This window comes from Spermophilus citellus, assembly GCF_964194105.1.
Source record: "Spermophilus citellus genome assembly, chromosome: X".
Taxonomy (NCBI): Eukaryota; Metazoa; Chordata; class Mammalia; order Rodentia; family Sciuridae; genus Spermophilus; species Spermophilus citellus.
In genome coordinates this window covers 95244078-95316166 of record NC_138190.1, presented here as the reverse complement: position 1 = coordinate 95316166, position 72089 = coordinate 95244078, and positions in this window count along the sequence as shown.

The window sequence follows — 72089 nt, the reverse complement described above, 5'->3', positions numbered from 1 at the left end:
TTGTTAGATAATTATGAAAGCAACATTTTTTCACACTAAGTGAAGTTAGGTGTAGAATACACATTTTGTTGTAAAATTTAAGAAACTGTATGGTGTAATTTGGGTCCTCTGGGAAGTAGGTGCTAAAATAAGATTAGATATGCAAGTGATATATTCAAAGTAATGCCCATGGAGAATAAAAAAAGGAACAGAGAGCACCTTCATACAATGATATTGATCTGACACTTGAGAAGGAACAAAGAGAAGGGAATGTATGGATTATGAAAAGACTCAAACTACAGTGCATAGTTGAAAAAAGTTTTGGTCAGGCCGTAGTATAGTGCTAAGTCCCACAAAAATGTTATATGCTTTGTTATTGACCAGGATATTCCATAAGAAGCATGGATTTAGCACAAATCAGAAATAGATCTAGAGAAGCAGTAGCTGGAGATTTCAGTTAAGTATAATTCCCAGAGCAGGAGATCTGAATGACACATTTCATGTCTACTTCAACTGACAAAAGTTTTTAAAGAATTTTAAGAATTGTCTGAATTATCTATTAAGAGGCACCAGATACAGTATCAAAAGAGAGTTATTTAAGATTTTCTTGTTTATGTTTTTTCAAACTAGATGATCATTTTAATTTTTCAATGGTTTCAAAGAGAATTTTTTAAACAATTGCAATAATATTAGTTTATTATTCTATTCAAATTCTCTCAGCCTTTTTAGTCTTCATATGTGTGCCTTTCACCAAATATGGGAAGATTCCATTCATAATATCTGCATGTGCTTTTTATGAATTACATTTTTATTTTTCCTCTCCATAAAGGAACTCCAAATATAACAATGTTAGACCCTTTGACATACCATATGCCTCTAAAGCTTTGTTCACTTTATTCAACCAGTTCTTCTCTCTATTATTCAAGTTGTGTAATTTCTATTGCTCTATCTGCAAGTTCATTCAATTCTTTATCTGCCATCACCATTCCATTACTGAGTTAATTCCATGACAGTTTTGTTGTTGTTGGGCTTTTTCAGCTCTACAATTACCATTTGTTTTTGCTTTATGTCTTCTATTTCTTTGTTGGGACTTTATATTTTTAAATTCATTTTAAAAGTATTTAAGGAGTGTTTGCATAATAACTGCTTTGAAGTGCTTGGCCAATAATTCCAAAATATGTGTCACTATAGACTTAGTGTTCATTGCTTTTGCCATGACAGTTAAGATATTCCTGGTTCTTCCACTAATTAAGTTTGCATTTTATATTACAAATTTTGATTTTAATTTTCTGGTACTTTGTATCTTATTTAATCTTAAGGAGATTATGAATGGTTTTGCTATATTTGGCAAACAACTTAGTACATTCAGGTCACAAGTTCTACCCCATTTTTTATGGATCCAATCTCAGTTAATGTTTCATGGTCTTTGCAGTGTTTTTCAAATATTCTCTGTGTGTGCTATCAAGTGGATAGCACAAGTGGATATTGTCAGACCAGGGCAATGATCTGTCTGTTCATTCAGTATCAGTAATATTTATGTGAATCAGGATCAATTACCTGCACATGAATGTTGGGGTTGAGGCTAGGAATGCATAAACATATTTATTGGGTCACTTCCCCAAGCTCATTCCTCTCCATAATGACAATAATAATACTCTCTTGTTCCCTGGGGCTGGCTCTTTCAGTCCTATAGCCAATAATTTGAAAATTTTTTATTCTGCCACGCACTTTCATGACTGTACCCATATATAGAGTTAAGCATTAAGAAGAAAGTAAAAGTAATCAATGGTGGTTCATCTGAATGTGTCTACCATTAAATTCTCTGGGAAAGAATGGTTCTTACAGAGAATTTGGATTCCTGAAGGTTTCTATCGAGTTTGAGCCACCATTACTAAGAATTTATTAAAGACTGGAGTGCAAAAAAAGTGAAAGGGTGCATATAAGGAGAGATTTTACATTATATCAGAGTGTTAGGAGCTTCTCTAATCTTCTGAAACAGAATTAGTGTTTTGTTTGAAAGCTCCCAATAGGCACCAAGGAGATCATGTTGTATTAGTGTTGAATAACAATGAAAGAAAAATGGTAAAATCACCATTACTCTGGTGCTACTTTGAAATGTAATTTTTTTCCCAATTCACTTGGTACTACTTACTTTTCAGTATCTTAAAATAGCTTTGCCATGATTTCTATCCATGTTTTGTAATAAGATAGAGATATGTGCCTCTATCTGTACCAGTTAATTTTATAAAGGTAACATTAACATTATACTAAATCCTGAAAAATAATGTACACAGAGAAACATTCAAAGGAGTATACATGTGAAAATTCATTTAAGGCCATAATGTATTTAATGTTATTCATAATAAAGAGAAATGCTAAACAAACAAATCATTGTTGAAGGAAATTAAAGACCTAAGTATATAGAAATATGTATCATATTCTTTGATTAAAGCAATAAGGGATTTTAAGGTGGTAAACTCTTCAAATACAACTACAAATTAAGAACACTTATCAAAGATACCCAGGGTTTTCCTTGAAAGTGACAAAGTGATCCTAAAATTGACATGTAAACACAAAAACCCTAGAATAACTAAAACAATCTTTGAACAGAAGAATAAATCTGGTGCACACACACACACATTTTCTAATTTCTAAACTTGCTGCAAAGACATGATTTCAGTGAAAGCAGCAGAGTAAGCGCTGACCAAATTTAAAAGTTTCATACATTTTTTTAAAGGCAAACATTGTTAGAATCCTTTTTTTCCAAACTCTATAAATTTATCAATGGCTTGTAGGATTCAAGAAAAAATTGCTTAAAACTCCATCAAGTATACTAGTATGAAAATAATGCATATAACAGGACAAAAAAGATAGAGGAATAAAGAAAAACTGAGGAAATAATAGCCCCCTAAATTCCCAAATTTGATGGGAAAATGTAAATTCACAAATTTAAGAAGGTCAATGAATTTCAAGTAAGAGGAACTTATGAAGAGACAAACTATAATCAAACTGTTGATAAACAAAGACAATCTTTAAATCATCATGAAAGAAGGTTATTAAGCCAATCCAAAAAATCAAAGGCCAAACATTCTCTCTCATGTGTATCTAACACACAATAAGTTGTGGAGGGAAGAAAAGAAGTTTGGTGAATTCAACAAAAGGCAATGAAGGGAAGAGATATGGGATAAAAATAGGAAAGACAGTAAAATGAATCAGACATAACTTTTCTGTGTTCATAAATGAATACACAAATAGTAAAATTCCACATCATGCACAGCCACAAGAATGGGATACTAATTAGAAAAAGTGATACTGCATGTATGTATAATATGTCAAAATACACTCAACTATCATTTCAATCTAAAAATATCAAATAAAAAAAAGAAGAGACACTATGTAAATGAAAACTTCAATCATACAAACATGATTTCTATTCAGAAATGGAAAACAGAAGGCAGTGAAATGACATATTAGAAATGGTGAAAGAAAAGAAAAAGAAATCCAACCACAACTTCTTTATTTGTTAAGGAATATTCTTCAAAATTAGAGGAGAATTTAAGCTAGTATCAGATAAATAAAATTTAAGAGATTGTACCATTTTAATACCTGTTTTACCTGAAATGTTAAAGGGGTTCTTCTAGTCTGAAATAAATGAAAATTAGACAATAACTTCAATCCACATAAAGAAATAAAAACCACTAGTAAACTAGCTGCAATAGGTAAATATAAGAAAGTTCTAATGACTTTGTTAGTAATTTCATTTATTTCCATCTGATTTTAAAAACAACTACACAAAACAAAAATTACTAAACCAAATAATAGAGACAACATATATAAAGGCATGATTTATGATAATATTATACAGGTCCAAGAGAAAGAGCTTTATAGGAGCAAATATTTTATAATTTCAAAATTAAATTGGTAATATTCTGTAATGGATTACTATACATTGGTATGTTAATTGAAGTCCCCAGGATAATTGGGCTATGAAAATAGGTCAAAATATATACCAAAAGAAATGATAAGAAACATAAATAGTACAAAAAGTGATAATCATTTAACACAAAACAAATTCATATTGGAGAAATTCAGAAACAAAAATGCTATGACATACAGAAAACAGCAACAGAATGATCTGAGTATATTTTATCTTACAAGCCTCTTTATTAAATATAAGTGGAATAAACTCTCCAATTAATAAACATAAATTGACAAAGTGTGCAGCATAAAAGGAAAAAAAAACCTTGACATAACTAAAGAAAAATTTATTCTAGATTAAAGATACAATTAGGCTGAACATAAAATGATGGAGAAATGTAACTCATGTGAATCATTCGCAAAGGAAAGCTACAGTGGATTTGCTAACATAAAAAAATGGAATTTAATATAGAATTTGCTAAGAAAAACAAAGACATATAATGGTAATACAAATTTTTGAAAGAAGAAACAATTATTCATGAATATGAAACTAGCCTCAAAATAGGATGAAGCAAATTCTGTCAACTGAGAGAAAAATGGTAATTAAAAATAGTGGGAAATGTCCTTATTTCAGTTTCAATAATGGCTATGGAAAGTAGACATTAAGTCAACAGCTAAAGGCATTATCAATATTATGAACCATGTAGCCTTAAGATTTTATCTGTAAAACATTACATTGAGGGGTTGGGGTTGTGGCTCAGTGGTAGAGCGCTCACTTAGCTTGCACAAGGCACTGGGTTCCATCCTCAGCACCACATAAATGTAAAATAAAGATATTGTGTCCACCTAAAACTAAAAAATAAATATTAAAAAAACATTACATTGACTAATGTATAATTTATATAGTTCTCTCAAAGCAGACAAAATATTCTCCTGGAGAAAATATATTGTAGAAAATAAGTCACTATATTTTGAAAGAACTAAAGTCATACAAAGTATGTTTTCTGACCATAAAAGTGAAAAATTATGAATCAAATACAAAAGGAAATACTGCAATTATCAAACTTGTGAAAATAAAAAGTAAAACTATTAAGTAACCAACATATTATTGAAAGAATTACAAGGAAATTTGAAAGTATGTGGAAATGAGAGATACTGTAGTATACCATTCAAAATTATATGAAAAGCAGGTAAAGAAGAACTTAAAATTATAGCTGCAAGTGTCTACCTTAAAAAGTATGTTAGTCTGCATTCCAAACTTGAAAAACTACCTGAGACAATCTTTTTATAAGAAAGAAAGGTATACTGTGGGTCAAGCTTTCAGAGGTTTCAGTCCATGAATAGTGGTAATGTCTATTGTTTTGGGGCCTATGTTAAATCAATAAAATATGGTGGGAGAAAGCATTGGAGGAAGCTACTCATCTCACAGTTTCTGGAAACCAAAGAAAAACAATGTAATGTTAAACATTCCCCATTAAAGGCATCCCCCAATGACCTAGGATCTCCTACTTGGCCTTACCTCTTAAATGTTCCACCACCTCCCAACATTGCTACCTGGTGAAGCAAGCCTTTATTAAATTTGCCTTTGAAGGACATAAAAGATCCAAATTATTGCATTCTGACTCTCGTTCCCAAATGTTAATGTCCCTCTCAAGATGTAAAACACATTTAGTCAATCTCTAAGAGCTCCCAAATCTTAACTATTCCAGCATTGCTCAAAGAACTAGGGTAGTCTTGTGACTATGGACTTTCTGGCTGAGGTCATAGTCACATTTGGGCTTACCCTTAACTTCTTTACGCATGTGTGCCATGTCCCTTGCACCTATAGCCTCCTGGATTCTCCATTATAGCTGTGGTTTTATTCTCACAGATTCATGCATCATTTTACAGGGGCTTGTAGCAGGGACATAGATACTGCCACAAACTGCCTGGTCCTCCAGGGCTTTCCTTTGAAATTTCAGGGGAAGTCTCCATGACCTCATTACTTTTGCCTTCTGAATGTCCATAAAACTAACCTTACTTTGAGGACACCAAGATCTGCTGCCAGCATGCATCATATCTGGACCTTTTGACTATGGCCATCAGTGGCCTCAGAGCACTTTCAGAAATGAACACAGGGAAGTGAATCCTGGAGAAATAATTTCTTAGGCATCCTTCTGTTAACATGGCACTCTGGGGCTCTCTTCTTAAATAAAATCTTTGAAACTATTTTATACCTTTATATCTTTGAGCCTATGATGGATGGGGTCTTGCCAATTCTTGGGATGCCCTCCAGGCATCTTCCCTGCTGTCCTATTCTACTTCCTTATAATGTTACAAAATCTCTTTAGAACAGAATTCTTGGTAGCACCATTAAACATGTCCCTTCTCAGAAAAAAACTACAAGTTTTCCAAATTTCTCTGCTCCACTCTTTGATCCTGGTTCTCATAGTAAGTTCAGCTAACAGAAGTCAATAATGCTCATGCCACTTCCTGCATATTTTACCTTCTTGAATTTTTTTCACAGATGAATTAATATACCATATTTAAATTCAACCACCCACTGATTCTCAGGGCATGCACATAATGCAAGCAAATTTTAGAGAAGCCTTTAGTCCAATTCCCAATATAGTCTTTATTTATACCTAAAACCTCTTGAACACATCCTTTACATTTGGCATTACTATTAGGATTCTGGTATTTTGAGTCCTCCCCAGACTCATTCATTAAGCTTCACTTATAGCTTTCTAGGATTTCTCTAGCCTGGTTCTCTAAGCTTTTCCAAATTCCTTCTTCAAACCAATTCCAAAAACTCTTCCACATCATCTCAGGTATGGTCACAGCAATGACTCTAATTTTTGGTACCAATTTTATGTGGTAGTCAGATTTCCATCATTTTGAAAAATACATAAGAAAGTCAACATGAAAATAGAAAAGGTTTATTTTGGCTCATGGTTTTGAAGGTTTAATTCCATGGTTGATTGGCCAACTACTTTTGGGCTTATGACAAGGCAATAAATAGTGGTAGATGGATATGTTTGATAAAGCTGCTCAATTTATGGCACCTAAAAAGCAAAGCTAGAGATAGAAGAGGACTAGAGTCCTAATACCTGCTTCCAGGGCATGCCCCAATAATCTAACTGTTGTGCAGTAGGCCCAACATCTTAAATTTTCCACCCTCCCCAAATATCATACCCAAATATCATACCCAAATATCATAGTGGGCTTGGGACCAAGTCTTTAACATATGAAACTTTGGAGGGCACTTTAACAAACCATAGCAGTAAAAAAAAATCTCAAATTGATCATCCAGCTATTTGTCTTAAGAATTAGAAGAGCAAATAATTATTAGAAGGAAATACTATAAATTACAACAAAAATTATCAAAATAAGTATATGATAAACAATAGAGAATACTAAGAATACAAAATTGGTTCTAGGATAACATCAATAAAATTGACAAACTTTGGGGGTGATGTCATGCCTCAGTGGTGGAACACTTGCTTAGCATGTGTGAGGCACAGAATTTCATTCTCAGCACTAAACAGAAAAATAAAAATGTCCATCTACAATTAAAACTATTTCAAAAATTGACAATCCTAGCTCAAATGGCAATGAAAAAATAATAGAACTATCAAATAATTAGGGTTTTTTTGCCATAACCAAAACATCTTACAAGAACAACTTAGAGGGGAAAGAAAAATTTATGTTAGTTCACAGTTTGAGGATACAGTGCATGGTAATCCGGCTCTGGGCTTGAGGTGAGGTAGAACATCATACTGGAAGGCCAGGATAGAGGAAAGCTGCTCATCTCATGGTAGCCAGGATAGAGAGAAAGAGAGATTGCTGGATAGAAGCTCCGACTTTTTCAGGGCACAATTCTAGTGACTTCCTTCCTACAACTATGTCCCCTTTCCAGTAGTCAATTCAGGATCATCATATTAATCCACTAAAGTGGTCAATGCCCTCATGATCTGATCCTTTCTCTAAAACCTCACCTCTAAACAGAAGAACATGTGGGAGATGCCAGATACAAATCATAATATACTGTCTTTAACCATCCCCCCAAAAACTTATGCCCATCTTTCAATAAAAAATATATTCAGTCAATCTCAGAGTCCTCTTGGTCAATAGTTTATGCATTGCTCAAACCCCAATTGCAAAACCTGCACAAAAACTCAAGGGAAACTCTTAGTTGTAGGCTCCTATAAAAACTAAAAGGTAAATCACACAGTTCTGATAGTTAATGGTACAGAGTAAACATCTCCATTATGAAAGGGAGAGATAGGACCATAGGAAGAAGGAATGGAGCCAAAGCAAGACCAAAATATAAATTTTGTTATTTGGGGCATAGTGTGCAAGATGTGATCACCAAAGTGTTTAAGCAGCCCAATACCTATGGGTTCTGGTTGAAGTTCACCTGGCCCCTTCCTTGTGCTGCCTGTTCTCACTACCTAAATTTTTTTCTTGGCAGACATTTCACATTCTTGGCATATCTAACTTCTTGGGGTCTCTATTGCAGCTTCATTTTCACACTTCCAGCTTCATTGCCTTCTCATAGGCTACCTGAAGAGATTTCAACTCTGACTTATATTGTGAGGCCTCTTATTCCTTCTTTGGAAATCAGAATCCATTCTGACTCCTTTGTAAAAATTTGCAAGCTAATAACCAAATTCTCATAAAAATGTGATGGATACAGAATACATAACAATTCTGAAAAAGAAGAAAAAATATGAAATACTGAACTCTTCCTGATTTCTTAACCACAATGTTATGGTAATCAAGATAGTGTGATACCAGAATAAAGGTAGACATTATCAAGAAATAGAATTGTGAGTCCAGAAATAAATCCATACATTTATGATCAATTGATGTTTGACAAGTGTTCTTGTATTATTAGATATGAGATATCCCCTAAAATGCTCTGAGTAAAGCAAGGCAAAAATGTTCAGATATGGAATGTTTAGATTATGGGAGCTATAACCCAATCAGTGGATTGATCCATTGGATTAATTGCATAGGCACTATAGCTAGGTAATATGTATCTCAAGGATTTAGAACCCTGGGGATGTGATTTGAGGGTTGATGTTTTGTACCTGGTAAGCCAGAATCTTTCTTATTCCATGTTGGCATGTCCTGAGTTGATTCTCTCTGCTGTCCCCTTCCACCATGATGTTCTATCTATGTTGAGCCCAGAGCTATGAGTTTGGCCAATTGTGGACTGAACCACTGAAAGTGTGAGCCAAATAAACCCTTCCTTCTGTAAGTTGTTCTTGCAAGGTATTTTGGGTCATAGAGATTCAAGGCTGAATACAACAAGTTCTAAAACAATTCTAGAGGTAACAAATAGCCTTTAAAATAAATTTCACTGAAACAATTGGATATCCACATGCAAAAACTTAAGGTGCATAGCAAAACAAGAAAGTAATATATTTTGAGATGAGGAAATATCTGATCTGAACAGATAGTACTTCAAAAAATATACACAAAAGACTTATTAAGTTATAACCAAATTGTGCTCAACATTTTAGACATTAGAAAAATCTAATTAAACTACAATAAGATCCCCCTTCAAAACATTTTGATATTTATAATAAAAAGACATATAATCAGTTAAATTGGATGAGAAAAAGTGATATATATACATATATACACATATTTATATACATATACACATATTGCTGTTGTAAATGTAAATAAAAAAGAATATAATTGAAAACACATGGTAAGTCTTTAAAACATTAAACATAATGTTATTATATGGCACAACAATGTTTCTAGGTATATGCTACCAAATAGAAAACATAAGATATTGCAAAATTACATAAACAAATATTCAAATTATGCTTTACTCATAATAGCAAAATAGTAAAAATAACACAAACTATGGTATATAAAAAGAATATGGTATGTTCACACAATGAGATATCATCCAATCATAAAAACAGAAGTATAGATATATGTTACAACACAAATCTTTAAAATGCTATGTTAAGAGAAATAAACTGATATAGAAGACTGAATTTTGGAAGCTTGTATTTATATGAAATGTCCAGAATATTAGTACTTGCCAGAATGATTGAGGTAGAATAAGAAATGACTACTACTGTTTTTTATTTATTTACAGGGTGATTACAAGTTGTGCATTTAGTTAAACCCAATGAATGGTACACTTTAGTATGGGGATAAAATTGATGTAGGTATTATCTAAATTTAAAAAGAAAAAAGCTCATTATTTATCTATAGCAATCAGGAAATCATGGTAGTGTTTTCTCCACACTAGTGGCCTCAGCCTCTGATAATTACCATTTTACTCTCAACTTCTGTGCAATGAAATATTTTAGAGTACAAATAAGAATGAGATGATACAATATTCATCTTTCTGTGTGCAACTTATTTCACCTACTATAATGTTCTTCATTCCCCTACATCTTGTTTCAAATGACATATTTTATTCAATTTTATGGCCAAATAGTAATTTATTTGGTATATATATCATGTATTTATCCACTTAACAGTTGATGAACATTTAGGCCATTTATATTTCTTGGCTATTGTGAATAATGCTTTAGTGAACATGGAAGTGCAGATATCTTTCACATACTGATTTAATTTTCTTTGAATAAGCACCTAGTGGTGTCATTGATAGATCATATCAAAGTTCCATTTCAAGTTATTGAATTACATTCTTACTATTTTCCATGATAGCTGTATTAATTGCTATTCCAAAGAATAGTGTGCCAGAGTTATTATTTCTCCACATCCTTGTTAGCACTTGATCTTTAGTCTTTTTGATAATAGCCATTCTTACTGGGGTGAGATGATATCTCAATTTGGTTTTGTTTTACAATTCTTTGATAAGGACTAGATAGTTTCACTTCTGAGCTAGTACAAATATATACATAAGAATTAATGTCAAATATCTTTGTATTATTCAAACAAAATAGAAGAGAAATTCTCCCAAGCACATTCTATGAGGCAATTATTACCATGATAAGAAAATAAGAGGAGGGCAAAACAACAATGAAAAAAGAAAACTATAGGCCAATATTGTCTGTGAACAAAAATGTAAAATTCCCCAAGAAAATACTATTACACACACAATGGACTGGGGTTGTGGCTCAGTGGTACAGCACTTGCTTAGCATGTCTGAGGCACTTGGATCACTCCTCAGCACCACATAAAAATAAATAAATAAAGGTATTGTGTCTATCTACAACTAAAATAAAATAAAATAAAAAGGTAGTAGCACACTGAATCCCATAGCATATTATAAATCTTTGTCAGTATGATCAAGTGGTATTCATCTTAGGGATGAACTATTGTTCAACATATGCATATCAATAATATGATAAGCACATCAACAGAATTAAAACACAAATGACTAATAGATTCAGGAACAATTGTTGTATATGGTATATAAAAAGAATATGTAAAATATATAAAAGAATTTGGTATGTTCACACAATGGGATATCATCCAACCATAAAAACAGAAGTACAGATATATGTTACAACACAAATCTTAAAAACGGATATTGTTGATAAAATTCAATATCCTATCCCAGTTGTCTGAGGAATCTCCATACTGGTCTCCATATTGCCTGCACCAATTTGCAATGTATGAGTGTGCCTTTTTCCCCACATCCTTGCCAACACTTATTCTTGCTATTTGTATCCTTAATAGCTGCCAATCTGACTGGAGTGAATAAAATCTTAGAGTAGTTTTGATTTGCATTTTTCTAATTGCTAGACATACTAAACATTTTTTCATATATTTTTTGATTGATTGTATATCATCTTCTGAGAAGTTGTCTGTTCAGAAAAATATGTAACGCTTCACAAATTTGCATGTCATCCTTGCACAGGGGCCATGTTAATCTTCTCTGTATGGTTCAAATTTTAGTATATGTGCTGCTGAAGCAAACACCAATCTCCAATCTTTATAAGGAATATGTCTTAGAGAAAAGATAATGAGGGGCTGAGGATATAGCTCAGTTGGTAGAGTGCTTGCCTCACACACACAAGGCCCTGGGTTTAATCCCCAGCACAAAAAAAAAAGAGAGAGAAAAGATAATGATTCTACAAATTTGTGGATAAATGATGTCCTGGTTAGCTGAATATCATAGTTTGAATCACAATACACACACCAGTATTTTTGATGTAAAGATACCACCTTCTAATAAGTGTAATAATTCTAAATTCATTTTTTTAAATCAAGAAAGTTATACTTTCACTTTTGGCTTTATAATTTTCTCAAGAATGTTTGACTTCATAAAAAAATTTAGAACAAGTTCAGACCGGTTTATATACTCATTTTCCCCACATAAAAACAGCTTCCCTTATTAACAAAATCCAGTATGAAAGTGGTACAATTGTTATAATTGATGAATCTCTTTAAGTAATTCTGAACCAAACACCATAATTTACATTATTTCAATCTCAGACTTGTGCATTTTGTGAGTTACGTCAAAGGTTTAGTGATTTGTCCACAACTGAGTGTTGCACAAAATAGTTACACTGGTCTAAAAACTCTCTGTGATCATTCTATTTATACTTCTCCTACACTCTTTGAAAATAATTATTTATTACTACATCAATTGTTTACCTTTTACAGTATGTCATATTCTTGGAGTCATGTTTGTTTCTTTTGCTTAATAATATGCATTTATATTTTCTCCATAACTTTTTATAAACTGGCAATTCACTCTTTTTACTGCCAAATATTATTCCATTGTCTGGATGCATCACAGTTTATTTATCCAATACTCTCTAAGACATCTTACTCAATTTGAAGTGCTGCCAATTGTGGATAAAGATGCTATAACCATCCCTGTGCAGGTTCTCATGTGGGCATAGGTTTTCAATTCATCTGTATACATTATGAATGGTGTAACTGCTGAATCATATGGTAAGTACATAAACTCTTATATTCAGAAACTATAAAACCACTGAAGAAATTCTATGTACTATTTTGCGATTTCACCAACAAATGAATAAGAGAGTTCCTGGTGATATTGGCTTGCTAATAGATGTATCTCATTGTTTTAATTTGTGATTCCTTAATGAAATATGATGATGAAGCATCAGATTTTTTTTCATATTCTTATTTTGCCTTCTGTATATTTTCCTTAAAGAAATACCTAACCAGACCCTCATTCCATTGTTGAATCAACTTGTTCCATTTATTACTGTTAAGTTTTAAGAGTTCACATTGTGTTGTAAATAACAGTACTGCATAAGATGTGCCTTTTGTAAATTTTTAAAAAGTTTTTGGCTTGCTTTTTGTTATTTTCTTTGAAGTATATTCTATAGGGTGTTGTTTAATTTTAGTGAAGTCCAGCTTACTGATCATTTCTTTCATGAATCATGCCTTTGATCCTATATCTAAAAAGTCACCAACATAAACCAAGATCATCTAGGTTGTCTTCTACGTAAATTTCTAAGAATTACATAGTTTTGTGTTTTATCTTTAGGTTTATATTTTTTGTGAATCCATTCCTGGTTTCTCTAGTTTCACTGATCTGCCTATTCTTTCACAAATTCATATTGTCATAATTACTTCAAATATAGTAAGTCTTGAGGTTAGGTACTGTAATTTCTCCAAATTTGTTCTCCTTCAATATCCAGCCCTAGGTTCAATGCTCAGAAGTGCAACGCATGTTGGCTATCGCAGGTCTTTTTTAAATATATTTGTATATACTGTGCGATTGGTTTGTCAACATCCATAAAATAATTCTCTGAGATTTTTATTGGGATTGGGTTGAACCTGTAGTCCATGCTGGTAAATCCTAACATTTTGACAAAATTGAGAGACAGTATAAAGAAAAAAAAATGATGTTTCATTTCCATTAATATGGAATATATCTCCACATAATTAGTCCTTTGATCATCCTATCAGGGTTCATAGGGTTTTTAAATATTAACATGGTTTTGCACATTTATTGTTACATTTAGATCTATGAGTTTAATTTTTGTGGGGAATAATGTAAGTGGCAATGTGTTTTGAATTTCAAATTTCACTTGTTCATTGCTGATATTTGGAAAAAACAATTTTATTCTATTAATTTTATATTCTATAATTTTTTATTGCTTATTAGTTCCATAAGGTTTATTTTATTGTCATTCTTGTTCATTATTATGCATTTTCTACATAGATGGCCATGTCATCTGTGAACAATCACAGTTATATTTCTTTTTTTCCAATCTGTACACCTTTAATTTTGTCTTCTTTTATTATTGCACAAGTTAGGAGTTCCAGAATGATTTTGAAATGGAGTTATTGATTATAGCATATAAGCAAGTTATTTTTACCATTTAGTGTGCTGTTATCTGTAAGATTTTTTTGTTTGTAAATTTTACTTATTTATTTATTTATTTTAGTCATAGTTGGACACAGTACCTTTATTTTATTTATTCATTTTTATGTGGTGCCAAGGATCAAACCCAGGGCCTTGCACGTGCCAGGCGAGTGCTTTACTGCTGAGCCACAACCGCATCCCTGTTTGTAAATTTTCTATATCAAGTTGGTGAACTTTACCTCTGTTCCTTGCTTATTGGCAGGTTTTTGTCATGAAAGGTGTTGAAGTTTGTCAAATGATTTTTCTGTACTTGTTGATATAAGCATGTGATTTTTCTCCTTTAGTATATAGATACAATGAATTCCTTTAATTTATTCCCAAATACATAACCAGGGCTGGGGTTGTGGTTCAGTGGTAGAGTGCTTGCCAAGCATGTGTGAGGCACAGGTTCAATTCTGGCACTACATAAAAAAAATAATTAACAAAATAAAGGTATTGTGTCCAACTACAACTAAAAAAAAATTGTTTAACCAGCCATGTGTATCTGGGAGAAATTCCATATGGTTGTGGTTTATACTTATTTCTGTACTTTGCTGAGTTTGATTTGCTAATGATTGTTGAGGATATTTGTACCTATGGTCATGTGAGATATTGGTCTGGAATTTTGTTTTCTAGTAATAACTTTGTTTATAAAACAGGCCCAAACTGACCATATAGAATGATTTAGGAGATATTTACTCCCTCCAATTTTATCCTTTGGATGAGATTATAGAGACCTGATATACTTTCCTTCTGAAAATTTTGGTACAATCTACCAGTGAGCTCATTTGGACTTTGTGCTCTCTATTTTGGAAAATTGATAATAATTTAATAGATATGGGCTTAGTCAAATTGTCTATTAATTCTTATAATAATTTTTTATTTTAATGATGTAGGCTGATTTTCTTTCAAAATTGGTCTATTTTTTTTATTGGTAGTTCACAACATTACAAAGCTCTTGACATATCATATTTCATACATTAGATTGAAGTGGGTTATGAACTCCCAATCAAAATTGGTCTATTTTTATGTAGGTTAAAAATTTGTGGAAATACAGTTATTCATAATATTTCCTTATAATTCCTTTAATGTCCATGGTATCTGTAGTGATGCCCTCTCCTTCATTTCTTTTATTAGTAATTTTTACTTCTTTTTTTTTTATTTAGCCAGGTTGAAGATTTGTCAATTTTATTTATATTTTTAATAAACCAGGCTTTTTCTTTGTCTCTCTCTCTCTCTCTCTCTCTCTCTCTCTCTCTCTCTATATATATATATATATATATATATATATATATATATATATATTGTTTTTCTGTTTTGAATTTATTTAATCCTGGTCTTTCTTTCTTTCTTTCTTTCTTTCTTTCTTTCTTTCTTTCTTCTTTCTTTCTTTCTATGATTACTTTGAATTACATTATTTGTGTGTGTGTGTGTGTGTGTGTGTGTGTGTGTGTAAAATAAAAGTTTGGATGGTTGAACTCTTCTTTTCTGACATATGCATTTTTTTTATAATTTCATTTCTAAGTACTTGCTACATTTGTGCATTCCACAAATTTTGAAAAATTGTATTTTCTTTTTCATTTAGTCCAAAATATTTTTAATATTTATCATAAGATTTCTCTTTTTACCCATGTGTTATTTAAAAGTAGATTGCTTAATCACCAAGTATTTCAGATTTTCAAGTATTTTTCAGTTATTAATTTCTTGATTAATTTCATTGTGTCTGAGAGAAGTATATTTTTTTAATTTGTTAAAGTACATTTTGTGGCTCAAAATTTAGTTTACCTTGATAAATGTTACACATAACCTGAGAAAAGCATATAATCTATACTCTATTGATGACCATTAGATACTGTCCACTGATAGATAGTATTGTTGAGTTGAACTGTTTACTAATTTTCTGCTAGTGGATATATTAATTTTGATAGGGAGGTTTGAGATATTCAGCTAAGAGAACTCATCTATTTTACCATACAATTCTATTAGGTATTAATGGGTATGTTTTTTTTAATATTCTTCTTATTTTTTTATTTAGTTGTCAATGGACCTTTATTTGTATGTGGAGCTGACAATTGAACCCAGTGCCTCACACATACTAGGCAAACACTCTGAGCTACAACCCCAGCCCTGCATATGTTTTTATATTCTGGTTTTTGGTGCATATACATTAAGAATTGTCATATCTTCTTATAGTGTTGATATCTTTATCATGCAGTACCCCTCTTTATCCATCTTAACTTTCCATTCTCCAAACTCTTCCTCTCTGAAATCATTACAGCCACTCACTTATTTTTTGGTTAGTGTTATCTTGTCATATGTTTCTCTATCCCCTTTTTTTAAAATCTAAATGTCTTCACAATTAAAGTGTTTTTTTTTTTTTTTAATGAACAAAAGTTGGGCCTTGTTTCAGTATCCACTCTTCACAGACTATGATTTTAAGTTGGTGTATTTGAGCCTTTACATTTAAGGTAATCATTGATGTAGTTTAATTATTTATTATTATTTCTACTCTAATCATTTGTCACTATTTTTATCTATTGTCCTTTTTGTTATGTTTTTGTCTTGCATAATTTTATGCCCTTTGTGCATTTTATGATTCCATTTTTCTCTCCTTTCTTAGCATATCACTTATATTTTTTAACATTTTTGGTGGTTTTCTTGTGGTTTGTATAGACAATTACCACTAATCTGTATCCATTTTCAAGTAATATTATACTGCTTCACAGGTATTTTCAGTAGCTTAGAAAATATATATTCCTGGGCTAGTTATGTGACACAATGGGCTGCATACTTGCCTAGCACACACAAGGCTCCAGGTTCAATCCTTATAAGTACAAAATTAAGATTCCTATTTTTTTCTTCCCATCCCTTGCATTTCAAACACACACACACACACACACACACACAAACACACACACACACACACATCTTCATATATAGTGTTATATACTGTTCCCCCCAAGCTCTTGTTAATGTGAAAATATTCAGCTGTGAAATGAGTGGACTATGAGAGTTATAAACTAATCTGTCCATCTGGTTTAAATGTACTGACTACGTGGTGAATCTAGGTAGGTGAGACAAAGTTGAAGGAAATGGGTCACTGAGGATGTGCCCTGGAAGTGGGTGTCTTCCTGAGGCCTCTTCAATACCTCCTCCTAACATCTGCATAAACTGAGCAAATGGGTCTTTCTCTCAGAATGTGCTATGTCATTTAGGCCCAGGGCAATGGAATTGGCCATCTATGGACTGGGAGCTCTAAAACCAGGAGCTCCAAATATACTTTTCTTCTCTAAATTGTTCTGGTTGGGTATTTGGGCCACAAAAATACAAAAGCTGACTAAAAAATATAATCAAATACATATTAGCTATTGTTATATTGAAAAGAGTGTTATTTGTTACAGCAATTAAAAATAAAAAGTAAAAGCTCTTATTTTACCTTAAACTATCCATCTCTGGCATTCTTTTTTTTTTTTCTGTGTATAGATCTTATGTTCCAAACTTAACATTATTTTCCTTCTCTTAAGAATTTCTTTTTTAATCTTTTCTGCAACAGAATTACTGGCCATATATTCCCTCAATTTTTGTTTGTCTGAGAAAGCCTTTATTTATGTTACATTTTTGAAAGATATTTGCAGTGTATAGACCTCTAGATATTTATATTTTCCTCTCTATACTGTACATTTCACTCTGTATTTTTGCTTATATAATTTCTAAGAAGCTGGAAGTAATGGTTATTTTTGCTTCTCTATAAATGAGGTATTTTTGCCTCTGGCTTTCTTGAAAGTTTCTCCTTTTACTTTTTAAGCTGTATTTAAGATTTGTCATTATTTTTATGTTTTGCAGTTTGAACGTGGTTTGCCTACATGTGGTTTTTGCCATTTATCTTTCTTAGTGTTCTCTACTCTCTGTATCTGTACTTTTATGTCTAATACTAATTTGGGGAAATTCTCAGTCATTATTGCTTCAGATATATCTCATATTCTGTTGTTTCTTCTCCTTCTGGTATTCTTAAACTTTTGTCATTTTCCCACAATTATTGCATATTTTGTTCTGTTTTTCCCCATGTTTTATTTCTGTTTGTTTTTCAATTTTTGAAGTTCTATTGCCATATGCCTAAGTGAAAAAAAATGTTTCCACAACCATGTCCAGTCTACTTTTAAGCCTAACAAAGATGTTCTTTATTTATGTTAGTTTTACTGACCTCTAGTATTACTTTTTGATTTTTAAAAAGCACCCATATCTCTTCTTACACTAGATATGTTTTTGCATGTAGTCCAATTTTTCCTTTAAACTCTTTAGTTTACTAATAAAATATTTTTATCCTATTAAACATATTTTAACCTATTTAACATATTTTAACCTATTTAACATATTTTCTATATCTGTTCTTGGATCCAATGCTCGTTTATTCTCTTCAAAATGTTTTTACTTTAGAACTTGCCTTGTATTTTTATTGGAAGATGTATATGATATATTTGGTAAAGGAACTGGGATAAATAGGCCTTTAATAGTGTTGCAATAATTTGCAAGGTGTGAAGAAAGCATTTTGTAGTATCATCATTTGTTCTGTCTTACAGTGAGTCTATGACCCTGACCCGAGAAATTCACTAATGCTACTTAGATTTTTCTCCCTCTTTAGGTGAGTTACTATATTTAGATTGGGCTAGAGTCACATTTTTCCTATCCAACATGTACAAGGCTAAACCTTGCTAGATTTTGATATTATCCTTCCCCTAATTAGGCTAGGCTCTAATAAAACTCACCAAGTTAGACTCTTGTAAAAGTTTCTCCTTAGAATAGGTGGTGTTTAGAAATATAAAATGTTCTTATATATTCCAAAGTAATTTCCTTTACCTTCCCCCTGCTAGAAGCACAAGGGAATATTTATTTTCTCATATTAACTGTGAAGACATAGTAACAATCCTAGAGGTAAAACACAAAAGTATGTGTGGAGGGGAAAATGATTATTACCAGCTCACCCTGAAATTTCTAACTCTCAGATTTGTCCATTATAGAACCTTCAGCAATTCATGAATTACATTTTCTGTTTTCCTACCTTAGCATTCATCCTTATGGTGAATTTTGTTAGTGGTTTTTTTCCACAGTTATGTTGTGATTACCTGTATCTGCCTGTCTGTCCGTCAACTTTGTAGGGAACAGCAGTTTTTCATTGGATCTGACTTCTCTGAATAACTGATTTTTCAGTTTGTTCAGCTTTTTATTCTTTGTTAATATGGATGGGTAACTTCTAAGCTTCTTACATGACAGAGCAGAAACCTTACTTTGATGAATGTAAAGAGAGAAAATTTATCCACATGAAAAGAAATGAATCAGAAATTGTTGAATGCAAACATTTCAAAAAAATCAACAGAATAGGACACTTTCTTGGACTTTAAAGATACCTGTAGAAGTAAATGAGATGCTATCTATGTGGAAATTCCAATTTAGGATGTATAAATGGTATCTATAATAAGTACTTTCAGAATACGAGATTACAATTTTAACAACACTTTTCAGATATGTAAAGCACATGCTTACCCTTTTCACATAAGTTGATAATTACATAAAAACAGGTATCTGATGTCTTTGTTCAAATCAAGGAAATAGTGACAATATAATTGGTAATAGTCATTAGCAAATTGATCATGTTGGAATATTTGAAGAAATAATAGAAGAAATAACATTCTAAAATTTTAGCAAGCTAGAAGGACAGTACTGAAAGATTTAAAAATACAACATATTTGTACAAAACAAAATAACCTTCAGTAATTATTCTATGTTTTAAAACAAGACTTGACCAAAAATCCAGCTTTTACAAAAAGAACTAAGATGCCAAATCTGTATATTCTGGAAAAAAATATTTTGCATGAAGAGCTAAAATAAAATTAAATTTATGCCCCAGAACAGAAAAAAAATTATCATCTTTTATTTTACTTATTTATTTATTTTTTCTCATTAGATATATATGACAGCAGAATACATTTCAATTTATTATAACCAAATGGAACACATCTTTTCATTTCTCTGGCTATACATGATGTAGACTCGCACCATATGATCTGGGATAATGATATTCATCTCATTCCACCATCTTTCCTGCCCCCATGTCCCCACCCCTCTCTCCCTTTGCCCAATCAAAGCTCCTCTATTATTCTCATGCACCCCCACCCCACATTATGGATCAGAATTTACTTATAAGAGAGAACATTCGTCCTTTGTTTTTTTGAAATTGGCATACTTCACTTAGCATGATATTCTCCAACTTCATCCATTTACCTACAAATGCCATAATTTTATTCTATATTAATGACAGTACAATCTTTTAGTGCTACCCTTCCTGAGTTATCACACCTTATCCAATAAGTTGAAAAATAAATCTCTGTCAGTCCAATATACTATTGAGTATCTCCTACTTTCATTTATACTGATATGAAAGGGCAACAATAACCAATGTGTAAAATTATTCTTTCAATTGAAATATAATGTTATATCCCTGTTTAAATTTTTAATGGTAAACAGTAAAAGCTAATCTGAGAATGTATTTTTAATTAAGAGGGAATGAAATATATTTTGATAAAGTAGGCTGAGACAGGAGATAACAAATTCATTTGATAAACAACCAGTTTTTCTTCCCAGAAAATGTATAATAAACACCAATTCAGAATAATGATTAACCTGGTGTCAGGTCCAAAGTAAGCATGGAGAATGGGAGGGGAAAATGATTATGTAGAAGTATTCTGGGACTTTCAAATATTATTGTCATATTTTATTTTTTAAGTAAGTAAGTGGAAATTTATTTAGTCAACCTTGTGCATTTTGTATATTTTAAATATTTCATAATACATATTTTGGATGACACCTAAAGAAGTAAAATCAGCAGTGGTTTGAAAAGATACCTCACTCTTCCCTACCTCTAGGCAACATTACACCAAAACCACACTGCAAAAGCCAATGAGTTTCTTACACATTTTTATGAAAATCAGACACACAGCACATTTTGTCATTTAAGTGGCTATCAATTCATATGGTCAGTGGAGGTTATAAAAAATTAAATTAAATTCTCTAGCCTCAAGGCTATCACTTCTTTTTCAAATGGTTTCAAAGCCTTACTTTTTCTATGATATTTGCTCTTTTGAGATAGGGACATGTTAATAGGCAAAGGTTTTTTGAGACAACTGTACAAAGATATGAGAAAGTTTTAATTGACAAGATGTTAAAATCATGGAAGAAATTGCCATTTACTACTATATTACAGGTTGTGGTGAGCATGTGAGGAATGGCTGCATAACCCATGTCCTTTTCTTTGGAAATATCCATAGACATAGATGAAAACATTGTCTTCACTAGCTTATGCAAAGCCTCCCAAACATATAGCAAGCGAATAGGATTCTTTACTATTTAAACTAATCAATGTGAAGACTATTAATAGAAGAATCTTTTTTCTTTTCCTCATTTTTATTGGTGTATTATACTTGTACATAATGATAGGAATTTTTTATTACATATTTGTACATGCACAAAATATAAAAAAATATAATTAGGCTGATATTACCCTCCCAGCACTTTCCCCTTTCCTCCCTGACTCCCACCCACTGGACCCTTTCTTCCACTGATCTTCCATTGATTTCCATGAAATCCCCCCAAACCTTTACTTTTCCTTTTTCCTCTCTAGCTTCTGCATATGAGAGAAAATATATGCTGCTTGCCTTTCTGAGTTTGACTTATTTTGCTTAACATAATGGTCTGTAGTTCCATACATTTTCCCACAAATGATATAAGTTCAATTTTAATGTCTGAATAAATCTCCATTATTTTGTCTAATGCATCTTCTGTGTGTATTGAGATGATTATATGATTCTTATCTTTGAGTCTATTGATGTGATGAGTTACATTTATTGATTTCCACACATTGAAACATCATTGCATCTCTGAATAAAACTAGCTTGTTCACAGTGTACAATCTTCTTAACGTGCTGTTGAACACAATTTGCTAATATTTTATTAAGTGCTTTTATATATAAGTTCATCAGGGGTATTGGTTTTATTTCTAAGTTTTGTTTCCTTTATGTGTCCTTGGTCTGGTTTGAGCATTAATTAGGGAATCTTTACAAAAATCCCTACAGCAAATTTTAGACCATGCAAATTTATATGCAGAAGGGATATCTACATAGAGAAACAGAATAAATGGACAGTTGCCAAAAATAAGTTAGGATAAAATATCAGGTGTCCCAAAAGAAGGACAATAGCAGAAGTTGTTCCTTAAAAATTTCCAAATTATATAGAGGCCTATTTTAAGAACTTCAATTATTGTTTTGATTGATATTGGAAGCAAGTGAAGAGTTTTTAGCAAGGATTTGTATTTTCAAAAACTTACAACACAAAGAACAGGAGTATGTATGGGCTTGAGGTTGAAATAGAAAGGCTAATTATGAACCAACTGCATTACTTCATATGAGAGTTGATCGTGGCTTGGAACAGGGTGAAGGTGGTAAAGGGTCAGACTATTCATATATTTTGCAGTTTAAGCCAACAAGAGTGTCTGATGAATTTGATGTGACAGAAACATATAAGAATATTATCAAAGATGATTTCAAAATATTAGTTGAGACACTGAAAGAGTTACTTATAAGCCTGGGAAGATTGTGTTGCCTTCAGGTGAGAAACAAATTCTCATAAATTATTCTAAGAGTATTAATTGAGATAACATATAGAGAAAGCAATTTGGCAAGTTTCAATTGCACTTAACCTTATACCTAGCAATTTCCCTCCAATTGATTTATTCTTCAGAGATAGTTAGACATGCATAATATATAAAATATAAAAGGTTATTCATTGCAGGCATCAAGAGAAGACTGGTCAATAAATTATGACACATCCACACAATGGAACATTGTTCACCCATAAAACAGGATGAAGGAATGATTTATGTATAGAACTGGAAATATTGCTAAACTATATTGCTAATTGGAAAAATTAAGTTGCAGAAGAGTATAATTCATGTGTTACTATTTGTGCAAAAAGATGGAGAAATAAGATTAAGATACATAGACATGGACCTGCTTTTATATTTTGTAACTAAAGATATTTAGTAATCTAGGTAAATATTTAATTCTTATTTATTCTAGCTTATTCATACAAAAAAAGTGTGTGTTTGAAAAGGGACAATTTAATATAGCAATATTAAATTTTTGCTGTTATATCATTAGAAAGTTTTAGTGAGTAATACAATTTCATTATTTTTATATAGTTATATGGAGCAGAATACTAATATGTGAGTAATTCACATGATATATTAGTATTCTGCTCCGGTAATGTTGCTGAAATTCATAGAAAGTAATAAATTGAGCAATTTCCTTTTTCTTAAGAAACTCAGTCATTAATGCATATTAAGGAATGTCTGCACGTAGTTTGGTCGACTGAGGATGACTTCTTTTATTGTAGCCTATTGGTTTCTCTCAAATTTTAAGGCAGTGTGTGTGTGTGTGTGTATGTATGTATGTGTGTGTGTGTGTGTGTATGTGTGTGTGAGTTTGTGTGTTTGAGTGTGTTTCAAATATTTGTAGCCCTTGTTCTAGTAAGAATAAATGCCCACACAAAGGAAGTATCAATAATGGTATCTGATTTAACATAAACCTCAATTTTCTTGAAAGTAATACTAAGAAAATAAATGAAATACTTTTTATTATAAACAATGCGGTAAAAAAACTGTCATTAAAAACAAAGTAAATAATTCCAAAAGAATACTTTAATTTTACATTACTGCAGAAAAAGATACATATCCATAGATTAGTGGATACAATCGGAATCACTATCAGAGGAAGGGCAAGGCTCAGGCCTAGGAACAAAGGTTGAAGGATCTGGAAGTTGAAACACTCAGTGGAAATATTGCTTATACTTTAATTTGAGGCATCTATAGCCCTTAGCCAGCACATCTAAGCCATTTCCATTGGACATTTTTATATACAAGGAAAACAAAGAAGGCACACTGCCCATAGGTTACCACAGGTTGGTGCATGCTTACAAGAAAATGTTTATGACCTTCATCACATATGTTGAATCAGAGTGTACATTACCTTAGGTACACACTAACCATAACACAGCCAATTTAGGGCCTTGATTACAAACTAAAAACATAATAGTCCATTGGAAGCCTCAGCAAGAGAGTCTAACTACAGCCATTTAGGCTTTACCTAACAATCTACCCTTTAGGATTCCTTGTTGTACAATCTACATGTCTGATTCTTCAGCAATAATCCTTTAGTCAGGAGGGCAGAGCCCTACATTCATAGGCCAAAAGAACAATATAAGCTGCAATGGTATACAACCAGGAAACAAGTACTACCACCTACTATTACCAGAAGCCACCTCCAGGTGGTGCCTAAACCAGTCCAGCATTCCTGCAAAGGATCACCAGTGTACTGCTATGTGTCTGCTGCTTCAGAAGTCATATGTGCTAAACCCATAGTGATATTCTTGCAGTGATATGTAATGTATATACAATATTTAATGCCCAACGTGGCACATGTCCTTTCCTGTGCTTCTGTCAAACAGTGAAGTTCCATACAATTTTGCAATACCACTTTATGTATTTGCTACATTCCTTAATTTACCTAAGACAGAGCCTTATTTGTTTGATTTAAAGCTAAAGTTTTGTGCTCAGCCAAGGAAGTTATCTGCATATCACTAAGGACATAACTTGTTGGAGGAATAAAGTCAGAGGATAATACCTCCAAGGTATCCAGCACACTCTATAATTGGCTTGTACAGTCTCCCAGTTAGCGGGCTTCTGAAACAATGTTTTGCTGATGGTCACCAGGAGATATGAATGATCTCACGTGCAACACCCTGTCTAGTTCCATGGGAGGTATGACCATCCATGTATGCCACAAACCCACAGGGTACCATGAGGCACTGGAATAATAGTCATACCTGCTCTATTGACATTTGGTTGAATAATGTGACAAAAACCTCTAGGGAACCAACCCACAGGTTCTTTATATTTCACTTTCTCCAAACATGGGGCTACCAGGGCTTTTAGCTCTATATTTTTAGTTCAGAGCCAGACTGTCCCAAACACAATACCCTATCCATGAGTGAAAGGCATTAACTCATGCCAGGATTGCTATCACAATTGTTGCCTTAATTTCACTTTGAAGTACTAGCAAACATCTTTCCTAGTTATGTCCAATTGTCTAGGGCCATACATTGAATATGCCAGGGCAGTCCAGAAGCAGAACTCACAAGCATTTTGGTGTATACTCAGAAGGCATAATCTTTGCTACTCTAGTGTAGATGTCTGCCCAGTCTGTGATGGTTTTACAGAGGACACATCTATTGACAAAAGGACAAAGCAGTTACAGACACTAGCACAGATAAATTATGTCAGCTTGAGTCCCAGGAAAGCACAGTGGCTGTCTATGGTACTTCCCTGTGTGAAGATACCACACTTGTACAGCTTTGTCCTGAACTTCAACAGGTTCTGTGTACACCAGCACCTGGAAACTCACAATTGGCAAAATGAAAATAATAAAAATCCTCTTTAAATTCTGTGGGGGGAGGATTCACTAGTTACCCATAGCATCACAAGGAGATCACACCCCAAACGTTTTCCCCATGGGACTAACAGGACTATACAATGAAGGTGGAGGGACTTTATCATCCAGGAAGCCATGTCCAGTCCACAGTTTTCCCCCTATCCAATGCAATAGGAGTAGGCAAAAGAATGTTCCCAAATCCAGATTTAAATACAACATCTTTCGTTGTCACCTGGACCTGTGTAGGTGCTGCTGTGTATTAGGCAAATCTTCCACAGGACCTGGTCCCCCTCATCGGGGATGCTCATTCAGAACTCTCACAACTACCCACAAATGATGTGTCTACCCTTCATGACTGCCATCATAAGTCCTTGCTTAAGAAGGACATTATACCTCTCTATCACACTTGCAGCCTGTGGATGTCATGGGATGTGCAGCTTCTATTGATTCTGTAATTGAGTTGACCATTGCTGATCTGTGTAATGAGTACCTTGGTCATTTTCTATTGTGATGGGCCAGCCATACAAGTCCATACACACTATCAGGTTGTGAATCATCATATGCTGATTCTCTTGACCACTGGACTGGGCAAACAAGCCTATATCCATATACACTGTCATCAGGGCAAACATGGCCCTTTATGACTTTGGTAAAGGGCCAATGTATTCAACCTGACATCATGTCAAATGGGTGCAACCGTGCATTATTTGGCCATCCCTGGCTCCGGCATGGCATGGGGAGTGGATACCCCTGAGCACAAACCACATGTGCCTGGAAGGACTTTACCAGGGCATTCCATGTTAAAGGGAGGCCACATTGTTTGACTACATTCAACAAATATTTTCACCTGCATGCTGTAGGTGGTAGTGCAACCAAGTGGTCAAGTTGGTGGGAGGCAGGCACCTCCTCTAACCACCACACACTAGCCAAAGGATCTGCTTCATCATTCCCTGGGCTAGTAAGGTAAATGCAGCCAGTAACATGCCCTATAGTCACCTGTTTTTGGTGAACCAGGTTCTAGAGCTCTTGACACAGAATTTGTTCCCAATATACAACTGTAAGTACATATCACTATGGGGGATTGCTGAGAGCTGCGGCCAAGTCTGTATGGCCCCTGGCATTTTGCCAACAGTATTGATTGACAGGCAAGGGATTACTATCCGCCTCTGCTGCTACTTTTGAGTTCTCCAACTATTTTGGAGCTCTCCTGGGGATTTCCGGGGATTCCCCGAGAGTTCCCATTGGTTGGGGTAGTGCAGGAGGAGGGATTTCCGGGAGAGATATTTCCGGCTGGGGGTTCCTGGACTAGCCACGTGGCATTCGGGAGAATTCCCCAGGAGCATGTGTGAGGTTTTTTCTTGCAGTTCAAAAATAAAGTTTGTTCCTACTTCAGTGGCTCGTGATTTGTGCCCAGCCAGACTGTGGCAGGGGATACTTCATTTGCTATCACCATTCAAGTTTCTTGAGTTGTACCACTGTCAAACAAATAGTGTCTATTTCTGAATTCACAACCACTGCCATTCACATAGGCAGTTCTCACAGCTGAAGTCACCAGTGAACCAAAAACTGAATATTATAGACTCCACTTCACTAGGTTCATGTTTATCACAGGGGAATCAGATGTCTTCTCTATGCTCACAGGGAAACCATTCACTGTATCACAACTCTATGCAGGAATTCATTAATGGACTGAGTGCTATATTCATGTTTGTTGGCCACAGTTCCCTTCTGTCCACCAGGCTTGATGCATCCATCTCTTACCTGCAGAATCTCCTGCTGACTTCACCAATAATCAGGGGAAAGGAAAGGCTCAGGCCCAGGAACAAAGTTCAAGGAACCAGCAGTTGAAAGAAGATGCAAGGCACTGTGGGAATATCGGTCATCCTTTATTCTGGGATAGAAACATCTCCTAGTCTGCCCCCAGAGCTGTGTCCATAGGCATTTTTTATATACAGACCAAAAGAAGAAACACTGTCAACAGATTACATACGTGGGCACATGCTCACAAGGAAATGTTTATGACCTTGAGTATATACGCTGACTTAGAATATTCATTATCTTGGCCATATAATAACAATAAGGTAGCTGATTCATGGTCTTGGTTACACAATAAAAACATAGCATAGCCCAACAGATGCCTCTGTGAGAGAGTTTAACTGTAGCCATTTTGGGCCTGCCCCAACTACCACTTTGAAATTTTAGTAGTGATATGTGTTTATATCCTCATTGCTTCTCCCCCATTATACTGTTGTCCCTTCCAGGTAGATTAAAAAGGGATTGCCAGAGGGGCTGGGGATGTGGCTCAAGCGGTAGCGCGCTCGCCTGGCATGCGTGTGGCCCGGGTTCGATCCTCAGCACCACATACAAACAAAGATGTTGTGTCCACCGAAAAAAACTAAAAAATAAATAAAATTCTCTCTCTCTCTCTCTCTAAAAAAAAAAAAAAAAAGGGATTGCCAGAAAACATGGCTTAGTAGAAGGACATGAACTTAGGCTTTGGTGTGTGAATGATATGAATTGTATCATGCATGACCTTAGGAAAAAAAATAAATTTTCTAAGTATAATTCTTAGCTCTCGCACAAATAAAATAATAATGAAAATAAATAATTGTTCAGTAATTATTTTCTTTTCCAGTTGTATCTATTTATACAAGGTGGTAGTAGAAAAATAATACATTTTTGTCATTATATTAGACCTTGGACATGTTGATTGTTTTTAGGTCATCTTCCAGATGTGCTTTATAGGTGGATAATGTAAAACCCTTAGATATCAAGTGAAGAAATGGGAGGAAAGAGACAAGAATATCAAATTGTTTAGCTACAAAATGCTTTGTTTGTATGCTAGAAGAGAATTGCAGTCATAAAAGCAAAGGGATTTCTTAGAATTTCACTAACTTAGCTCAAAATAGACTTTAAAAGGAAAAACAAATAAACAAGCTAAAATCTCCCAGACTTTCCTTTAATAAGTTATTTTGAAAAAGGTCATTAATTGCTTTAAAGTAAGTACAGTCTATATCTGACATTTTCAAGATCATTATCGGTCTTGCTTGGAATGAATATGTTTACATTTTTAACCTCACTACTTTTGACACCAAAGCACATTTATAGAGATGAATTATTTTGATTCAAAATAATTTAGCTTGAATCTAACTTGAAAACATCACTTAAGATATATTCATGATATACCATAAAATACAGTTTGTGTTACTTAGCAGCAAGCATTTAGTTGAATGGAGATGCTAATAACAGACTGCCTCATTTATTTAGTTTATAATATACCCTTGACATGCTTCTGAAACATCAAAAAGCTTTCAATGGTTCTATCGGTGTAAGAAGACTATAGGAAAAAACAGCTATTATCTATCTTTTTCTCCTACCCACATGGATATTAGAGTCAATTTAATTTCTATCTTTTGCCTTATTGTGATGATTACTCAGAAAGTTAGTGCTAATGATTCAAGTTTAAACCAGGTGCTGCCTCTCTCCAAGTCACTTTTTTCCATGCATGTGAATTTAGATTCCAAAAGATGCACATGCTGGTAAGTGTGGCTTATAAATCGTCTGAAATGATGGTTTACCTATCTGGACTCTGGGTTTTGCTCTTAGGTTAAGAAGAACAGCCTCATAATTTCTCTTTAAAAAATAAAAGACCTCTTTTAAAATATACACTATTTAGACTTTTAGACCAATACTAATTTGTTTTAGTTTCTAAGGACATTAAATTATCCCTTGAGATAAGCTCAAGATGAAGAATAATGAAAATGTTGAAAAAATTAGGAGGTGATTATCTTGATCTTTTGGACCCAAATAAAATCAGACAGACATTACTTAAGATATTCTAGAATTGTGGAAATAATATTCAGTGTTAAGTTGGTTTTAGTACTGCTTATGCATTTGGAGGAAAATTTGAAATTTAGCTATTTCTCATTTATTTCATATGCTTCTATAGGCTTTGACTACATTGGTTCATTAATAACTATGAAACAGATATAAATGGGGAGATTGGTTAAAGTTAACTATCAATTTTAGGCAAAGCCTTTTCTAGTCCTTTATAAATCAATGACTTTCGACCTTAGCTTGCATTATAATCAACTGGGGAGCTTTAAAAATCCCCAATACCCAGACTATTCCAAAGTCCAATGAAACAAGAATTTCTGGGTTGGGGCTCAGTCCTCATTAAATTTTAAAGCTTTTCAGGTGATTCAGATATGTAGCCAACTGAGTAACAGTGTTCTAACTCCATTGTCATTAAGAAAAGTTTCTGTCAGTAGCATGACCAATGGCAAGTTTTGGAGGCCTTGTTAGTATTTTTTGCACAATTTCTGGATTCTACATTTATGACTCTTGCTAATTTGCCAATCTCAATTGAACTTGTGCCTAATCTTATAATTTTCTCAAATGTCATATTTTCAGAAAGACCATCTCTGAAAAGCCTAAAATAATAAAAAAACATTTATATCTCTCTCCATTTGCCATCACCATGCATTTGCAAAGTCTAAACAAGGACCATATGACAAAGTAGTCTGCTTACTGGAGTTTTTATGAATCACATTCTTATTACACAAAGCTGGATGGAAAAGCATGAAGTGTGGATTTCAAGTAGAAAAATGGAATATATCCAGCATGTAACAACAATGTCCTTCAACCATTAATGTTTCATGGATGCTTAACCAACTCATGTTGTTTTCCTTAACTCTATCCACATTCCTATAAATTTCTCTGCAATTAAACCATGCATCATGCCATAATATTCCTACTAGATGACAAATATACCTCCTAACCAGTTTCTGATATTTGTTCTTAACACAACAGTGTTCCAAAACATTGGTCCTTTTAAGGTATATGTTAGATCACATTTACTCCCTTCTCAAATTCTTTTAATACTTCCCCATCAAGCTCAGCATAGAACTGAAACATAGACCTAGACATAGAACATAGACATAGACATAGAACATAGACATAGACATAGAACATAGACCTAGAAGGCTCTCCTAGATCTGACCTCTATCTAACTTTCTGACCTAATCTAGTATCACTCTATATTTTTCTCACTAGACTCTCCCATAACAATTTATTTTAGCTTAATATGCCTGGAATATCCTTACCACATATATGTAAAAGGCTTCCTCTATTAAATATAGGTCTTTGCTCAAATTTTGTTTTCTTGGAGTCACTCCATCGTTGCATATTTCTCAGCTCTCCAAAGTGGTCAATAGTTCAATCCCTGATATCTTCATTTCTAACTTTTGATGATTAAAAAAATTATCCCCATCATTTATGCAATTACAACTGCAAAATGTCCTGTGATTCGTATAATGCATAATGCTTTGCACCTCTTTCAGAGTCTCTCTTGTATATTGTGTCTGTGTGTATGTGTGAATGTATATGTGCATATGTTTATGGACCAAGTTTAGATATCAGGTAAGGAAGTCCCTTATTTTTTGATAGAATCATCAGTGCTCAAAGTACACATAAGATGCTTCCATTCAGGCCAGCTCGCCTTAGTAATGCACTGTTTATAGCCTGAACTAAAAAAGTCAGTTAGATGTCACAGCACCAGGCAGGACCTGCCTCCTCCCAATATCTTACATTTTTTTGTATAAATCCTCATCTTATAAAGTCACCCAATCTAAATATTCACTCTGCCTGATATTTTTCATTAAGCTATTCTATGAAATGGAATCTCTGGACAAACCAGTGAAAAACGTGAAACATCATAAGCACTAAATAATCCCTTTCAAAAGAGATCATCTCAGAAATGTTGGTATGGTGTTCTTCCTTAAAGTAAATAAGTACACCTCATTTTATTATTTATTTATGGATTTATTTGAGGAGAGGTATTCCCACAATTTAGAGAATATTACAAGATTCTATTACAAACACTCCTGCCTTAGGCTAGGATTCTTTTTTTTTATTTTATTGTTGGTTGTTCAAAACATTACATAGTTCTTAATATACCATATTTCACAGATTGATTCAAGTGGGTTATGAACTCCCATTTTTACCCCGTATACAGATTGCTGTGTCACATCAGTTACATTTCCATTGATTTACAAATTGCCTTTCTAGTGACTGATGTATTCTGCTGTCTATCCCATTCTCCACTGGCTAGGATTCTTGACCAAGACCACTTCTGTGTGTATACCTGAAACCTTTTGAATTTCTTCACTTGAATGTCATAACCAAAAGCAGATAGGTATGAAATACACTTTTGCTGAAGGTCATAAGCACTTAGTTTTATTTTATCCCAGGAAATTTAGATGTCATGTATCAAATGTTTCATTTTTCTTATCATTTGTCTTCCCAAAGAAAAATTATAGAAGAAATTGTGTTCTTTATGTTACCTCCAAGTTGTCCTCTTGCAAACACAATTAGTCTAGAATTTTTTTAAAGAACACCGATGTGGTTTTGGAAGATGAAACAAAGGAGCTAGGCAGTGATTTCCAACCCCTTCAAAACACAGAAAGAAGACAGAGAAGAAGCAACAGATCCAAGGGGTGGTTGACAGAATAAATGCTCTAAGACCTAATATTACAAAGTCTGAGACCTAGAGAGACTTTAAGATTCCATAGTAGAAAATAAATGCAGAGTTACCCAACCCTGAACCTGTACCAGGGTATGGGAAGTGTGAAAGGACAACAGAGAGAGAAAGAGAGAGCAGAAAAGAACATGAGTTTTCCCCCTTAATCATATTTGGAAAGAAAACCATGATAAATTAAACAGGGTGGGAAGTTATGCTAGTCTAATAAACTTAGAAAGACTGTAACCCTGATCATATGCCTCTGTGGGGCCTACTCAGAAAGAACCTACCTGAATATCCAATATCATAGATGTACAAATTCCCAGATCATGGTTGCAGCTGGTGGAAAGCTGCAATAAGAAGGTGCCTAATTCCCCAGGAAACTTAAAAATAAAAATTTCCTAGAAGATTATCTCAGTCAGCAGGGTACCAGTCAAAGCAGAAATTTTCCTTGGCCCAAGGCAAGGAAAAACAATGGTCCCCAGCCTCACTCATCTGCCAACCTGACCTGGTTCCTACATTTTTTTTTAATTTTATTTTTTATTAGTTGTTCAAAACATTAGTTCCTATTTTGACCCTCAACCAAAATTGTGGAGTGATAGGACACTGTTTACATAATAGGTGGACCCTGCTTCAGTCACAATCAGCATAGAGAATCCATGTCTATTGTACACATCTCGGGGCAGAGGAAACTATAACCCAGGTGAATCAGCTGAGTCCCTTCATTCAGTAGCAACCACAGTACATAAGAGAGCTGCTTAGGCCAAAAAGAATATTTGTACACTAAAGATCACCTGCAAAGAAACTATAACCACATGATCTGTGCTTATAGACAGATAGCAGACTCTTACCACCAACAAAAGTACCTTGTAGTGGGGAACAGGTACATGGTGACTCAAAACAATCACAACCACAGCCCAGTGGCTGCACTCTGAACATCTGCAAACAATAGAAACAACCAACAGACACCATATCATCCTTTTAGCACTTAGCCATATGGCTCCTGAGCAGACAAACCAGAAGTAGCTGGGGAGAGGTCCATAGCAACAAGAAGAGTGGATCCTGTGTCCCAGAACCTCTGGAGGGATTCAATGTAAAAGAATTACAGATATTTTTTTCTGAATATTTATTTTTTTCAGTTATAGGGGGACACAATACCTTTACTTTATTTTTATCTGGTGCTGAGGATTGAACCCAGTGCCTCATGCATGCTAGGCAAGTGCTCTACCTCCAAGCCACAACCCTAGATATTTTCTAAGGGCTCCAAATCCCAAATGAAATCCAAACCAATATCCAACAAGTATTTTCTTCAATTGGACATGGTTTACTGTAAATAAATCTAACATGAACTTTGATAATACACTTTATTTCAATCTTAAGTTGTTAACCTATAGGCAGATGTATACCTTTAACCTATTTCAATGTATTTATCCTAAAGTTATAAAATATTAATTAGAACCATTCTACTTATCTTTGTCTTCCTAGACCCAGTTTATATTTGTTCTTCTTACCCTATATTCTCCCTCAAACACTGTCTGCTACTACATAAAATACCCCATCTACATTTTTTCCTTTATACTTTGGGCTGTATCATTGCATTCTATATTTCCTTTTTTTAATCCTCTCATTCCCCTTTTAGCCCCCCATATATTAGAGCAACTTTATTATATTTAATAACTAATCCTTCAACTTATTGCAGAATCTTTTTACAAGATTATACATAGATTAGAGAGACAGTGAAAAAATAACAATATGCTTTTTTGTTTGTTTGTTTTTTACTTTTCATAAGGTTGAATATTATATGGCTTGGCTCTAAAGTTAATGTAATAAATGGGTTCAGCAGGATTTCCCAAAGTGGACCTAATAATGGGATCACCAGAGGCCACACACTGATTTAAATTATATGTGCATTTTTCCCAACCCAGGGCTAATAAGAGAAAGAAGCCCATGAAGTAGTCCCTTGCTTAAAAGAAGAAGCAATTAACAATTGTTATGGTTTGGATGTGATGTGTTCCCCAAAAGCTCATGTGTGAGTAAATGCAAGAACATTCAAATGTAAAATGATTGGGTTATGATAGCCTTAACCCAATCAATGAATTAGCCCCCTGATGGGAATTAACTGAGTGATAACTGAAGGCATGTAGTTGTGACTGGAAGGGGTGGGCATTGTGGGCATGCTTTGGGGGTATATAGTTTGTATTTGGTATTTTGTCAAAATTTCTGGAACACTATGAAGGCATTTCTAAGAGGAAAGTTCATTACATTGAGCTCATTTATTAAAAGAACAACAACAAAAATCACCCAATAACCTAATTTAATATCCCAAAACCCTAGGGGGAAAAAAGAACAAATGAGGAACAAAAGCAGTGGAAGACATAAAATAATATAAATCAGAGCTGAAATTGATGAGACTGGAAAAATATTAATGAAACAAAAGTTGATTCTTTGAAAAAAATAAACAACACTGAAAAACCCTTAGCCAAGTTAATGAAGAAAAAGAAAGAGAAAACCCAAATTACTAAAATTCATGATGAAAAAGGAAATATCACCACGGACTCCACTGAAATATGGATGATAATAAGAAGCTACTTTGAAAATCTATATTGCAATGAAATAGAAAATTATGAAGAAATTGACAAATTTCTAGAGATATATAACCTGACAATGGATGCCAACCAAGAATTCTGTATCCAGCAAAATTAAGCTTCAGATACAACAACGAAATAAAAATCTTTCATGACAAACAAAAGCTAAAAGAATTTGTAGCCAGAAAACCAGCATTGCAAGGCATCTTGAGCAAAACTCTACACGAGGAAGAAATGGAAAACGATAACCAAAACAATCAGCGGGAAGTGCCTCGGTAAAGACAGAGGACGGGGGGAAAGCTAATCATGGAGAAACAATCTAAATTAGGGGAAAAAAAAGAGATAAATAATCAAACATGGCAGGAAGTACAAACCATATATCAATAGTAACTCTAAACGTTACTGGCTTAAACTCTCCAATAAAGCGACATAGGATGATATCATGGATTAAAAAAAAAAAAAACAACAATATGCTGCCTCCAGGAGACACATCTGATTGGAAAAGACATACACAGGTTCAAGGTAAAAGGTTGGGAAAAAAATATACCACGCTCACGCTCCTCGTAAGCAAGCAGGGGTGGCCATTCTCATATCGAATAAAATCGACTTCAAGACTAAGTTAATCAAAAGGGATAAGGAAGGACATTATACACTGTTAAAAGGAACCATTCACCAACAAGACATAACAATTATCAATATTTATGCACCAAATAATGGCGCTGTGACGTTCATAAAACAAACTCTCCTCAAGTTCAAGAATCGAATAGACCACAACACAATAATCATGGGTGACTTCAACACACCTCTCTCACCATTGGACAGATCCTCCAAACAAAAGTTGAATAAAGAATCTATTGACCTCAATATCACAATCAATAACCTAGACTTAACTGACATATATAGAATATATCAACCATCATCAAGTGGATATACTTTTTTCTCAGCAGCTCATGGAACCTTCTCAAAAATAGATCATATATTATGCCATAGGGCAACCCTCAGTAAATATAAAGGGGTTGAGATAATACCATGCACTTTATCAGATCATAATGGAATGAAACTGGAAATCAATGATAAAAGAAGGAAGGAAAAATCCTACATCACATGGACAATGAACAATACATTACTGAATGATCAATGGGTTACAGAAGACATAAAGGAGGAAATCAAAAAATTCTTAGAGATAAATGAAAATACAGACACAACATATCGGAATCTATGGGACACAATGAAAGCAGTTTTGAGAGGGAAATTCATCGCCTGGAGGTCATTCCTCAAAAAAAGGAAAAAGCAACAAATAAATGAGCTCACACTTCATCTAAAGCCCTAGAAAAGGAAGAGCAAAACAATAGCAAATGTAGCAGAAGGCAAGAATTAATTAAAATCAGAACAGAAATCAATGAAATTGAAACAAAAGAAACTATTGAAAAAATTAACAACCTCTTATAATTTTAAGAGGTTATGAGGGGCAAGGGGGAAGGAAAAAGAGGGAGAGAATTGAACAACAGCAGAAGAGGTAGAGAGGGAAGATGGGAGGGGAGGGGAGGGGAGGGGAGGGGGATAGTAGGGGATAGGAAAGGTAGCAGAATACAATAGTCACTAATATGGCATTATGTAAAAATGTGAATATGTAACAGATGTGATTCTGCAATCTGTATTTGGGGTGAAAATGGGAGTTCAAAACACAATTTGAGTCAAATGTATGAAAGATGATATATCATGAACTATGTAATGCTTTAAATAATCAATAAACAAAATAAAATTAAAAAAAAATTAACAAAACAAAAAGTTGGTTCTTTGAAAAAATAAATAAGATCGACAGACCCCTAGCCATACTAACGAAGAGAAGAAGAGAGAGAACTCAAATTACTAACATACGGGATGAAAAAGGCAATATTACAACAGATGCTTCAGAAATACAGAAAACAATTAGAAATTATTTTGAAAACCTATATTCCAATAAAATAGAAGATAGTGAAGACATCGATAAATTCCTTAAGTCATATGATTTGCCCAGACTGAGTCAGGAGGAAACTCACAACTTAAACAGACCAATATCAATAGATGAAATAGAAGAAGCAATCAAAAGACTTCCAACCAAGAAAAGCCCAGGACCGGATGGGTATACAGCGGAGTTCTACAAAACCTTTAAAGAAAAATTAATACCAATACTTTTCAAGTTATTTTAGGAAATAGAAAAAGAGGGAGCTCTTCCAAATTCATTCTATGAGGCCAACATCACCCTGATTCCGAAACCAGACAAAGACACCTCAAAGAAAGAAAACAGAGCAATTAGAACAAAGAAAGAATCAAAGTGATACATTGAGGAAAAGAAGGGTTTGAACTACTCCATTTGCCAATGACAGGATTCTATATTTAGAAGATCAAGAAAGCTCTGCTAGAAAGCTTCTAGAATTCAAAAACAAATTCAGTAAAGTAACAGGGTAACCAATAAATCAATTGCATTCCTATATACCAATTATATATCAGCTGCAGGAGAAATCAGGAAAATTATTTAAGGCCTTTACAATAGCCTTATAAAAATACTTAGTAATCAATCTGAAAAAAAAAGAGAGATTAAAGCCTCTATAATGAAAACTATAGAACACTAAAGAAAGAAATTGAATATGACCTCAGAAAATGGAAAGATCTCCCATGTTCTTGGATAGGCAGAATTGACATTGTCAAAATGGCCATACTAACAAAAGTTCTATGCATATTTAATGCAACTCCTTTTAAAATACCAATAACATTATTCACATAACTAAAAAAGCAATCATGAAATTCATTTGGAAAAATAAGAGGCCCAGAATGGCCAAAGAAATTCTTAGAATAAATGATGCAGGAGGCATGAACACACCAGATCTTAAATTATACTACAGGGTTATAGTAATGAAAATGGCATTGTAGTGGCACAAAATAGACACATAGACCAATGGCACAGAATAGTGGACACTGAGACAAACCCATATAAATGAAGTTATCACATACTAGACAAAGGCACCATACAATGGAGAAAAGATAGTCTCTTCAAAAAATCATGCTGGGAAAATGAGAAATCCATATGTAGTAGAGTGAATTTGAACTCCTAACTCTCACCCTGCACAAAAATCAACTCAAAGTGGATGAGGAACCTAGGCATGAAATGAGAGACCTTGAGTTTACTAGAAGGAAAAGTAGGTCCAAATCTCCATTGTGGTTGGCATAGAAACAAATAATAGACTCCTAAAATAGGAACTAAGACTCCTGCAAGAAGTAAACTCAAGAGTCAATAAATGGGAAAGTATAAAACTGAATAACTTCTTCACAGCAAAGGAAACAATAAAGAATATGAACAGAATTTCTACAGTATGGGAGAAAATATTTACCACCTTACCTCAAATAGAGAAAGTTATATGAAGAACTCCATATACTTAACACCAAAAAAAGAGAAATAACCCAATCAGTAAATGGGAAAAGAAACTGAAAAAATACTTCACAGAAAAAGAAATACAGAGGATCAAAAATACATTAAAAATATTCAACATCTCTAACAATTAGAGAAGAGATTCCTTCTTGCTCCAGTCAGAATGGCAGTTACACAGAATAGAAATGACAATAAATGTGGTGAGAATGTGGGGAGAAATGTACTCTGATACATTATTGGTGAGACTGCAAATTGGTACAATTACTCTGGAAAGCAGAGAGATATATGAACTGCCCAAATTAAATTAAGGAGACATAGAAAATTTAAACAGATCAGTAGGGAAATTCCTTAGAAACTTGGAATGGAAACACCATTTGACCCAGTTATCCTATTCCTTGGTCTATTCCCAAAGGACTTAAAATCAGCACACTACACACAGCCAAATCAATGTTCATAACAGCTAAACTCACAATAACCAAACTGTGGAAGAAAAAACCTAAGTGTTCTTCAATGGATGAATGAATTTAAAAAATGTGATATATATATATATATATATATATATATATATATATATATATACCCAATGGTATATTACTCAGGTATAAAGGTGAAAGAAATAATGGCATTTTCCAGTAAATGGATGGAATTGGGGAATATCAAGCTAAATGAAATAAGCCAATCCCAAAAACCGAAATTAAAATGTTCTCTCTGATATGTGGATGCTAACCCAAACAAGGGAGGGGGGAGAGGGAAAGAATAGAAGTACATTGGATTAAACAAAGGGGAAAATGAAAGGAAGTGGGGAGGGAAAAGGAATGAAAATATAATTAATCAGACATAACTTTACTAGCCTTGTATTTGAATACATGACCAGGGTAACCCCACATCATGTACAACCAAAAGAATAGAGTACTAATTAAAATAGTTTGTACTCTATGTATGTATATTCTGCCAAAATACATTCTACTGTCATGTAGAACTAAAAGAACAAAGAAAATAAATAACTAGATTTTAAAAGGTTATAAGTTCAAGTAATTTTCAATATCACAAAAATTTCCCATTTAAAAATGACTTAGAGCAAAAGGAGAATGAAGAAAACAATAATTTCTCATAGTATTAGCTAGGATTTTCAAGAGAATTCCCATTATCTCCCATCTGTGATTTGTAAACTCTAGAAAACCATTATTGTTATTAGGTCTACATCCAAAGGCTTGAGAACCAGGGGAGTAAATGGTGTAAATCCCAGAGCAAGGACAAGTAACGATGATATAGTCCAGCTTAAATAGTAAGGTGGAAAAGGAGGACAAACATTACCTTTATCTGCTTTTGTTCTATTCAGGCCCTCAAAAAATTGGATAATAGTATCCACATTTGGGAAGACAATCTAATGTATCAAGTACACTAATTCAAATGTCAATATCTTCCAGTCACAACTGTAAATAATATTTAATCTGGGTACCTCATGACACACTCAAGTTGACACATAAATGTAACCATCACATTCTTATTAGTTTACTTTTCCAGATTGGGATAAAGGAGATTATAAATGAAATTAATGACAATATAGCTTCATTAAAGGATTATTGGGCCAAAGTTAATGTAGAAAATTTTAAGCAACCTCTTTGTTGGAGGCATTGTAAAGGTGTTTCTCTAGTTTGTGCCCTTATCTGATATTATGGTTTGGATATGAAGGTCCTCCAAAAGCTCCTGTATTAATACAGGAATGTTCAGAGGTGAAGTGATTGAATTATGAGAGTTGTAACCTAATCAGTCCATCCTAGTATGAATGAACAGCCTGGTTGGTAACTCTAGGCAAGTGGGGCACAGCTGGAGGAGGTGGGTTACTGGAGGCATGTCCTGCAAGTGTTATTTTTTCCTGTGGCTCTCACCTTCCCTGTTGCCTGACTGCCATGAAGTAAACTGATTTCTTTGGCCTTGTCCTTATACCATGATGTGCTGTTTCATCTTGAGCCTAGAGCAATAGACTCAGCCATCTGTAGATGGGAACATCTGAAACCATAAGCCTGAAATTAATTTTGCACCTCTCATTTTTTGTTGTTGTTGTTTGGGGGTATATTGGTCACTGTGATGAAATGAGGGCTGAAACACTGAACAATACTTTGTATTTTTCATACTTTCCCACTGCCAATTGAACCTTCCCTTTATTTTGCTCCAAATTCTCATCCTTTTTGTATTTTCTACCAATAATTTTCCCAAACCACAGTTTTATTTTAAAAAAAGATTGCAAAAACATGAAGGTACACTGTGGTAGGTTGATTTTATTTTAGAGAAAGAGAGAGAAAAGAGAGAGAGAGAGAGACAGAGAGAGAGAGAGAGAGAGCGAATTTTTTAATATTTATTGTTCAGTTTTCAGTGGACACAACATCTTTATTTTATTTGTATGTGGTACTGAGGATCAAACCCAGTGCCCCATGCATGCCAGGTGGGCGCATTACCATTTGAGCCACATCCCCAGCCCAAGGTTGATTTTTGGATAATTTTCTTAATCTGAATTAAGGGAAATTACACTTAATGAAAATTAATAAGTTAACAGTAATTTAATGTAATACTGGGAATATAAAATCTCATCTTTTCTAACCTTTAAAAACTAGTATACATGTTAGTAGGACATTCAGATGCTAAAACTTGACTTAACAAAATAAATTGAAAGACTTGGCAAAGGACTCAGCTACTAATTAGGTCCACTGAAAAGAACAGTTACTAGAGAAAACACTAGATGTGTAATAGTCTTTTCTGAAAGTTATACCTGTATTTCCTTTAAATATATACTGGAAATTATGCACACATGGAAAAGGATTCCCTTAAAGCAGCTATAATCTTAATAACTCAACATTTCACAACATATACAATGTTATTCAACAGAAAAAAAGGATAAACAAATTGTGATAAGCAAAATATATATTTGGTCTTCTACACAGTTTCTTTAAAATACAGCTCCTAAATCCCTTAGAGACTCATCAGTGATACAAGTGTCTTTTGAATAGGTATTGTGAGAACAGGTATACTTATCTTGTTTCTAATTTTAAAATAAATGTTTTCAATTTCTCCCCATTCAGTATGATGTGGGCCTTATGTAGGATAAATGCTCCAATACATAGACACAGTCAAAACCTTTCTGAATTGGGCTGGGGTTGTGGCTCAGTGGTAGAATGCTCGTCTAGCACATATGAGGCCCTGGGTTTGATCCTCAGCACCATGTATAAATAAATAAAGTAAAGGTATTGTTTCCAACTACAACTAAAAAATAAGTATTAAAAAACTTTCTGAATTGAATTTCTATAGGTTAGGCAATGATATCAAGAATCAATATATGTGATTGCATCAAATTAAAAGGTTCTTATAACTAAAGAAACAATCAGCAACAAGATTGCCTACAGAATGTGAGAAAATCTTTACTCTTCCAACAGATGATTAATATCCATAATATATAAACAACTAAAAATACTCAATTCCAGAAAAACAAATACCTCAGTCAATAAATGGCTAAATTAAATAGACATTTCTCAAAAGAAGAAGTACAAATGGCCAACAAGTATATGAAAACATGTTCAAAACCTAGAGCCATCATGAAATGCAAATCAAAACTTCACTGAGATTCCAACTCATTTCATCAGAATTAAAGACTGAATTAAAGACAAGCAGTTCAGTTAGTGTGGATAGGTGATCAGGTCAGATGTAGAAAATGGAGGCTGATTTGCGTCTAGGAAGTTGGAAACCACCCCTGGGAGATTGGAATGCTCAGGTCTCTAGAGCTCTTTGATACTACCCCTCCCAAAAGGGTTGTTAATGAAGCAACTCCAGAGCAGATGTAGCAGCTAATCAGTGCCTCCTGGGCTGCCACTCTCTTCCTGTCCAGTATTCCACCTTGGCCCTTCTGACACCCCCTGTTCATTCTACCAATATCTCTCAGTCACATATGAAGGATAGGGAAAAATGAACAAGATACAAGAGAAGAATGCAGGAGAACAAAGGAAAATTTAGATGCATAAAAGGGACAGGACTTCCTCATCTCACCCCACAGATTCCGACTTTGGGTTCCCTTCTTCCACCCTGGAGAAATCTGTTTTACTATCCTTTAATAAAGCTTCTTACTTCTACTCTATGCTTGCCTCAGCATGCTTCTCTGGTGTTATACTTCAACATTTGAGGAAGCAGAACTCAAGGTGACTGGTAACTGGCAGTATCAGAATGACATTCATCAAGAGCACAAATACCAAATATTCTGGTGAAGATCTGGGGAAAAAAGAACTCACACATGGTCAGTAGTAAAGTGAAATGGTATAGTCACAGAGGTCCCACAAAAATAAATAAATAAATAAATAAATAAATAAATAAATAAATAAATAAATAAAAATAAAAAAATAAAAAATGGAACTGGCATAAGATTTGTGTATACCACTCATCAGTATTTACCCAAAAGAATTAAAGTCAGCACAGTTTAAAGATGCATACATTTCCACATTTATTGCCGCACAATTCACAAAAGCCAAGTCCTGGATCCCACCTAGGTGTGTGGCAACAGATAACTGGGTGAAGAAAATGTATATATATGCACAATGGAGTTTTATTCAGCAATAAATAAAAACTAAGTAATTTCCTTTACAGGAAAAAGGATAATAGGAGAGCATTATGTTAAGAAAAGTAAACCAGACTCAGAAAGTCTGTGAAAGGATACTATGTTTTCTCTCATATGTGGAAGCTAGTGAGGAAAAAAAAAAGATATCACAAAAGTAGAAGGCAGACCATTAGGGTACAAGAAAGGGATTGGAGAAGGAAAGTAGGGAGGGAAGTGGGAGATACTAAGGAGTGAAATTGATCAAATTATACTTTACATATGTATGGATATGCCTCATTGAAACCCATATTCTCTAAAATATGCATTAATTTAGAAAAAGTATTAGTGAGATGATTGATGTCTGGTTGTCCCAAGATAACCTTCTGAATGAGAGATGGGCTTCAGAAAGACCCCAGCATTTTTAGTGCACTGAGATTTCCAGTTTTACCCCCAAACTTCTTGGGAGGGGAGAGGGCCTGAAGGTTGAGTTGATTGTTGTGGCCAGTGGTTTAATCAATCATGCAAATATGATGAAACTTCCATAACATTTCCAAGGAAAATAATATGTGCAAGCCTCTAGATTGTTTAACATTTAAAGGTTCCTACAGGTGTCTTATCCAGAGTATGAAAGCTTGGCACTCCTTCCCATATTCCTTGCCCTATATATTTCTTCCATCTGATTTTTTATCTGTATCTTTTATAATATACTTTATAATAAACTGTCAACTTATGTGTTTTTCCATGAGTTCTGTGAGCCACTATAGAAAACTCATAAAACCCTAGGAAGGCATCATGGGAACCGTGCTTTATAGTTTATTGGTCAGAAGTTCCAAAGGCCCAGAATTGTGATGGCATTTCAAATAGAGGTGCCCTTGGAGACTGAGACCTCAATCTAGGGAATCTTATGCAATCTTCAGGTGGAGAATCTCAGAATTGTATTAGAGGACAACCAACTTGCATCTGATACAGAATCTACTGGAGAATTGCTTAATATGCTGAAAAAAGAAGCATATATCTAGGTCACAGTAGTGTTGAGTGTCATGAGTATACGATAGAAGAAACTGATTTTTGCTTTTTCAATCTCTTTCCACAAATCATGATATCTATACAATGGGATATTCCTCAAAAATTTGGAAAAACGAATGAATGAATTGTCCAAGCAATAAAATGCAGGAATCTCAAAAATAGTATAGCTGAGAAAAAAAACTGGACATTAAAGCCCACCTACTCTGTTATTTTATTAATTTAATTTTTTCAAGAAGAGACAAAATTAATTTTTGACAATCCTAATCAGAAAAGTGTGGGATAAGAATCAGCTACAATGGAACTTATGGGAAATTTCCAGGGTTTGAGAAATAGTTTATATTTAGATTATGCTATATATTATATGAGTATATACCTTTGTCAAAAAAGCACAATATTTGATGATCAGTGCATTTCACTATAAGTAAAGGTTGCCTCAATCAAAAAAAGGCTAAGTAAACATTAATCAAGTCTTGTTAGCAAAAAATAAATAAAATTCATTGGAGATCTTCTTGCATGTCTTTTCAAAACCTTCAGAAAACTTTCTAGGGGAGATTATAGTGACAGATGCTTCTGTCAAACTGTTGGCAGTTTTTCATAACTAGCCTTAAGTTAAAATAAAATATTTGTTCTCTAAACAAATGCTACATTAGGGAGTAGCTCACCTAATGGACCTGAAACATATTGAACTTTCTGAAAAGGTCTTACAATGAAAGCAAAACTGTTTTGAACAAAATGCAAAATAAGTTAATGGCTTTACAAATCAAACAAGGATGGCCCCATGTCCTCTGTTTCTTCCCAAGAAAGGACCCATTGATAAAGATACTTGCTGCTACTATAAAAGGTAAATATAAATGAAGATTAGACAAATACCTTCACTGTGTAAGCCTAAAATTAATAGATAAGAACAAATCTGATAAAAATGAGGGGCCAGAAATAGAGAATGTAATACCTACACTCCGATTTTTGCCTTAAATTCGCAAGGTTTGTCATTAATTATTGGTGACTCTTACAAATCAGTTTTGATTCTTTGTACAATAAACCTAACATTTATGTTCTTCTCTCTCTCATGAAATCCATGTTGCTAAATAGTACCATCAACAGAAAATATCAGCTATCCCCTATCTCCCAGTCACTGTTACTCTGATCTTTTACTGAGAAATAGGATTTTCTTCTATTGTGTTACCATACCAACTTACTTAATGGTGTATGGAAGGACACTGGAAATTGCCAAGGTCTTCTCAAATCATAATAAGATCATAGATGGTTTGGACAGAATTCTATTAATATCTATGTGTTAAACCAAAGACAATTATAGGATCTCCAGGGGGAATCAAATTTTATGTGGGTCAAAAATTCATGGGGCTGGGGTTGTAGCTCAGTGGTAGAGCACTTGCCTAGCATGAGTGAGTCACTAGGTTCAAATCTCAACACCACATATAAATAAATAAAATAAAGGTCCTTCAACAAGTAAAAATATCTTTTTAAAAATTCATACATTGACATAATTAATAAGACTGAATCCATCAAGGTTCAGTCTGACTCATTCACACCTTTATCCAATGTGAATAAAATGTTCTAAGGAAAATAATAATTGTGACTCAGAGTAAATGGACTAATTGTAATGAAACTCACTATAGCTTGCACTGACATTTATGATATTCCTGTTCAGCCTGTTAAAAAAAGACTGGGATATATCTTAGTGGTAGAGGCCTAGTATGCACTCTACCACTGAGCTATATTCCTAGACTATTCATTCCTCAGTACTACAAAAAATAAATAAATACATGAAAAAATTGATTAATGACACTTTATTTTTTTTCTCTCTCCTTTTTTTTTTTTTGTGTGTGTGTGTGGTGCTGGGGATTGAACCCATGGCCTTGTACATTCGAGGCAAGTACTCTACCAACTGAGCTATATCCCCAGCCCCAATTAATGACACTTTAAATTCATTCAAGATCTTAAGGTCATCCAGAAAATGGTTATAGCTTCCTTTCCCCTGGTATCAAGACAAATGTTATTATTTTCCAATGCCAAATATTTTGGAGAAAATGATACACACACTGCCATTTTTAATTTTTTTTCAGTTGTAGATGGACAGAACACCTTTATTTTATTTATTTATTTTAATATGGTGGTAGGTTTCAAACCCAGTGCCTCACACATGCTAGGCAAGTGTTCTGCCACTGAGTCACAACTCAAGCCCTAGAGACTGCCAATGTTTAGCATTCACAGATTTTCAGATAGTCAATATTTGTTCACTGTCACTTGGCAGAAGCATTATAAATAGACTCGCATGCTCTGGGGATTCATTGATATTCTTCTTTATTTATACAAGTTCTTAAATCAGATGTCAAAATCTCTGGTGCTCTTGTTATTTCGCCCTCCTACAATAAGTGATAATTGTTTTCCTTTTAAAAATATTTTTATTTGTTCTTTTCAATTATACATGATAGTAGAATCATTTTGATACATTTTTGTAAGCATGGAATATATCTTATTCTAATTCAGACTGTTAGACCAGGACGCAAGAAAAGACAACTGACTCCAATTAAAATCAAATTAAAGCAAGCTTATTATTTCGACCAGCTGGGCTGCCTCTCCCTCCCCAAACCGCAGGAACAAGACAACAACCCCAGCTTTCCTGCAGCCCAGCTTTATAGCCCAGAAAGTTACACAAAGGGGGGTTACAGATAACAGAACTCTGACAAGCATCACACTAATGGTAGTTTACATTTTTTGCTGGCCTCAACATCAGAATTTATGAGGACCATTAGAGCCTCAGAGAGGGTTGTTGTCTGGCCAGGGAAGGCCAATATTTATGAGGTGTCACTAAAGTTTCAGAGAGGGCTGCTATCTGGTCAGAGAGCCAGGCATAGGTGAGTTCAAGGCACGGGCAGGCATTCCAAGCAGGTTCAGAATTTGCAGTAATTTATAGTAAAGCCGAAATTATCTTTTCATGGCTTTGTGGCGAGATGCCTCCCAATTTTAAGAAAAGATCAGGTTAGGTCTATCAAGACCCCAGTACTTCTCCTTCCTCTTCCCTCTCTTCACCCCCAGTCCACTCATTTACCTCCATTCATCTTTCTGCCATATACCCAGTTATTATTTTTTAAATTAATTTCTTGTGGATATACACAATAGTGAGGTTCATTGTGGTATATTCATATATATACATAAGAAAGTTATGTCAGATTCATTCCATTGTTTCCTATTCTTATCCCCCTTCCATTCATTCTCCTTTGCCTAATCCACTGAATTTCTACTAAATATTTTAACTGACACAAAGTATAAGAGCATGATACTTCAATGCATATTTACATTGTGTAATGAACAGATTGTAGATGATTGTTTTACTAAACCCTAAAAATAAAAACAAAGTATATCTCTAAAATGATTTGTCTAAACCTTTAAACCCTTTTAGCCCATAAAAGACAGATGATGTCAAAGGAAAACTTACATGTTTATCAGCAAAATTTTCATTATAAGAAGCATAATTTATTTCAGAGAATTAAGTGTCTTAATTCTGATTTGGAGTATGATTTATTCTAGAGAAGTAATTCTCTTACCTCTGATTGAGTCCAAGTCAACTAAAATTTTCCTGTGCCAGATTATTCATACAATTCAGGATACCTCTAGGTCTTCCTGGCTATTGTAGACAGTCTGCTCCCACCTTTTCCAAAATTGATCTTATTTTATGACATAATTATATTCTCAGTTTAAAAGCCCTCCACTGGATTCCCAAACATGAACTAGATTTTTTTCAAAGTGAAGTTGACTCTTCAATGTCCCCCTCTCTAAGATCTGCCTAATTAACATGAACCTTTCACTATATTTATTAGTGAAGGACTTGGCCAGGCCCCTTGTGCTTTAGTTTAACTACACAGAAACCACAAAGCACTCAGCTTATTAAGGTGTATTTCTTCATAGCCTGCTTAATTTCAGACTATAGTGGCTACAAACTGCTGAGGCCTTTGCTGACATATTTTGGGCTCTTCCTTGAAAGAAATAGTCTCCAATGATGTACAATTAATGCTACTTTTAAGAAAAAATAAACATTTCTTCTAAAAATAGCTTTTGAGATGTTTATTTTACTACCTTTCATTATACAATTGAACACTGCTGCTCATAGATCCCAAAAGAAAAGCATGTTATATTAAAGTCTGATTGGAAATTATGCATATCTCACAAAAGCATACTAGAAAGTCCTCTGTACAATCCAGATTTGACTATCTTTGTTGATGCATCATGATAAAAATATTGAAGTAGTTAATGCTCAGACTGGTAGATGTAAGTTCACCCTTAGAAGATGATTCTTTAACAGGGACTAAATCATCCCAGATATCAGAAATTACTACTCTTATTAGAACTCCTTTATGTATCCAAGCCAGAAACAATTATAAAAAAAATGACCAATCTGTTAGCAATGAGCATTCCTAGTGCTTAGACTGTTAGGTTGAAATGCCAATGTCCCATTTACAGAAATCAGATTTCTTGAAGAAATGTTAATGGACCAGAAAATGTATAAGATGCATCTGGAACTCCTTGACATGTCAGAGAGCAAAAGAGCTATAAAAAAACTAGGAATGTTATGCAAGAAAAATGCAAGTGCCAATTTTAAGAGGTTCCTCTGACCAAACACTATATGATTTAAGCCTCAACAAAGGTAAGATTTGAAACCGATTGAAAAACCTTAAATATATTTAAATCCATGATTTTAGAATGGCATTAGAAGCAAATGTTAACCTTATAGAAAACAGAAAACAATTAATTATTTGAAAATCATGTAAATCAAATTAAATAAACATTCACTGATCCTGCCTTTGTTTTATGAATGGTACCTCTGGGTAACTGAATATTAGAGGAGAAGAAGCATCTCTCTAAAATTATTCCAGATTTTAAAAATAAAAAAGTAATAAAATCAGAATATTTTCATTTTGTCCATATCACAAAGCATCTACATATTGAGGATCAAAAGTTACAAAGATTTTTAAAAGCATGAAAACCAGATATGTGCCTCCCGATTGAAAAACAAACACTTTAACATCCTTGCTGTAGGGATTGCAACTAACTTTTATCATACTTCTGAATTCAGCTGACAATTCACAGAAAATGCTGAACTGTACCATAAAAACCCAAACCACAGAAACATTACGAATCAAACCTGGGTCCTCAAACATAAATTAAAAGAAAGAAAAACATAAGGTGAATCAATTTATTAAAATGATATAAAAGATATAGCAATATTTTAATGGGAAAATTAAAACTGTAGTATCTAGATTTGCACATTTCGTTGGCAAAACCAAGAGAAATTTAAGAACATGATTAATATGAAGTCAGGATAATGATTACTTGTGGAGGTAGAAAATGACTCTGATAGACATGGAACAATGATGGAACTTCTGATGTGACTGGCAAAGTTCTATTTCTTGACTGGGTATTTGATATAGGGTATTTATTTTATGATAGCATTATTGTTGGAGGGAAATTGCGACAAGAAGGAAGCATGGGGGAAATTCTGGGATGCTGGCATGTATCTTGGTGCTGATTACATGAGTGTATTCCACTTTTTAAAATGCATTAATACATTCATTTATATAGACTTTTGTATATGTAAATTACACGCTATATAGAGCTTTAAAAGTCTAATTAGCATTCCAATAAACACTTCAGGGATTAATTCTCCTTCCCTCATATTATTAACCTCAATATACAGTCATAAAAGATTGGACCAGATCACAGAATGGAAAAATGTTTGTGCAAAAATAATTATAGCACTACACATGGGTGCCAGAAATACAACAGTGGCAGGATTTAATATGGGTACTATTATTTCTATAGTATTGATTTCTCGAGAAATAATACAACCTATTTTACAGAAATTTTACGATTTTATCTAGGATGTTAATTGGGTATCTTTTAACTCTTTTAACTGAAATAAATGAAACTTCTTTCATTAAATAGGAATAAAGAGTCTTAAGAAGCACAAAATTGGGAAATATTAGAAATATAAAACACAGAAAAGAAGTAGAATTTTATAACACAGCAAGTGAAGTGTGAATATTTAATAAATGATCTGAATGGAGAATAAAAATGGGGAGTGCTAATAGAGTATCAGCTCTTATGATGTCATATGAATTACCCCTGGCATTACAGAGTGGCTGCAGGAGATGGAGAGTAGCCATCTCCTGACAAAAACTGGCAAAACACATAAAACATGTAGTACAAGCAATAGGTAAAGAATTAATAAGTTTATTGTATGATGGATAGAATAAAAGATAGTGTTTAAATAATTTATATCATGTTGTTTGTACCCTAACAAGTTGGCACAAATTAGAAACATTTTTAATAAAAATTGAAAGAGTAAGACATACAACGAAACAATAGTAAGAATGCTATGTAAAAATTGTTCAGTAAATGCAATTAGTATTAACACTTGATAGGTTAAAAATTGTCCTGACACACAAAATTGAAAGAATATCTTATAGGAAATACTAAATAACTAGCTTAAATTTCAAACATATGTAAAGATAGAATTTGCAGATCTAGCTGTGCTTGCTGCTTGTGGATGAAATAGTGAACATGGTATTGTAGGTTGGTATATTAGTCAGCTTTTTGTTACTAACAAAATGCCTGGGGACAGGGTTTTGGCTTAGTGGTAGAGCACTTGCCTAGCACACGCAAGGCCCTGGGTTTGATCCTCAGCACCACATGAAAAAGTGAATAAATAGAGTAAAGTTATTGTGTCCAACTACAACTAAAAAAAAAAGTAAATTAAAAATATATTTAAAAAGATACCCGAGATAGCAAGCCTGAAAAAGGAAATGTTTATTTTGACTCACATTTTTGGAGTTTCAGTCCATGGTGAGTTGGCCTCATTGCTTTTGGGCTTGTTGTGAGGCAGTACCACATGGTAGCAATGCATGTTAGAGGAAGCCTTTCATGTCACGGCAGCTGGTAAGCAAATGGAAAGGAAGAGGATAGGCTGGGGTTCCTATACCTGTTGCCAGTGTCATAACTTCTTTCTCAAGTTCCCACTTCTTAAAGATTCCACCACTTCCCAATAGTTCAAATGGCTAGGAAGCAAGCCATTATCACATGGGCCTATGTAAGGACATTCCAGATCCAAATGACAGCAAGGGGAGAGAAGGGGCTGAACCAGAACAGTTTTTAAAAAGGAAAAACAAAGAGGAAACTAACTTAAAAACTGGCATTACCCTAACAAGCACTCTATAAGAGGTAGGAAACCTTTAAATAATAAATTAGACTCATGTTTTTGTAATGCTCCTAAGTACAAAGCTTGCAAGCTGCTAGGAATTCTCTTTAATACACATCTAAGCTAATACATCCTCATTTTACAAATTACAAGAAGTTCTATCTTTTATACCATACTCTTCCCTTGATATTTCTGATTATCCTTGAGAAGCAGTTCCATAATCCAAAATTTCATGCTTTCTGTCATTTTTGGTCTGGGCTTCTCTTTTCCTTGTTGCTTTGTGTTTTCCACTGTGATTTCACTACAGTGTGAATAAACGCCTCTCCCATAGAATCCTAAATCTTTGCTAACACTAAACTGTAAAAGTTAAGAAATTTCATATGAGAAGTACTATGGAATTCTGGCTAAGTGTGTATATAAGGACACTTGAAATTGTAGATTCTAATCCTCCCTTGGCTACTTAGTTACTGGGTGACTTTAGGGAAGTTAGTGAACTCCCTTATGCTTTAAGTTAAAAGGGAGATAATACTAATACCTATCTGATGGAAGGCTTTGAGAATTAATAGGTTGATACAAAGTGAGTATTAAAAAAAAATCTTGGGCAGGCATATAGCTCAGTTGGTAGAGTGCTTGCCTTACATGCTTTCCCCCCAAAATTCTTGGCACTTAGTGTTACCTAAGTATTGTCTTTATGAAGACATGGAAACAAAATAATGGGAAATGCAAGATGAGAAAATAACCAAAAGTGAATATCATATTTTGCCTGAATATTTATTAGCTAGTGCCTACCAGGGGAGTAGGCAATAAACAATTTGCTATTTTAGTCTTGCCTCCCTCCACTTGCTTTCATGTGCAGGGGACAACTTATTTTTCACTTACTGGAGTTACCTTGTGCCTGTTCTCTCTCCAGAATCCTCACACTCAAGCTCTTTCTTTGCCTGCATGGAAAGAGAAAAGGAAATTTTCCCCATGCAGTAGACAATTAAAATTGATTATTTTGTAAAGCAGCCACTCAACCTACTATAGACTTAATTTTGATTAATTTTAAATTTCTCAGTGGTACATATTAATTTTACAGAATAGTTGGTTTTGTTATAGTATATTCAAGCAGCCATATAATTTCATCAATTTAACTCCCTTTCACATCCCCGTCTCCCATCCTCTCCCAAGTCCTCTTTTTCTTCCTTAATGGACTCCTTTTCAATTTCATGACACTCTCTTTTTTCTATCTAGTTTCCACATATAAGAGAGAACATATGGTACATTTTTTCCCAAGTCTTGCTTATTTTACTTAACACAATGCTCTTCTGTTACATTCATTTCCTTGCAAATGAGGTGATTTTGATCTTCTTTATAGATGAGTAAAGCTTGACTGTGTATATAGCACATTTTCTTTATCATTTATCTGTTGATGAGTACCAAGGCTGATTACATAACTTGGCTACTGTAAATAGCAGTACAATAAACATGGGTACATATATAACTCTTCTGTATGTTGAATTCTTCATATCCTTTTGATAAATACTGCAAAGTGGTGTAGTTGGATCATATAGTATTTCCATTTTTAGGTTTTGAGGAATCTTCATACTGATTTTTATAGTAGCTATATTACTACCAATAGTGCATACGAGTTTCTTTTTACCCCAGATCTTTGCCCACATATATGGTGTTTTGTGTGTGATTTAATGGTTGCCATTCTAATTGGAATGAGATGGAATTGCTGCAGCTTTGATTTGCACTTCCCTGATGTTAGAGAGTTTTAGTGTAATTGTTGGCCATTTGTACACCTACTTTTGAGAAGTATTATCTAGTTCATTTACTCTTTACTGAATGGATTGTTTTTCTGTTGTTCAGATTGTTGAGACCTCTATATATTCTAGATATTAACCTTTCATTGAAGTGCAGCTGGTAGTTATTTTCTTCCATTCTAATTGTTCACATTGTCAATTGTTTCCTTTGTTGTGCACGAGCATTTTAATTTGATGCCATCCCATTTATTGATTCTTGGTATTATTGCCTGTGCAATAATGAGTCCTATTGAGGAAGTTGCTCCCTGTGCCTATATGTTGGAATGTTTCTCTTTTATTTTATTCATGGAGTTGCCTTTCATCTGGTCTTATTCATAGAACTTTAATCTATTTTGATTTGACTGTTGTTCAGGGTGAGATACAGGGATCTAGTTTCAATCTTTTACATATGGATACCCTGTTTTCACAGCAGCATTTGTTAAAAGGGCTGTCTACTCTCCAAAATGTGTTTTAAGCACCTTTAGTTAATTAGAAAAGACTCTTACATTTTTTAATTGATTTTTTAATTTTTTTAAATACACAACAGCAGTAGAATGCATTACAATTCTTATTACACATATAGAGAACAATTTTTCATATCTCTGTATATAAAGAATGTTCATGCCAATTTATGCCTTTATACATTTACTTTGTTGTTTTTTGTGCATTACAATTCTTAATGCACATATGGAATGTGATGGTCATCATTATACAAAGTACATGTATGAAGACTTGAATTGGGTGTCAACATACTTTATATACAAACAGAGATATGAAAAATTGTGCTCTATATGTGTATTAAGACTCTTACATTACTATATCCAGTATTTAAACTCTTCAAGTTCTTCATTCCAGGAAAAGGTTTTGTCTTTGTATTAAAGGACATGCAAAGTCAAAGCCAAAGCCAAAAAAAAAAAAAAAAAAAACTTAATCCCAAAACAGAAAAGGAAGTTCTTATTTCTCCACCACCACCACCACCTTCAAGATTAGAAAATGAATTATAAATTTAAGAAGCCCTCCTCTCTAGAATAGCTGGAGATGCCTTTGACATAAAACTTGGCTACTTTGCATTTTAAAATATGCACTACTTATGAAAGCCTTAACCTTTTATATCACATAGTGTTTATGTGGCTTTAAAGTCACATGCAAATGGATTAGAATCCTGGCATCAATTTAGGCAAAATATTCAAGCTTTCTGTTTCATCACCTCTAAAATGGGATTACTAGTGTAACCTACTTTATAGGGTTCCCCCCCAGGGTTACATACTTGAATATATAAGATAAAGAACCATTTATTTTATTTTATGGAACATAGCAAGTGTTCAATAAATGTCAAGTAGTGTTAAATTATAGTAAAAGTTTCCAGAAAAAAATGAGTTTGGGTGTTTTTCTTTCTTTTTTCATGTTCCTGGTTCTACCTTTCCTCTGGAGTTATAGTGAATTCCTGATGCATTTCATGTATTCAAATTTGCCAAGAATAGCTGATGAGATTCAAGGTGACTGTAAAAAGTTGTACTTTTATATCTTGTTTTTGTGAAAAGGAAAGAAAATGCCAGTGAAGTGTTTAGCTCTCCTTTTAAAAAGGACAAGACAAATTAAGTCATACAAATCATTTCATTTTCCTATTTCAAATTATTGAATACATTTTCTATGCCACTTTCCCTATCTTCTTTAATGTTATTATCATGTAAGTTCCCTTCAGTATCCCAACTATTTGTGGCTACTTTTGGTTGTTAGAAGTATTTTCAGAGCTAGAAAAACCAAGTTCAGCAAGGTTCTCAAAGAAGTTATTTATATTTTAGAATATGATTTACAACAGGTTAGCAATTTACCAAAGTCCTCTTGTTGATTCTAGGTTTCATTGTTTACTTTGAGGATATTCTCAACTCTTATTGTTTTTATAGTCAGACAAAGAGTAAACAAAACCACTTTGTTAAACTGAAGAGGAGAAGAACAATATTATTTTAATTTTTAAAAAACTTCCACAATTCTGTTTTGTAATTTGGTATTCCAGGTAAACAGAGTTTATCATTTTATTCTTTTCATTTTCTATACAAATATTTTGGGATTCTACAATAAACAAATCTTGACATCATAGTGTTTCAACCTCTTCCTCTTTTTATGAACCATCCTGTTAGTTGGAATATTGATTTTCTGACTGTAGTTTTCTGTTTGGCTTCATATAATTCTTTTGTTAATGAAAAGTCTAGTGAAATCTAATCCTTTCAACTTTTCATTGTATCTCTGTTTCTGTAGTTTCAATCTTTTAAAAGGTAGACTTCATAACTCCAGGGAGCTTTGCACATTATATTTCATTACCAAAAATCAAATAAGTAACTTTCTTTCATTAGGCATTTTAATTATAAAATTAGTATCACATTATTGAAATTTAATATTTTAAAATATAAGTAAATATTTTATCTCCTAATGTTTCTGTGAATCAGGTATTCAAATGTGAATTAACTGAGTGATAATGGTTTAGAATGTCTCATGAGGTTGTAGTTGAAGGTACCAACAACCCATCAGAGTGGCATATGACTACTTTAATCTGAAAGTTTTGGACAAAGAACAGCTGCAGAAAAAGCCTAATCTGATTGTCATTTTGATTGATGAATTAAACAAGGCTTTCTGAGAATTTAACTACCATAAAACTTATTTGAAGGGAAGTTCCAGCCAAGAAAGAGACTTCCCTTTAGCATTGGGATAAAAGATTGTGTAAAAAAAAAAAAAATAGAACCTTCCATACTTTTCCACTAAAACCTTAAAAGGTTTAAACCTATATCTTCCATTAAGCTCATATATAAAATTTTATCTCTGGTTATGTGAGGGGCCTCTTTTTCCTGTAATGTGCTCCCAAATGCATGAAAACTAAGAATTTTTCTTGCTACTCTCTCTCGTTGTCAAATCAGCTATAGCTTCCCCACCCCATTTTTCCCCACCTTCAAGCTCTTGGACATAAGTTGGCAGAGGGAATTTTTTTCTTCCTCACATAGTCAAAATGTTAACGTTTAATACAATCATCTGAAAGCTTGACTATGATTGAAGGGTCTGATTCCAAGTTTTATGAACATGACTGGGAAGTATGTGCTTCATGATGCCAGGGGAACACAATTTTCCTCGCTGTTAGTCAGCTTTCCATCTCTGGGGCACATTTTTTAGAAAAACAACATACCTGAGGAAAGGTTTATTTTGGCTCACAATTTCATAGGTTTCATTTCATGGTTGGCTGGCTCCAAGGCAGAAATATCACAACAGAGGAGCATAACAGAAGAAAGCTGCTCACCTCAGGTTAGCCTTAAAGCAGAGACAAAGCAAGGAAGGAGGCATGGATGAGACATACCATTTTAGGGCATGCCTACAGTAGCCTACTTCCTCTAACTAGACCTCACTCCTATAGAGCTTTCACTAACTACCTCCCCAAAATGCCAACAGCTATGAAGTGATGAATGGATTGATTCATTGATGACATCAGAGCCCTCATAATCTGATCACTTCTCAAGAGACCCACTTCTGAACAATGTTGCTTTGGAGACAACTTTTCAACATATGAGCCCTTGGGAGACATTCCAGATCCAAACTAGAACACACATGATATAGAGCTCTTCATAGCAATGACAGAGTGTCTTCAAGCATGTGATGAGTATAGAAAAAAATCACAACAGAACACAAAGTGTTAGATCCAAACTAGAACACACATGATATAAAGCTCTTCATAGTAATGACAGAATATCTTCAAGCATGTGATAAGTATAGAAAAAATCACAACAGAACACAAAGTGTTTTTTTTATGACTTAGCTATAAAAATCACCTACTGTCATTTTTGCAAATTCTATTGGTTGCACAAGTCCACCCTAATTAAAGTGAAAGGGTGCTATAAAATGAATAAAAAAAAAACAAGCAGGAAGCAAGAATCACTGGGGACTTTTTTTCCTATTTAATTGAAGTCCCATGGTAAATATAGAATTCTACTTTTTAATTTAACATTCTCTTTCTTTCTTTCTCTTTCTCTCTTGCTGTGGTACTAGAAATTTGACCTATGGGTGCTGAACCACTGAGCAATATCCTCAGACCTTTTTATGCATTTTTCTTTATGGACAGGGTCCTAATAAGTTTTTTAGAACCTTCCTGAGTTGCTGAGGTTGGTTTTGAATTCATGATCCTCCTACCTCAGCCTCCTGAGTTGTTGGGATTACAGATGTGCACCACCATGCCTGGCTAATTTAACATTCTCTATAAACTATTACTCTTGATTATTACATCATAATCACCCTTTTAACTAGTACATAATACCTTGTTATTATTTAGGGATTTCAGTATTCATATTTAATCTGTTTCTAAAATAGAAAATTTTGACATTTAATCATTTTTCATTCAAGTATTTTGCAATTTTATTTCGCATCAATCCCATAAAAAACTATTACATATTTTGTTTTTACAAAAACTACCCTGTTATGTATGACCACAGAGAGCTTATAACTGATGGAAATTCATTTTCCCACATGTATAGAATACAGGGAAATTGAATGACCTAATTTTCTAGTTGTCTCTTTAGTCATTAACAAAGTTAAATTGTAAAAGATCCATGCTTAAAACTCTTATCACATTTTCATTCACTACAGAAATAACTCCCAAATATGGTGGAAAACAATCACAAATTGTCCCATCTATTTTTCTTTTCATTTTACATGCTCACATAATTCTACATTTTAAATAAATTGAATCCATGTGCTATTCAGGCTTTGAAAATGCCAATGTATTTCACCTAAGAATTATTTTGCTAATTTTGTTCCTGCATCTTGGAATATCCTTTTATACCTCTAAAACCACTTCTTTTTTTCATCTGGAGAATTTTTCATCTTTCAAGACTGCATATAAAGATTCCTTAAAACCACTTTTCCAGAGAGAATTGGCAATTCCTTTCTTTGTTTTCTTTCATTTCTCTTCCTTAAAATTTCTTTCATAAGTCCAAGAATATTTCATTACACTGTTTATTGAGAGCAGTGATTTTAAAATATCATAGTGAACTATTTATTCTTAGTGCCTCCCTCACGTAGTGTAGTATAAAGGCTTAGTATACAAGAAGTTGTACAATAAAAAGTAAAAATAACCTTCCTTGGAGATGTTTAGCAGCATCCTTACCCTCACTTTAGTAAAGTCCCTAATAGAGTTAATTGTTTGTTTTTCAAGACTGCCACATAAGTTTTAGAAGCCTCCTAGTTATATATTCAACAAATATTTATTAACCACATATTTTGTGCCAAGCACTGTCATAGGTGCTGGGATATATCAATAATCAAAAGAAATAAAATCCTTCCCCTTATGGATCTTACATTTTGGTGAGTATAAGGAGACAATAAACAAATGTATGATTGGTAAATTCCATGTATAAGTAAATAATAAAGAGAAAATCAAATAGGCTAGAGGATAAAGAGTTCAAGGAAACTTCTCTAAAGAGATGAGTTTTGTGCAGAAGGAGGAGAGGGACTGAGCCATGTGATATCTCATGGAATAATATTCCAGGCAAAGCATCACCAAAAGCATAAAATACACTTAGTGTGATCATGGTGTAAAATGTAGCCAGGGTAACTGTTTAGTGAGCAAGAAGAAGTGTATGAGGCATGAGGATAGAGAGGAAAGTGGGAGGCAATTTTAAAGAGCTTACTATATACTCAGAGTCAGCAGAGAACTAAAAAAAATAGATATATTTTATATGATTCCTCTGGATACTGTGTAGAGTTCATGGTGTAGGAGGTTGAGAAATAAGGAGGATCAAAATTGTAATAGTTTGCACCCCATGCATGAATAATATGTCAAAATATATCCTAACTTTCATGTGTATCTAAAAACAATAAATAAAAGAAATAAGAAGGCTATTAGAAAAATCCAGATTTTTTTAAAAAATATTTTTAGTTGCAGATGGACACAATACATTTATTTTATTTATTTATTTTTAGATGGTGCTGAGGTTTGAACTCAGTGCCTCACACATGCCAGATAAGCATGCTACCACTGAGCCACAACCCCAGCCCAGTAATCCAGATTTTTAAAAATAATATGTGCCTTGGGCCAGGTAGAAGTGGTGAATATGGGGAAAAATCCGTATAAAGTATGAAGGTAGAACCAACAATGACATACTGGCTATCAGGTATGACACAGAGAGGAATCAAAGCTCTCTGGCTTATGGACTTAGAAACAGGAAGATTATAATTGTCATTTGTTATGTAAGGGTAGTTAATGAAGACTTCTGGTTAAGGAAAGATAAGAATGACTTCAACTTTTACCTATTAAAATTTCATTTGGCAAGGCATATGGATACCCAAGTCTGGTTTATAATAGTTACTATAACTCTGTAAAAGTCACACTAAACACTGTGTCTTAAAACAGTGATGGAATTTCTTAGCTCATGAATGTAAATTTAGCTAGGATTATTGATGATCTCTTTGTGCTCAGTTGGTATGAATTAAGTTATGCAAAGGCAAAGAGCATTTAATAACTTGTCTGGTGGTAGATGCTGGATGTTGGATGCAAAGCAAGGGTGAAGGAGAGATAATATAATATAGAAACATAGTCACAATTATTGGTAATCTCTGGTGTGATACAGTTAGGTACAATATTGAGATAATAGACATCAGGGTGCAAATGCATTTTGCCCTGGGAAAATTACTACCATATCATTTACTTGCTTGGGAGTTTGCACAAGTCAATTCCAGCACATTTTTGGCATTTAATAGTGGGCTGGATTGAAGCAGATGTCCCTAATATTTGACCCTCTCACATAGAAGTTTTTCAGGTCTATGTTAGTCAGCTTTGTGCCTGCATGACAAAAATACTTGGCAAGAACAACTTAGCAGATGAAAAATTTATTTTGATTCTTGTTTTCAGAGATTTAATCCATGACGGACAACCTTAATGCTCTGGGTCCAAGGCAAGGCAGAACATTATGACAGAAGGGCATGGTGAAGGATAACTATTCCATTCATGATGGCCAAGAAGCAGAGAGAGAGAAGGGAGAATGTGCCACAGGGAAGATATACCCTTCTAAGGCTTGTTTCCAGTAACTCACCTCTTCTAACCACACCACACCTGCCTACAGTTATCACTCAGTCCATTCAAACTATAATGGACTGATTAGGTTGAAGCTCTCATAATCATATCACTTTACCTCTGAATCTTCCTGCATTAACACAGGAGCTTTAGAAGGATACCTTATATCTAAACCATAACAAGGTCTACATAAATTCAGTTCTGCCAGATGGTCTTCCCCTCATCTTCCAAAATAATATAAAGTAGATATCCTTTATTACCATATTTATCATACTTTGAATGTGTCCTAAGAGTGATCTGTTCCAAATTTATACTGCAGTAGACATTAAAGGGCATGCAAAGTACCATCATTTAAAATAAATGGTCATAAAAATTCAAATGCATGTCTAACTTCAAATAAGAAAATTATTCATGAAATAGAATATATTGATTTCTGGCTTACAAATCTCAGTGCAAGAATTACTGAATTGTATAGAAACAAAGTTTTTCTGTTGAGATGCAATGAAACGTTATGTTGTATCATTGATATTAATTTAAATGTATAACTCCTTTCTTCATTAATGTTCAACATTCCACTGTCACATGAAACATACAGTTTAGAAAATATTATTAAAGACTCAATATGCTTTGGGCATTTTCAGAAACATAAATCAGATCCTGAAACTCATACTTAAAACCACATATTTACTTCTGCTTTTAGCAGAAAAAAATTAAAACTCCTGACATGGCATGCAAACACCCTTCATCAAACTATCAACTCTTTACATCTCCTCACATCACTTTTTACTTGAATACTGTGCCACAGCTTCATTGGCTATGGTCCATGTCACTCTTTCCTGCTGAGGACTTTTAAAATTGCTGCTTCTCTACCTGGAATACTCGTTTTCCAATTTTTAAATGGCTGCCTTCTTTTTTCTTAATCTTAGTCCAAATGTTACTTTTTAGGAAAAGCTGTCCTCAGGCAACCAAACTTAAGAAGCACAAAAATAAAAGTTACTCATTGTAATATTACTTTTAAAAAAATATCCTTGGTAGCACTTTTTCTGAAATTCTTGTTCTATTTACTGGTTTGTTCATTTATCTACCTTCCTTTTCTCCCTCTCTCTGTTATATTTCCATATTCGTCCTTGTACTGGTTCTTCATATAATGTACATGCCTTCTCAGCTTCTGGTCAAAAATTTCCCCTGCATGTGTCTCTTATTCATGAATAAAGACATCAGATTGTTATTATTATGTCTTTTAAAATACATCAAAACATCCTTGTGATCCAATGCTAGGATCAAACATTCAAAGTGCTGACAGCTAAAGTAGTTAATGAAAGTCAGTTGATTGCTTTATTCTCTTAGAAGAACAGTCCAAATCAAGTAAATCAAAATTATTCTGTCCTCATCAATGCCATGCAAGTGTCAACATTATGGATATGTGGGGGATTCCAGTACTACAGAATGTAACTCTTGACATAGCAAAGGAAGGGGTTGTTACCTGTTGATTTATGCTTTCTTGGAATGTGCTTTCTCTTTAGAGTCTGTTTTTTAATATATTCATTGAATTTTAATTCAAAAACCATCAAATCATAGTTTTGAGGTACAAAATCAGCTGATTTTAGTATATTCACAGTTGTGTGGTGACTACTATTGTCTCATTTTTTTAACGTTTTTTAACAGTACAAAAAAACACCCATAACCACTGGTAGTGACTCAACACATGCTATCCCCACGTCTCCACACAAGGATTGGAAAACACTAATCTACATGCTGCTTCTACAGAATTTGCTAATAGACACATTGCATATGAAATAATCATACAGCATGTGTCCTTTTTTTTGTCTGCTTTCGTTCATTTAGTCAATAGTTTTCAAAGTTCTCCTACTCTGCAGAATATATCAGTACTTTACATCTTTTTATGGTTGCATGGTAATCTATTGTATATAAATACCACATTTTACTTATCCATTAATCAGTAAATTAATAGTACACATATTTCCACATTTTCTCTATATTTTTCCTATTATAACTGAATAGACAAAACAATCTTGGTAATGAGGAACAATTAGCAGATAATTCATATTTTCTTATTTCAATACTTATCACAAATTAGAGCAATAAATAAAATGTGGAGCATAGCATAAATATGTTAATTTAAGTCAATTGAAAGTCTAAAAATACATGCTTACATTTATGTTCAATTGATTTTCAACAAAATATCATGTGCATGATGCCATGAATGTACAGGAATTTGTGTAGAAATATGTTTTCCATTCTTTTGGGTACAAACTTAGGAGAGAAAATGCTTGGTAATATAGCAACTGTATGTTTAACACTTGAGAAACTTTCAAACTGTTTTTCAAAGTAGCAGCTGCATTTTACATTCCCTCTACAAATGAATATATAAGGGTTCCAATTTTTCTACTTCCTTACTAATAGTTTTTAAAATCTCCCTTTGATTAAGACCATCATATTCAGCATGAAGTAATATCTTACTGTGGTGTTGATTTGAACTTCTGTAATGACAACCTGGTATGTTGAACATCTTTTCATGGGTTTATTGGCCATTTAACTTTTTTGTGAGGTGTCTATTCACAACCTTTCTCCCTAGTTTAATTGAATTATTCCTCACTATATTCAAGTTATAAGATAATTTATATATTTTCAGTATAGTCACAGATATGATTTGCAAATATTCACTCGGAATCTATTTGTTGCTTTTCACTTACTTATGGTATTCAAGAAAGCATGGATATTTTTAAATTTTAAATTTTTATACAATTTATTTTTGTTTGTTTTTATATATTAGTTTCATGTCTAAAAATCCAGAGCCTAATCTGATGACAGAAATATTCACTCCTGTTTTCTTCTCAGTTTTATAGTTTTAGCTCTGATATTTTGATGTATGATGCATTTAAATTAAATTTTATATGTTGTAAGTTAGTATCCAACATCTTTCTTTTCCAAATGAATAGCTGGTTGTCCAAGCACCATTTCTTGAAAAGATTAACAATTTTTTGCCATGGAATATTTTTTGGAAGACTTGTGGAAAAATAAATTATGTTTTATTTCTGGGCTGTCTATTATGTTCCAGTGATCTGCATTACTATTATTACATCAATACCACTATGGCTTGATTATTATAGCATTACAATATTTTTAAATTTGGGAAGTGTGAACTATTCCAATATGTATTTTAAATATTATTTTGGCAAATCTGAGCCCCTTGTGCTTTTATATGAATTTTACGACCAGCTTCTCAACTTTTGCAAATAAAGCATTTTAGATACTTATTGAGATTTTATAATATTTGCAGAGATTTTGATAGTATTGACATTTTAGTAGTATCAGATCTTTCAGTATGTGAACATGAAATATCTTTCGATCTATTTTGATCTATTCCAATTTTTTAAATAATGTATGTAGCTTCCATTTCACAAGACTTTCATATTTATTACATTTTTATATATTCTGGGTAAAATTCAATTGTAAAATATATGATTTATACATATCTTTCATTTTGTTAGTTATCTTTTTGCTGATGATATCATTCCTAGGGCAAAATTCTTAATTTTATTGCTTGTACTTTTGGTTTCAAACCAAGTATGCTTTTCCTTACCCAAGGTCACAAAACTTTATGTTTTCTCTAAGATCTCTCAATGTTTACGTTTAATTTAAGGAGTTTGCTATGTATGGGATTAATTTTTGTATGTAATGTTAGGGAGGGTTTCAACTTCATTTTTTTAATATTTTTTTTTAGTTGTAGTGTCAATATCTTTATTTTATTTATTTTATGTGGTACTGAGGATTGAACCCAGGGCCTCGCACATGCTAGGCGAGCACTCTACCACTGAACCACAACCCCAGCCCTCAAGTTCATTTTTTGCATGTGTAAATCTTGTTGGTACAGCACCATTTGTTGAATATTATTCATCTCCTGTTGAAATATTGTGGTGCCGTTGTTGAAATTCTATTGAACATAAAAGTAGGCGTGTATTTTTAGACTTTCAATTGACTTAAATGAACATGTTTATGCTATGCCCCCACATTTTACTTATCATTCTAAATTGCAGTAAGTATTAAAATAAGAAAGTATAAGTTATCTGCCATTGTTCCTCATTATCAAGACTGTTTTGGACATTCAAAGTGCCTTGCATTTCTATATGAATAATTCAGCTTGCCAATTTTGTAAAAATAGCCAGCTGGGATTTTGACAAGTAATGAGTTGAAATCTGTAAATACATTTGCAAAGTGTTTCCATTAAAACAAATAACTCTTCCAATTGATAAGCCTGAGATGACTTTCCATGTGTTTAGGTCATCTTTTAATTTCTTTCAATGATGTTGTATAGTTTCAGTGCACAGTATACTTTCTTAAACTCCTTTCATTAAGTTTATTTTCATGGGTGCTTTAACAAATAGAATTGTTTCCTTTTTGATGCTAGTTGTGGGTTTCCATATGTTCCCTTTTTCAGTTTGATGAATTTCTACTAATGCTAGTTATTTTAAAAAACGTCAATTAAAGTCGGGAGGTGTAGTTCAGTGGTAGAGTATGAGCTTACCATGCTTGAGACCCAGCACTAAATAATAAATAAATAAATATCAATTAAGCAATGAGTTTAACCTTAGTGCTTTTATCATGAAAGGATAATGAATTTTGTAAAATGATTTTTGTGCATCTATTCTTAAGATGTTCAGATAGCTTTTGTTCTTTTTAAATTTAATATTGTGCATAACATTTGTTTTATTTCATATGCTGCACTAAATATCAGTACTACGATAAATTTTACTTAAATGATAAAATACTTTTTATATGTGACAATAATTTTGTTAGTATGCAAAGGATTTTTTATTTTTTGGTAGTTGTGTATGGACAGCATGCTTTTATGTTATTTGTTTACTTTTATGTGGTGCTAAGGATAAAACCCAGTGCCTCACACATGTTAGGCAAGCACTTTGCCACTGAGCTACAGCCCCAGACCTATACTGAGGATTTTTACATCTATAGTCATAATGAATGTCAGTCTGTCTTTTCTTGTGATGCCTTTGCTATATATTGAGTGTTTATATCTCTCACAAATTCATATGTTGAAATCCTAACTCCCAGTGTGATGGTACTAGAAGGTGCAGTCTTTTAGAAATAATTTGGTCTGAGGGTGTCACCCTAAATTTTGAATGTGGAATCATAATCTTCAATGCAGTATTTTTAAGAATTTGGGCCTTTGGGAGATTATTAGGACATGGGGGTTCCCTCTTAATGAAAGGGATTAAGATTAAAGCCTAATTCTCATCCTGAAATAGTCCTGAGAGAATTTGTTCATCCCTTCCATTGTGTAAGGACATAAGTAGAAGATTGATCTTTTTCTGTATAACTTCATTTTATTTGTTTATTTTTTATGTGGTGCTGAGGATTGAACCCAGTGCCTCACAAGTGCTAGGAAAGCACTCTCCCACTGAGCCCCAGCCCCAACTGTAGAGGATGGATCTTTGACACAGAGGGCAAGCAAGTACCAGAAATGGAAACTACTGTGCCTAGATTCCAGAACTGTGAGAAATAAATTTGTTTTTATAAATTTCTCAAGTGTAAGTTCTTTAGATATAATAGCTCAAAGGACAGGAGGTAAATGCTTTATGAAGGTAAGACCTCATGAATTGGTTTTGTTTCCTTAAGAAGAGACAAGAGGGCCTGTTCCCACTCTGTGCTGTCTGCGATATAAAGATTCAATGAAGAGATGGCCATATGCAAATAAAGAAATGGACTCTGTTTAGACACCAGATCTACAGGCACTTTGACCTTGGATTCCAAGGCGTCAGAACTGTGAAAAAATAAAAGTTTGTGGTTTAATGTCCTAAGTCTACGTTATATTTGTTATGGCAGCCCAGGCTGAATAAGACAACCTTTATCTGGCTTTGGAATCATAGTAATACTGGTCTAAAAGAATGACTTTGGAGGTGTTTCATACTCACATTTTTAGAGTTTGTGAAAGCTTGAAGTTAACTTTTCTTTAACCATTTGTTAGATTTCACCAATTAAGCTATCTGGGCCTACAGTTTAGTTTGTGGAAAATATTTTTATTAACAACTCAATCTTGGGACTGGGGTTGTAGCTCAGTGGTACATCACTTGCCTTGCATGCATGAAGCACTGGGTGTGAATCTAAGTACCACATAAAAATAAATATATAAAGATATTATGTCCACCTACAACTTAAAAAAACCAAACTCTCCAGCACTTGTTGTTGTTCGACTTCATAATAACTGCCATTCTTACTGGGGTGAGATGGTATCTTAGAGTAGTTTTGATTTGCATTTATCTGACTGCTAGAGATGGTGAACATTTTTTCGTATATTTGTTGATTGATTGAATATCTTCTTCTGAGAAGTGTCTGTTCAGGTCCTTGGCCCATTTGTTGATTGGGTTATTTGTTTGTTCGTTTTTTTTTTTTTTTTTTTGGTGCTTATCTTGTTCAGCTCTTTATATATCCTAGATATTAGAGCTCTATCTGATATGTGAGGGGTAAAAATTTGTTCCCAGGAGGTAGGCTCCCTATTCACCTCACATATTATTTCTTTTGCTGAGAAAAAACTTTTTAGTTTGAATTTGTCCCATGTGTTGATTCTTGGTTTTAATTCTTGTGCTATAGGCGTCTTATTAAGGAAGTTGTGGCCTAGCCCCACGTGATGGAGAATAGGGCCTACTTTTTCTTCTATTAGACACAGAGTCTCTGGTTTAATCCCTAGATGCTTGATCCATTTTGAGTTAACTTTTGTGCATGGTGAGAGATAGGGTTCAATTTTATTTTGTTGCATATGGATTTCCAGTTTTCCCAGCACCATTTGTTGAAGTTGCTATCCTTTCTCCAGTGCATGGTTTTGGCACCTTTGTCTAATATAAGATAGTTGTAATTTTGTGCATTAGTCTCTGTGTCCTCTATTCTGTACCATTGGTCTACTAGCCTGTTTTTGGTGCCAATACCATGCTGTTTTTGTTATTATTGCTCTGTAGTATAGTTTAAGGTCTGGTATAGCGATACCACCTATTTCACTCTTCCTGCTTAGAATTGCTTTAGCTATTCTGGGTCTCTTATTTTTCCAGATGAATTTCGTGATTGCTTTTTCTATTTCTATGAGGAATACCACTGGGATTTTGATTGGAATTGCATTGAACCTGTAGTGCTTTTGGTAGTATGGTCATTTTAATAATATTAATTCTGCCTATCCATGAGCAAGGTAGATCTTTCCATCTTCTAAGGTCTTCTTCTATTTTTTCTCTTTAGAGTTCTATAGTTTTCATTGTGAAGATCTTTCATCTCTTTTATTAGGTTGATTCCCAAGTATTTTATTTTTTTGTTTGAGGATATTGTGAATGGGGTAGTTTTCTTCATTTCCTTTTCAAAGGATTTGTCACTGATACACAGAAATGCCCTTGATTTATGGGTGTTGATTTTATATGATGCCACTTTGCTGAATTCATTTACTAGTTCTATAAGTTTCTTGGTAGAGTTTTTTGGGTCTTCTAAGTATAGAATCATATCATCAGCAAATAGTGCTGGAGAGGATATGGGGGAAAAGTTACACTCATACACTGCTGGTGGGACTGCAAATTGGTGTAGCCAATTTGGAAAGCAGTATGGAGATTCCTTGGAAAACTGGGAATGGAACTACCATTTGACCCAGCTATTCCTCTTCTAGAACTATACCCAAAAGACCTAAAAACAGCATATTACAGGGACACAGCCAAATCGATGTTTACAGCAACACAATTCACAATAGCTAAACTGTGGACCCAACCTAGATGCCCTTCAGTGGATGAATGGATAAAAAAAATTGTGGCATTTATACACAATGGAATATTACTCAGCAATAAAAAATAATAAGATCATGGCATTTGCAGGGAAATGGATGGCATTAGAGCAGATTATGCTAAGTGAAGTTAGCCAATCCCCAAAAAACAAATGCCAAATGTCTTATCTGATATAAGGGGGGTGACTCAAAACGGGGTTGGGAGGGAGAGCAAGGGAGAAGATTACCTCTAAATAGGGAATAGGGGTGGGAGGGAAAGGGAGGGAGAATGGGAATAGCATGGATGGTGAAAGAAGACTCTCATCATTATACAAAATACATGTATGAAGATGTGAATTTGGTGTCAACATACCTTATATATAATCAGAGATATGATAAATTATTGTATGATGGTGTATTAAGAATTGTAATGAAAATAAATAATGTGCAAGAAAACTATGAGCAGAAAGAATAAATAAATATTTTAATATGAATTTTAAAAAAATAAAAAACAAAATCAATATTTTTACTTATTAAATATCTTATCAGATTTCCCATTCATCTTGAATAATTTCCAATAAATAGTTCATCTTTTCAGATAGATTTCTTACTTTATCAAATTTTCCATTTTTATAATACAATGGTTCTAATATTCTCTTTAATCACTTTTCTTTTTATAATATTGGTGGTAGTGACCATTCTTACCCTCTGGTTTGAATAATTTGAGTCTTCATCTTTCTTGGTCATTCTACCTAAAGGCTCTCCAGATTATTGATATTTCTAAAGAAGCAACTTTTAGCTTTGTTGTTTCTTTCTACTGCCTTCTCGTTTTGCATTTTATTTATTACTACTTTCATTTCCATTATGTCCTTCTTCCTTTCTGCTTTGGGCTTTGTTTGCTCTTTATTTTCTTAAAAATTTGTTATCAATTCAAAATAGTTCTTCTTTTTCTAAGGTAGGCATTTACAACTATAAATTTCCTTCACTATGGGTTGAATAGTGAAACTTTAAAAAGATACCATGAAGACAGGTGGGATGGCACATGCCCATAATCACAGATGCTCTGGAAGCTGAGGCAGGAGGATTGTGAGTTTAAAGGCAGCCTCAGCAAAAGTGAAGTGCTAAGCAACTCAATGAGACCATGTTTCTGCATAAAATACAAAAAAGTGCTAGGGATGTGGCTCAGTGATAGGGCATCCCTGGGTTCAATACCCCAGTACCAAAGGGAAAAAAATGCCATGAAGTTCTAACCTCTGTGCCTTCAAATGAAAACTTATTTGTAAGTACCCTTATTTAATATGAGTCCATTAGAGTCTGCCTTAAATTAATATGATTGGTATACTGTTAAAATTGGGAAACAGAAAAAATATACACAGAATGAAGATGATGTGAATTAAAACAAAGAAAAATTTCATGTGAAGACAGTTGATTAGAATGAGGCATTTACAAGCCAAGGGCTATAGAAACCTCCCAGAAAATTGTATAAAACAGAAAGGGAGCTGGCGCAGATGTGCATGCCTGTAATCCCAGCAGTTTGGGAAGCAGAGGCAGGAGGATCATGAATTCAAAGCCAGACTCAGCAAAATCTAGGCACTAAGCAACCCAGTGAGATCATCATTAAATAAAATAAAAAATAGGGATGGAGATGTGGTTCATTGGCTGAGTTCTCCTGAGTTCAATCCCTGGTACCAAAAAGCAAAAAAAAAAAAGACAGGAAGGGACAAGAAAGAATTCTCCTACAGGTTTTAAAAGAACACATCTCTGCAAAGTCTTCATTTTAGACTTTTAGTTCCAAATCTGTGAGACAATGAATTTCTGTTGTTTTAAGCCACCCAATTATATTATAATATTGCAGCAGCATTATGAAACTAATATAGATTTAAGAACTGTTTAATTGCTCCCCATAAGTTTTGGTGTATTGTGCTTTCATTTGCATTCATCTCTTTGAAATTTATTCTTTAACCCATCAATTATTTGGTAACACATTTTTATTTAATTTTCAGGTGTTTAAGAATTTCTCAAATTTCCTTATGATTAAAAAAAATAATGAAAGCTCTTTGTGACTTGGAGAATATCCTTTGTATGATTCAAATGCTTTAAAATTTAATAAAACTTGTTTTATGGCTTAACAAATGGTCGATCCTGGAGAATATTTCACATGCATTTGAAAACAAAACAAAACAAAACAAAACTGTACTTCACTTGTTGGATGAAGGGTTCTATAGACTTCTGTTAGCTCTAAATAGCTTATTGTTCAAGTGTCTCATTTCATTGTTAATATTCTTTATAGTTTTCCTCTTTATTAAAATTGAGGGATAGGGATTTATCTCAATGACAGAACACTTGCCTTGTATGTGTGAAGCCTTGGGTTGTTTGATCCCCAGCACCAAAAATAAAGAAAGAGAAAGAAGAAAAAGAAAATTGGAACCCTAAAATGTCCAACAATTAGTATTGAATTTTTAATATTTAGTGCATGTATTTTGTAGCTTTGTTGTTATGTAAACTGATATTTACAGTTGTTTTATTGATGGATGACACTTTTCCTCAACCTTTATTCTTATAAAGTGAACATTTGTGTTTCTAGTAACATTTTTTCTTAATGTCTATTTTATGTGGTATTAGTGTAGTACTGTAACTATCTTTTGGATAGAATTAGAAGCTATATATTTTCCTATTTTATTTTTAACTTAGTTTTTCTTCAATATGCAGTTTCTTTGTAGACAGCATAATAAATGCATCATGAATTTTATTTTTATCTACTCTGTCATTAAAAGGTGGAAGTGTTTAACCTAATGACATTTAATATAATTACTTAAAATTCAGATTTATGTCTATCATTTGCTGTTGATTATCTGCGTGTCATACCTTTTTGTTTCACTTTTCCTTCATTACTGCTGCTTTTTCATTGAAAAGATATCATCAAATATCATCAAATGTAGTATTAATTCCTTTCCCATTTATTTTGCTGTATTTTTGAGTTATATTCTTGGCTGTTTCCTTGGGGACTGCAGTAAAGAATTTATAACAACCTAATTTGGGGGTTGTTATCTAATCTTCTGACTAATGGTCACTATATTTATAGTATCTAAAAAATTTAATCTTGTATAACTACATTTCCTCCTCACTCTTGTGTTATTGTTGTAAAAGAAGTTACTTATGCATTTTGTGTCCATCAACATTGATTCATAATAATTGCTTTATACAGTTGTCTTTAAGTCATATAAGGGAAATACTGTTACAAATACCAGTACTGTTCATATCATCTTTCATATTAACCTATGTGGTCACTCATTTTGTAGCCATATTTATTTCTTCACATGGATTTAAGTTGCAATTTCATGTCCTACTTACTGTAATCTGAAGGTATTCCTTTATTATTCATTAATAGGCATTTTGTTACTGATTAATTCTCTTGTTTTTAAATTTTGGAGGTACATACTAATTTCTCTGTTATTTCAAAATATAATTTTGCTGGATATGCAATTCTTGGTTGGATGGTTTCTTTCTTTCCTTTGAATGTGTTGTCCCACTACATCTGGTCCCCATTTCTGATGGGAAATTGCTATTAGTATTATGAGAATATGTTATACATAATGCATTGTTTTTTTTTCGCTCACTGCCTTGATGTTTCTTTCTTTGCTTTCAACAGTTTGATTTTGTAAAAAGAAATAAAATGTAAATACATTTGAGTTCATTTCACTTGGAACTCTAAACTTCTCAAACATTCATAATAATTTATTTCATCACATTCCTTAAATATGTGTTCATTTCTTATTCAATATTCTTTCTGTCACTCTCTCTCTCTCTCTGTCGTCATTTTGCAGATTCCCACTATGCACATGTTGGTATGCTTGATGGTGTTCTACAGGTCTGAGGTTCTGTGAAGTGTTGATGTATTCAATTTCTTTTCTATTTCTTACACAATGTATTTATCATCATTGATTCTTTTTTCTTTTTTTGCCATGCATTTTCTGATGTTCTTTTCCTCTAAGGAATGATTCATTTAAATCATTATAATTTCTAACTCCAGAATTCTACTTAGTTTGGGTGTACAGGTATTCACTATTGATATTCTTGCAAAACTTACCAATCTAATTCATTTGGACTATGGAGCATTCTATAGCCAAAGACTGTCAAAACAATAAAGGAATTGGCCCATAATTGATGGAACCTAGTAAGTGGGTATGATAGGAAAGAAGGCATAAAGCTTAATAGAGACATCAGGAAAAGACACAACTAAACAAAGCCCTGCTAATATCACTTCTATCTCATGGTGACTGTACACATACCTAATGTTGTGCCCTCTGAGGAGGAAATTATACGCTTCAGAGTACATGGAGAACAGACTCCTTTAAAATAGCCCAATCAAATGCCAAAGCTAACAGAAAAGCAAACAAGAATGAAATAACCCATAGAA